Here is a 51,313-nt window from a genome sequence, read left to right as displayed (position 1 = left end):
ATGGTAAACAGAACTGGGAAAGTAAATACCAGGCAGATAATTGGGCTGCACTAAGAGAAAAGCTGCTTGCACCAGCTGGAAAAGGGCCACACAGGTCACTGGGTCTGAACACAAAGGGCAAGGCCTCCCAGGAGGCAGGGCGAGGAAATTGAACAGGCACAGGATGAGGAGCCTGGGGACAGTGGGAAACTGTCGCGTCTTTGTGCCACAATCACTTCCAAATGGGGTAGATGTCCCAAGGGAACAAATTGGGCGTACCCAAATTCTGGTACCTGGCTCATGAAAAATGTAACATAAAAGGCTCTGGTAGCATTCCTGCATCATTGCTTTTTTTGAGGCCCCAGGGCCCTTAGGGTCTTCAGCTCTAAAGACAAAGGAAAAGGGAGAGGGTAGAGCAGAAGAAATTGGGACTGCCAGACAAATATGCAAAAGAATCTGACAAAACTTGTTTATGCTTGACTTGTTCATGCAAAGAAGATTTAAACCCTCACACGCCAAAAATATATATACTTTAGATTCAGTTGCATATTTTGACAGAAAGGTGTAAGAGTTCTGACTTTCTGTGGGGCAATTAAAAGGAAAATTACACATAGGAAACTTTTTTTTCTGTAAACTGTTGTCTCAAGAGAACTATCTAGAGCAGTATGATCCACCTATGTACTTTAAATTTTTTAGGAGTAATATTTTAAGAAGTAAAACGAGGGGCACCTGGGTGGCTCAGTCGTTAAGCATCCAACTTCAACTCAGATCATAATCTCAAGGTTCATGGGTTCGAACTCAGCATTGGGGTCTGTGCTGACAGCTCAGAGCCTGGAGCCTGCTTCGGATTCTGTGTCTCCCTCTCTCTCTGCCCCTCCCCCACTCATTCTCTCTCTCTCTCTCTCTCTCTCTCTCTCTCTCTCTATCTCTCTCTATCTCTCGTAAATAAACTTAAAAATGAATAAAAATAAAAAGTAAAACAAATTAGTGAGATAGTTTACATTATTTTTTTCCTCTACTAAATCTTTGAAATCTGGTAGGCCACCAAGATGAGCCTGAAAAGGCTACACACACCAAGAAGGCACAGACAGACACATGTACACACCTAGAAGGACATCCCTGGTCATTTCCATGACTGCTTTTTTCTGTTCCCAACTAAACAGTTGTTTTTCCGTTGTTGTTATTTCTAAGAATTTTGTACTAGGACGCATGGGTGGCTCAGTCAGCTAAGTATCAGACTAGCTCAGGTCACGATCTCACAGTTCACGAATTCAAGCCCCACATCAGGCTCTGTGCTGACAGCTCAGAGCCTGGAGCCTGCTTCGGCTTCTGTGTCTCCCTCTCTCTCTCTGCCCCTCCCCCGTTCACACTCTATCTCTCTCTCAAAAATAAATAAAACATTACAAAAATAAAAAATAATTAAAAAAAAAAATTTTGTCCTAAGACTCCTGCCTTTTAGCTGATTAGAAACCAGAGAATTTAGCAACTCCTTTCTTTAGTAAAAGTTTCATATGAAATAACTTACAAAAGTTTTGTTTGAAAAAAAAAAAAAAGAGTGGTGCCCGGGAGGCTCAGTCAGTTAAACGTTCAAAACTTGCTTTTGGCTCAGGTCATGATCTCATGGTTCAAGAGTTCAAGCCTTGCATCAGACTCTGTTGCTGACAGTGCAGAACCTGTGTGGGATTCTCTCTCCCTGTCTCTCTCTGTTCCTACCCTGCTCACATGCTCTCTCTCTCTCTCTCAAAGTAAATGAATAAACTTTTAAAAAAAGTAATTAGTTAATTAAAAAACAGAGAAGCCCGGGGGCACCTGGATGGCTTAGTCAGTTGAGCACCCAACTCGATTTTGGCTCAGATCATGATCCCAGGGTTGGGGGATGGAGCCCTGAGTATCCCTCTGTGCTGAGCATGGAGCCTGCATAGAATTCTCTCATTCTCTGCCTCTGCCCCTCTCCTCTGCTCACACTCTCCCTCTCTCTCTCTCTCAAATAAAAAAAAAAGAGGGGTGCCTGGATGGTTAAGTTGGTTGAGCATCTGACTCTTGATTTTTGCTCGGGTCATGATCTCATGGATTCTGGAGACTGAGCCCTGCGTTGGGCTCTGTGCTGACAGCATGGAGCCTTCTTGGGATTCTCTCTCTCTCCCTCTTTCTCTGCTTCTCTCCCTCTCTCTCTCTCTCTCAATAAATAAGTAAACTTTAAAAAAAGAAAAGAAAAAAGAAGTCTGAAAAACATAGCATAATAAAACTGGAAGATTTGCTTCTCATTTTGGACATTTTCTTTCCTGATGATCCTTACTGAAATAAGGCAATTTTATGGGTAAATTTGGCCTTAGTAATTTCTAGCAAAGATGCGTTTCTTCTCTGTGATAGAGGAAAGACATCATCCCCAAAGCCAAACCACCACTGAGTATAAAATTGGAGATGCAGACATGGTTTGTTTTAGTCCACAGGGAAAAATAACATAGTCCTGCCCAATATAATTGTTATTTGATACTTTTCTATGACAATAGGCAAAACCCTCTGGACCAGTACCAAAGTTGTGTAGAAATTTGTGATAACCGTATCAAAATATATCTAAATTCAGGGGAATTATGGATTTGTGATTCACCAAGGTCTTCATATTTCAGAACTTCCTTTTACTGGCCTAAGACAAACAAGTAGTATTTACATTGAAATGGTTCAAGTAGAGGTGCCTCAGTGGCTCAGTGGGTTAAGCATCTGACTTCAGCTCAGGTCATGATCTAAGGTTCATGACTTCGAGCCCTGCATTGGGCTCTCTGCTATTAGCGCAGAGCCCACTTCGGATCCTCTGTCTCCCTCTCTCTCTGTGTCCCTCCCCTGCTAGCTCTCTGTCAAAAATAAATAAACATGAAAGAAAGAAAGAAAGAAAGAAAGAAAGAAAGAAAGAAAGAAAGAAAGAAAGAAAAAAAAAAGAGTTCTACTGAATTCTACTGACTGAGCCAGCCAAGCACTCCCTGAAGATAACTTTGTTTCAGCTTTGGTCTAAGCTATTTAATTATTACCAAAAGCAAATAGATGTGCAGGACCTGCTTTCCCTAGTAATTCTCAATAATTCAGACTTTTACTTTACCCTCTAAAATGTCTGAGTAATAAAACCTTTAATCTTTAATCTCTGTACCCTGGAAACACTGTCTCTCTCAAAAAGAATCCAGGGGCGCCTGGGTGGCTTGGTCGGTTAAGCGTCCGACTTCGGCTCAGGTCATGATCTCACGGTCCTTGAGTTCAAGCCCCGCGTCGGGCTCTGTGCTGACAGCTCAGAGCCTGAAGCCTGTTTCAGATTCTGTGTCTCCCTCTCTCTCTGCTCCTCCCCTGTTCATGCTCTGTCTCTCTCTGTCTCAAAAATAAATAAACGTTAAAAAAAATTTTTTTTTAAATAATAGAAAAAAAAAAGAATCCAGAGAGCAAATGGGCACAGACCTAAAGACAAAACATGTTTGAAAAGTGGGTGAAACCTGAAGAATCTTTACACAGAAATGGTAAAATAAAACACAAGGATGTAAGCTTTTCGCTCCTAACACAGGGAAAGGAACAATAAGGAAACTTCCTGTAACATGGAGAGCCTATGATTTTATACATTGGAAAATACAAAAATAGGTTGCAACAGTGTGGGTTCCAGCTGGCATGCTGGGGACCCTATGGCTGTAAGTGTTTGACATTGCTGGCTGGGAGCACCGCTGGGACCCACACGCTGCAGGGACTGTTTCAGGATGTGCTAATTACAGGGACCGTTGCACTGTTTCAACAGATATGCTGGCCATCCACTCTGTATGTAAACTATATTAGTACTTCAGACTCCAAGTGGGATGTGCAATCATGCTCCCCCCGGATAAAATACAAAGGTCTGGATAGCACAGTAATTTAAACATATACTTTTGTGTGATAATACATGTCATAAAACAAATATTTGGGGAAAATGTATATATTCATGAAAACAAAGTAGGGAAAAAGGAAGGGGCACCCGGGTGGCTCGGTCCATTGACCATCTGACTTTTGATTTCAGCTCAGGTCATGATCTCAAGCTTCATGAGATGCAGCCCCGTGTCTAGCTCTATGGTGATAGTGTGGAGCCTGCCTGGGATTCTCTCTCTAACTCTCTCTCTGCCCCTCCCCCATTTGTGAACGTGTGCTAGGGCTCATGCGCGTGCTCTCTCTCTCAAAAATAAATAAAATAAGCATTTTTATTTTTTTTTAATTTTTTTCAATGTTTATTTATTTTTGGGACAGAGAGAGACAGAGCATGAATGGGGGAGGGGCAGAGAGAGAGAGGGAGACACAGAATCGGAAACAGGCTCCAGGCTCTGAGCCATCAGCCCAGAGCCTGACGCGGGGCTCGAACTCCCGGACCGCGAGATCGTGACCTGGTTGAAGTCGGACGCTTAACCGACTGCGCCACCCAGGCGCCCCAAAAAATAAGCATTTTTAAAAAAGAAAGTAGGAAAAGGGAGAAAAAAGAAAGGACACCCAAAAAGCTTTTCTTTTTTCTTTTTTAATCTTTTAATGTTTATTTATTTTTGAGAGAGAAAGAAAGACAGAGTGCACGTGGGGGAGGGGCAGAGAGAGAGAGAGAGAGAGACAGAATCCGAAACAGGCTCTAGGCTCTGAGCTATCAGCACAGAGCCCGATGCGGGGCTCGAACCTATGAACCGAGAGATCATGACCTAAGCTGAAGCTGGACGCTCAGGGGTGCCTAGGTGGCTCAGTCAGCTGACTTTGGCTCAGATCATGATCTCACAGTCTGTGGGTTCAAGCCCCACATCGGGCTCTGTGCTGACAACTCAGAGCCTAGAGTCTGCTTTGGATTCTGTGTGTGTCTCTCTCTCAGCCCCTCCCCTACTCATGCTCTGTCTCTGTCTCTCTCTTTCAAATATAAACATTAAAAAAAAATTTTTAATGAAGTCGGATGCTTAGCCAACTTAGCCAAAAGCTTTCCTTTGCATAGGTTACCTCTATCTACAATTACTGTATTCGAAATTGATATTTTTTTTAAATTTTTAACGTTTATTTATTTTTGAGAGACAGAGACAGCGTGAGCAGGGGAGGGGCAGAGAGAGGAGACACAGACTCCAGGCTCCAAGTTGTCAGCATAGAGCCTAACACTGGATGCGGCTCGAACCCTTGAGCAGCGAGATCATGACCTGAGCCGAAGTCAGATGCTTAACGGACTGACCCACCCAGGCACCCCAGAAATTGATACTTTTTAAATTATCATTACATGTTATGTAGTCTCTGGAAAACTTCAGAAAGTGAAAAAGGCAAATGACCTCTTAGTATTATTATGAAAATAGTTTTGATCTCACAGGCCCTCTGATAGGGTTTGGAAACCCACAGAGGTCCCCAGACCTCACTTTGACAACTGCTGAACTAGATTATTATGCTATCTCAATAAACAAGCCCAGAATCTCAGTAGTTTTACACACATAAGTTTACTTTTTTGCTTATGTGCATGTCCACTGAGGGCTCTGCTCTGTATCATCCTCATTTGGGGACCAAAGTGGAACGTTGCTGGTTATTGGAGCAATGGTGAAAAAGCTAGCACCAGAAGGTCTCAGAATTAAAGCTTTGGCCCAGTAGTTGTACATTCATTTCCATTCACAATTCATTGGCCAGAAGTAGTCACATGGCTCTCCTCAACCACAAGGAGGGGCTGGGAAGTACAATCTTATCATGTGAAAATGATCCTTTCTCCTTGAAAATATTTTTTCTTTTCAATAAGGAAACAGAGTCTTTCTCAGAAGCCCCAACAGACTTTCTGTGGGTCAGAATTTGACCAATTGCTGGTAAAGAGGAGCAGTGTTAACCCAAACAGCCTCAGCACCATTATCATGCACTCCTGGGCAGAGGGTAGGGGACCTACATCCATGAACATATTGCTGCCCACCCAATGGCTGAACAAAATTGGAGTCTGGTTAGCAAGAAAGAAGGAGAGGAATGGCTATCACCATCATCCCCCCTTTTTTGTTTTGGTCTGCCCTCACAATGGCAATCACAAATAGTATGTTGAAATAGGCAGGACACATACTTAAGGTACCTAAGATATCTCTTTCTTTATTATTATTAAAAAAAGTTTTTTAACGTTTATTTATTTTTGAGACAGAGAGAGAGAGGGAGACACAGAATCTGAAGCAGGCTCCAGGTTCTGAGCTGTCAGCACAGAGCCTGACCCAGGGCTTGAACTCAAGGACCACAAGATTATGACCTGAGCCAAAGTCAGATACATAACCAACTGAGGCACCCAGGTGTGCCAAGTATCTCTTTTTTTTGACAGACTTTTTTTGAGAGAGAGAAAGAGAGTACACAAATCAGTGGGGGAGGGGCAGAGAGAAAGAGAGAGAGAGAGAGAATCTTAAAAAATTTTTTTAATGTTTATTTTTTCTTGAATGAGAGAGAGACAGAGCCTAAGTGGCGGAGGGGCAGAGAGAGAGGAAGACACAGAATCCAAAGCAGACTCCAGGCTCTGAGCTGTCAGCACAGAGCCCAACACGGGGCTCGAACTCATGAATTGCAAGATCATGACCTGAGCTGAAGTCAGATGTTCAACTGACTGAGCCACCCAGGTGCTCCTGAGAGAGACAGAGAATCTTTTTTTTTTTTTTTAATTTTTTTTTCAACGTTTATTTATTTTTGGGACAGAGAGAGACAGAGCATGAACGGGGGAGGGGCAGAGAGAGAGGGAGACATAGAATCGGAAGCAGGCTCCAGGCTCTGAGCCGTCAGCCCAGAGCCTGACGCGGGGCTTGAACTCACGGACTGCGAGATCGCGACCTGGCTGAAGTCGGACGCTTAACCGACTGCGCCACCCAGGCGCCCCGAGACAGAGAATCTTAAGCAGGCTTCATACTCAGTGTGGAGCCTGACTCAAGGCTTGATGTCATGACTGGAAGATCATGACCTGAGCCGAAATCAAGAGTCGGGTATTCAACCAACTCAGCCATCCAGACGCCCCTCTTTTTTTTTTTTTTTTTTTTTTTTTTTTTTTTTTTTTTTTTTTTTTTTTAAGTAAACTCTGCCCTCCATGTGAGGGTTGAACTCATGACCCAAGACAAAGTCGCAAGCTCTACTGAGCCAGTCCAGGCACCACTGATGCCAGAGGTGTATCTCTTAAAAGAGAAAATCTCCATTTAGAGAAACACTTGTCTAAGAGATAGAAAAACTGAATATTGTATTTCATCACAACTGGTTCTAACCAGCTGAAGCTAATAAACAGGTGTGGACTTTGAGTGACTCCTGGATGCCAGACCCTTATGGGAACAAACTGAAGACTCCTTCCTAGCCAATGACAATGGGACTTGTTTTAACCAGTTGGGTCAGACCTATGGACTCATTCCATTCTATCCAAAGTGTTCATTTTTAAAAAAAAATTTTTTTAATGTTTTATTTTATTTTTTGAGGGGGGGGGACAGAGTACAAGCAGGGGAGAGACAGAGAGATTGACACAGAATCTGAAGCGGGCTACATGCTCTGATCTGTCAGCACAGAGCCCGACGTAGGGCTCAAACCCACAAACTCGAGATCACGACCTGAGTGAAGTCAAAAGCTAAACTAACTGAACTATCCAGGCACCCCTTGATTTTTAATTCTTAATCAGCATGTTACCATCAAAACTCCTTTATAATACTCAAAACTCCTGACCTCTCCCTCTCAGCATCACTCCCAGTGAATATCTTGTTCTGTCAAGCACATTCAGCTTTTTTCTTTTTCAAACTTTAGAGATTTTTGTTTTATTTATTGATAATCTTTTTTTAGATTTTATTTTTTTTTGGGGGGGGGAGGGAGGCAGAGAGAGAAGAAGAGAGAGAATCCCAAGCAGGCTCCATGCTGTCAGCTCAGAGCCTAACGCAGGGCTCTCACAACCATGAGATCATGACCTGAGCTGAAATCAAGAGTGGGACACCTGCTTAACTGACTGAGCCACCCAGACGCCCTTATTCATTGATATCTTTAAAAATGATATAATGTTAGCTTTTTAAAATTGTTTTAAATGGGAATTCAGTCCACAAATTGACCATCTAGAACAAGACCATTAAATTTTTTCTTTAAAGAGAAGATGGTAAATATCTTAGGTTTTGTAAAGATCTCTGTCACAAGTATTCAATGCTACCTTTGTAGCACAAAAGCAGTCATAGACAACTGGTAAATGAATGGGAGTAGCTGTATTCCAATAAAACTTTACTTAAAAAAACAAGCTGATGGTTGGATTTGGCTGGAAGGCTGGTTTGCCAACTCCTGAACTAGAGTTAATGCCACTAAACTATGGTCTATTATAAAAATCAATCTGAAAACAGGGTAAAAATAAAGTTGGAGGGGCACCTGGGTGGCTTAGTCAATTAAGTGTCAGACTATTGATTTCGGCTCAAGTAGTGATCTCACTGTTCGTGAGATCAAGCCCTGCCTCAGGCTCTGTGCTGACAATGCAGAGCCTGCTTCAGATTCTCTCTCCCTCTCTCTCTGTCTCTCTCTCAAAATAAGAGAAAAAAAAAGATTCTCTCTTCCTCTCCCTCTGCCCCTCTCCTGTGTGCACATGCCCTCTGTCTAAAAAAAATTTTAGTCACTTAATTAAATAAATTCCAAATAATGGAGATCCCTGACAGTAGCCAAATCTCCTAAGAAATCTCTGTGGAACAGTCCCCAGCAAAAAGAGATCAGGAAGCCACATGGTTTCTTCTACAAGCTGATTGGGGCTAAATACAAGTCCACACCTAGACAGCTTGTGTACTAACCTAACCCAAGTGGACTTTAGTGATCAGAAATATAAGACCATTTCTTGGAAAGGTCAACTACCAAAAGAACTAACCCAATTTCAAAACCAAGATGCAAAGCAGGTGCCCCCTCTGTAGAGAACTATGAGAAATATGGATCAGAGGGCAGGGCCAGTCAAGATCACTAGCAGATTACTATCCATTCTAACACTGGCCCAGCTTCAGTCTATTGTTCTGGACCAAGATCTTGCCAGGGTCTTTCAAAATGGCTGATAGTATGAGACTGAGAAAAGCAGTCCGAGACGTTTCTTTTGGGCATGGTAGGCCATACTAAGTTTAATTCAATTATAAGAGCCTTGAGCAGCCACAGAAGATTTTTTTGTTTATTTTTAAAAATTTGTTTTAATATTTATTTATTTCTGAGAGAGAGAGAGAGAGAGAGCATAAGCAGGGGAGGGGCAGAGAGATAAGGAGACAGAATCTGAAGCAGGCTCCAGGCTTTGAGCTGTCAACACAGAGCCCAACACGGGCTTGAACCCACGGACCTCAAGATCGCCACCTCAGCCAAAGTCAGATGCTTAACTGACTGAGCCACCCAGGTGCCCCAAATTTATTTTTTATTTAAGTAATCTCTACACCCAATGTGTGGCTCAAACTCACAGCCCCAAAATCAAGAGTCACATGCTCTTCTGACTGAGCCAGATGGGCACCCCATCCACAGAAAATTTTGAATCAGGGGCAAACAATTTTATGTATTTATTTTTATTTTTTAAATGTTTATTTAAGCAATCTCTATACCCAACATGAGGCTCAAACTCATGAACCCGAGATCAAGAGTTGCATGCTCCACCAACTGAGCCAGCCAGGCACCCCATAAGAAGGGGCAAACAATTTTTTTAAATGTTTATTTATTTTTTTTTTAATTTTTTTTTCAACGTTTATTTATTTTTGGGACAGAGAGAGACAGAGCATGAACGGGGGAGGGGCAGAGAGAGAGGGAGACACAGAATCGGAAACAGGCTCCAGGCTCTGAGCCATCAGCCCAGAGCCCGACGCGGGGCTCGAACTCACGGACCGCGAGATCGTGACCTGGCTGAAGTCGGACGCTTAACCGACTGCGCCACCCAGGCGCCCCTAAATGTTTATTTATTTTTGAGAGAGAGAGAGAGTGGTGGGGAGGGGGGACAAAGGATCCAAACCCAGAGCTCAACGTGGGGCTCAAACCCATGAACCCTGAGATCATGACCTGATCTGAAATCAGATGCTTAACCAACTGAGCCACCCAGGTGTCTCATTTTATTTTTTTAAGTTTGTTTATTTATTTATTTATTTATTTATTTATTTATTTAGAGAGCACATGCAAGTGGGGAAGAGGCAGAGAAAGAGAGGGAGAAAGAGAGAATCCCAACCAGGCTCTGCACTATCAGCACACAGCCTGATGCAGGGCTTGAACTCATGAACCTTGAGATCATGACCTGAGCCAAAGCCAGACACTTACCCGGCTGAGCCACCCAGGCACCCCAGGGGCAAAGAGTTATTAAATTTGATTTAATAGCCGCCAAGATCCCACTCTTGGGGACCATGGAGCAGATAGGAACAATGGTTATTGTAAGCTGGACAAATAATCTAGAACAGATTGGCTGTCCCATACGACTTTCTGCAATAAAGAAATTCCACAACTTTGCTGTCTAGTGTGGGAACCACTAGCTGCATGTGGTACTGAGTATTTGAATGGTGGTTACTGTAACTAAGCAAGTACATTTTAATTTATACTTAATCAATTTTAATTTTATTTTTGGGGGGAGGGAGAGAGAGAGAGATGGAAGGTGAGGAAGAGAGAATCTCAAGCAGGCCCCACACACCCAGCACAGAGCCGAACTCAAGGCTCCATCCCACGACCATGAGATCATGACCCAAGCAGAAATCAAGAGTCTGATGATCAACTGATCGAGCCACCCAGGCACCCTTTTAATTTTAATTTTAATTCTAATTTTAGTAGTCAATGTGGTTAGTGACCTCTGTAGTGGACAGTACAGGTGTAGAAGTCCAGCACATGTAGCTCTAGTCCCTTGGGAGCTCTTGGGATTCAGTGAGAAACCCCAGTAGTCTGAATGGAGGGGTGCCCTGAGTTGGGGGCTCCGTGATGACAGCACGGAGCCTACTTAGGATTCTCTCTCTCCCTCTCTCTCTCTGCCCCTCTACCACTAGTGCACACACACTTTTTTTCTCTCTCTCCTAAAACAAACAAACAAACAAACAAACAAACAAAGATAGTCTGAATGGACTTGTTTCCTACAGTTTTCTTCTTCATACACTCATTTTATGTACGTATGTATGTACGTGAGCTCTTTGCCCAAAGTGGGGCTCAAATTCACAACCCTGATGAAGAGTCCCATGCTCTACCAGCCAGGCGCCCCCTCATGCACTCATTTTATTTTATTTTTTAATGTTTATTTATTTATTTTGAAAGAGAGAGAGAGAGTAGGGAAGGGGCAGAGAGAAAAGGAGAGAGAAAATCCTAAGCAGCCTCCAGAGCTGGACTCAGGGCTTGATCCCACAAACCACAAGATCATGACCTAAGCTAAAATCAAGACTCAGACGCTCAACCGACTGAGCCACCCAGACACCCCTAATACACTATTTTAGATATTTAGAATTCAGAAAGCAAAAACAACCCACAGGCCTCCAAGTCAGGGCCCTATTACTCCAGCCACTTCTCAAAACTCTTGCCCTTGGGGCACCTGGGTGGCTCAGTCAGTTAAGTGTCCAACTCTTGATTTCAGCTCAGGTCATGATCTTGAGGTTCCTGTTTGAGAGCCACATTGGGCTCTGCACTGATTGCTGAGCCTGCTTGAGAGTCTCTCTCTCTGCCCCTCCCATGCTCGCCTGTGCGCTCTCTCTCTCTCTCTCTCTCTCTCTCAAAATAAATAAATAAATAAATAAATAAATAAATAAATAAATAAATAAAATCTTACAGTGCCTGGGGGCCTCAGTGGGTTAAGTGTCGACTTCAGTTCAGGTCACTCGCAGGGCCCGCTTCAGATCCTCTGTCTCCCTCCTTCTCTGCCCCTCTCCAGCCTTCAAACATGTGTGCATTCTCTCTCTCTCTCTCAAAAATAAGTAAACATTTTTTAAAAATCTAGTCCTCACTTCCATCCTCTCCTGGTCTCCCCTCTTCATCCCCAGGGACTGCATTGGCTTAGCCACACTCATCTATTTTGTGAAGAACCCCACAACTGCTCTCCTCCAAGACAGAGCTATCCCTGAAACCAACCAGATCATTTCCTCTGTTTCTCAAGAACCACTCTCCAAATGGCATATAATGCATCTCACTAAGATGAGGTACTCTTGAAGTAGGGCTGCTTATTTGAAACCGAAGTGCTGAGTACTGGGGCAATTTCTGGCTCCAGTGGGCCTCACCTGCTCCGGGGCTATATTGGGAGAAAGGTTGGGAGATGACTCAGGTGGTGACCTGGTAACAACATGGTCTCTGGAACCCAGGTGATGAAGGCTGGGGGTCCAGCAGAGAAAAATGGAAAGAGGAACAGTTACTCTTCCTGTCACAAGGGCGAGCACCAGGAGGCACAACTGGATCCTACCTGTTGACCAGGCTTCTCATACAGAGTGGAGTCAATATGTCCTCAGTTTTCATCAATACTTTCTCAAGGGTGCCTGGGTGGCTCAGTTAAGCGACCGACTCTTGATTTCAGCTCAGGTCATGATCTCACGGTTCACAAGAAGCCTCTCGTCAGGCTCTGTGCTTACAGCGCAGAACTTGCTCGGGATTTTCTCTCCCTCTCTCTGCCCCTACCCGGCGCTCGCTCTCTCTCTCTCTCTCTCTCTCAAAATAAATAAACATTAAAAAAATAATAATAATAATAATTTCTCAAATATCCCCAGAGGATCACTCCATCGAGTAACATGGACTATGCATTTTATTTATTGGAGAGAGAGAGAGAGGGAAAGCACAAGCAGGGAAGCAGCAGAGAGAAAGAGAGAGAGAGAATTCCAAGCAGGCTCTGCACTGCCAGCACAGAGCCCCATGCAGGGCTCGAACTCCCAATAAGATCATGACCTGAGCCACAATCAAGAGTCAGACACTTAACCAACTGAGCCACCCAGGTGCCCCTAGACTGTGCATTTTAGATTCTACATCAAGTTTTTTGGAGCACACCCCAGAAAGTCTCATTCTTCCAAGCAGAGGAGACAACACAGTTACTTAGCAAGACAATATTATGGCCAAGGTAACAGGGTAGCCAGATTTACCAAGTAAAAATACAAGACACCCAATTAAATCTAAATTTCAGACAAACACAAATGATTTTTTAGTATTAGCATGTCCCAAATATTGCATAGGACATAGTTATACCAAAAAATTTATTAATTATGTGAGATTTAACTGAACATCCTCTATTTTATCTAGTAACCTTGCGAGGCATTATATCTGCCCTAACAGTTTTCCAAACTGAAATATTTACAGACTTGCTCTGCAGGGGTACCTGTTCTGGGGTGCATTCGAGTAGACACCCCAGATTCTTTTCTGAGGAGACAGAGGGTCTTGCCAGCAAGATCTTCACAGAGGAGCTCTGACCGGAAGTGGAGTAACTTCCAGTTTGTGCACATCCTCTTATCACAGGGAGATGCAGTGCTGACCGCCTCAGCTTATGTAACCTGTATGTGGCTATGCCGCTCGTGAAACGGTCACCTGTTCCCACCATTCAGCACCTTTCAAAAGCTTGGCTGATAGAAGCAACATTTTTCTTCCAGTTTTATTAAGAAATAATTTACATACAAGTGAAACAATATTTTTATTAAAAAAATTAATGTTTATTTATTTTTGAAAGAGAGAGAGAGAGTGTGCAACTGGGGGAGAGGCAGACAGAGAGGGAGACACAGAATCCAAAGCAGGCTTCAAGCTCTAAGCTGTCAGCAGAGAGCCCGACGCAGGCCTCGAACTCACCACGAGATCATGACCTGAGCCGAAGTCAGACGCTTAACCCAGCTGAGCCACCCAGGCACCTTGCACAATGATATTTTTAAAGGATTATCTGAAGAATGTCTTTTTTTCTAGGTCAGTGATAATCAACCTTTTTAGTGAGAAGAAGCCCAGTTCAGAAAATAAGTAACCTGTTACCAAATTTTTTAAAAAAGAGATTATGTCTTTTTTTTTATCAGGAATGTAATAGCAACAACTTTGCTTAAGCATGCTTTTATTGTTTCTCCGATTGCTAAAGGGTTTCATTATTTTGGTTAAACTTTCAGAAACTACATAACGTACTCCCTGGTGTATCTGATGTAATGTTCCACCTTCTACCAAAGTTTGTGGTCTAGGAAAGCATTTTTGGATCTGGTTCAGTTCATTTATCCTTAACTGACCCCAAAACCCACTTACTTGTAAGATGTGTTTTATCTCTTTCCATTCAGGTATAATGACCATACAGTAAAGTGATAAAGTGTACTAATCTTAAAAGTTCAGTTTAGGGGCGCCTGGGTGGCGCAGTCGGTTAAGCATCCGACTTCAGCCAGGTCACGATCTCGCGGTCCGGGAGTTCGAGCCCCACGTCAGGCTCTGGGCTGATGGCTCAGAGCCTGGAGCCTGTTTCCGATTCTGTGTCTCCTTCTCTCTCTGCCCCTCCCCCGTTCATGCTCTGTCTCTCTCTGTCCCAAAAAAATAAACGTTGAAAAAAAGAAAAAGCTCAGCTTAGTGAAATTTTGCATTTGTGTTCACCTGTGTAGCCACTACCCAGATCCAGATATAGAACTTTCCCGCACTCCAGCAAGTTTCTCTGTGTCCCTTCCTAGTCAAAACTTCCACCAGAGGTAACCATTGTTCTGACTTCCATCAATGGCAATTAGTTGTTATTTTTTTTAATGTTAATTTATTTTTTGAGAGAGCGAGAGTGAGAGCATGCATGGGCGGGGGAGGGGCAGAGAGCGAGGGAGACAGAAGACCTGAAGCGGGCTCTGCACTGAGCAGAGAGCCTGATTCAGGGCTCAAACCCATGAACCATGAGATCAGCAGAGAGCCTGACATGGGGCTTGAACTCATGACCCTGGGAACAGGGGTCCAAGCTAAAATCAAGAGTTGGCAAGCTCAGTGGACTAAGCTACCCAGGCACCACCTTAGTGCTTCTTGATTAAGGATTCTTTAAAATGAGAATCTTCCCATTGCAAATAAATAAGGTTAACTGTGCTAACTTTTAATCATAAAAATCAATACAGCTTCCCACATAGGAGCCTTAGCTATTCCATAAACCACTCTCCTGACCCTCACAATGCCTAAATTGAACCAATATGTATTCACAGCCAGCATGGCCAAGAAATACCAGTGCAGGGGCATCCAGATAGTTCAGTAAGTTAGGAGTCCTACCCAGGGCACCAGAGTGGCTCGGTCAGTTAAGCATCCAACTTCACCTCGGGTCATGATCTCACTGTTCATAGGTTCGAGCCCTGCATGGGGCTCTGTGCTGACAGCTCAGAGCCTGGAGCCTGCTTCGGATTCTGTGTCTCCCTCTCTGTCTGTCCCTCCCTTGCTCATGCTCTGTCTCTCTCTCTCTCTTAAAATAAAAAAAAAGGTAAAAAGAAAAAAAAGAGTCTGACTCTTGATATCGACTTGGGTCATAATCTCACGGTTCATGAGATTGAGCCCCACAATGTGCTCTGTGCTGACAGCAGAGGGAGCCTGCTTTCTCTCTCTCTCTCTCTCTCTCTCTCTCTCTCTCTCTCTGCCCCTCCCCTGCTCATGCTGTCTCTGTCTCTCTCTCTCAAAATAAATTAAATAAACATTAAAAAATTAAAAAGAAAATATGCAGTAATATTACTGCAGTGCAGTAATATGCCGACATTGGCACCATTTGAACCCCAATTTCCTCATCTGAATTTTTTTTGTTGAAAGATAGAGAGAGGGCACAAGTGAGCAAGGGGCAGAGAGACAGAGAGAGAGAGACAGAGAGAGAGAAAATCCCACAAGGGAGAGAGAGAAGCGGGCTCACCCAAAGCAGGGCTGGAACTCACAAACTGTGAGATCATGACATGAGACAAAGTCAGATGCTTAACCAACTGAGCCACCCAGGGGCCCCCTCCTCATCTGAATTTAAAGGACTTCCAGGGGTGCCTGGGTGGCTCAGTCAGTTAAGGGCCCAACTTCAACTCAGGTCACAATTTCATGGCTCGTGAGTTCAAGCCCCACATTGGGTTCTGTGCTGACAGCTCGGAGCCTGGAGCCTGCTTCAGATTCTGTGTCTCCCTTTCTCTCTGTCCCTCCACCCCTCATGCTCTGTCTCTTTCTCCTTAAAAAATAAATAAACATTAAAAAAATACTAAAAATAAAAAATAAAGGCCTTCCGAAAATTTGATCTCAGAACACAATGGGAAGACAGGGGACAGTAGTCAGTACTTTCTGGCTGTGGCAGGCCGATAAACCCCAAAGATGTCCACAGCTAATCCCCAGAAACTGTGAATATTTTACCTTACATGGCAAAAAGAACTTTGCAGATGTGATTGAAAGTATGGAATTTTGGATAGAGAATCATGGATCACCCAGGTGGGCCCATTAATCGCGTGAATCCTTAAACTCAGAGAACTTTTCCTGGTTTGGTCAGAGAGAAAGATGTGAAGACAGAAGGTCAGAGAGATGTAACCTTGCTGGCTCTGAAGATGGAGGAAGGGAGCCATTAGCCAACAAATGAAAGCAGCCTCTAGAAGCTGAAAAGGCAAGGAAATGGATTCTTCCTTAGTGCCTCCAGGAAGGAACTCAGCCCCTTGATACCCAGGGCAATATTAGCCCAGCAAGACCCACATCAGACCTTTTTTTTTATGTTTATTTATTTATTTTAAGAGAACAAGCACGTGCAGAGGGGAGGATCAGAAAAAGAGGGAGAGAGAGAATCCCAAGTAAACTCCACATTGTCAGCACAGAGCCTGATGTGGGGTTTGATCTCATGACTCTGATATCATGACCCTGAGATCATGACCCGAGCTGAAATCAAGAGTTGGATGCTTAGCCAACTGAGCCACCGAGGAGCCCTGACCCATGTCAGACTTTAAATCCTCAGAATTAGGAGATAACAAGTTTCAGGGCACCTAGGTGGCTCAGTTAAGCATCTGACTCTTGGTTTCTGCTCTGGTCATGATCTCATGGTTTCGTGAGTTCAAGCCCCACATTGGGCTCTGCACTGACAGTGTGGAGTCTGCTTGGATTCTCTCTCTCCCCCTCTCTCTGCCCCTCCCCCACTGGCACTATCTCTGTCACTCTCAAAACAAATAAGTAAAAACTTTAAAAAAGAAAAAAAAAAGAAGAAGATAACAAGTTTGTGTAGTTTTAAGCCACTAAGTGTATGGTAATTTGTTACATCAACCATAGAAAACGAATACATTAGCTGATCTGTAATTTCCCCTTCCATGAATCAGACCAGCAGAGAACTGTGTGTCTACGTACTGCCTCTCTTACCCAGAGGCAACCATCATATAATTATTTTATTGACTTGTGGTTTGATTATGGGGTTATTGGCTGACATTAAGCAGCACTATAAACATCAACCTTATGAAACTCTTTGTTGCTTTTACCATAATGGTGTGGTTGAGGAAGATTTCATTACACCAAAGTTTCTTCTCCATCAGAACCTGCAGAAAATTATTTTCTGTCCTAGTACTTGGAAGAGAGACTCCTGGTTGGGTTTCCCTTTTTGTTGGCTGCTAGGAAGCTTAGAGCAGTGATTCTCATGCAAGCACACCTTGGGCTGGAAGAACTACCAGAATCACCAGGGCAGTTTTTGCAAACTGTATTTGCATCCCCCAGGAATTTCAATCTGTCTCCTTAGAGGAAACTGTTCACCCTTCCTCCCACAAGATCCATCGTTTTGCCAAGCCACTGTGCTATTTGATGACAGACAAAATTTTCTAAAGGCCTGATACATAAGGGAAGCCATTTTAGATTTCTAAGTCAGCATGACTACATAAACTTTGTTTAAACCAAAAGCCAGGGTGAGGGGGTGGCCCTTGGCTAGCTCAGTCCATGGAGCATGCAACACTTAATCTCAGGGTTGTGAGTTCAAGCCCTGTGTTGGGTAGGGAGATTATTTAAAAAACAAAATCTTAGGGGCGCCTGGGTGGCGCAGTCGGTTAAGCGTCCGACTTCAGCCAGGTCACGATCTCGCGGTCCGTGAGTTCGAGCCCCGCGTCGGGCTCTGGGCTGATGGCTCAGAGCCTGGAGCCTGTTTCCGATTCTGTGTCTCCCTCTCTCTCTGCCCCTCGCCCGTTCATGCTCTGTCTCTCTCTGTCCCAAAAATAAAAAAATAAACGTTGAAGAAAAAAAAAAAAATTTTAAAAAACAAAATCTTAAAAAAAAAAAAATCCTTAAAAAACAAAACAAGGGACGCCTGGGTGGCTCAGTCAGTTAAGCATCCAACTTCAGCTCGGGTCATGATCTCAAGGTTTGTGAGTTTGAGCCCTGCGTTGGGCTCTATGCTGACAACTCAGAGCCTAGAGCCTGCTTTGGATTTTGTCTCCCTCTCTCACTGCCCCTCTCTCCCTGCTTGAGCTCTGTCTCTGTCTCTCAAAAATAAATAAACATTTAAAAAAATTAAAAAACAAAACAAAAGCCTGATTTATGGCACACCCAGCATACATTGTACCCTTGCTTTGTAAATGAGGAGCCTAAAAGAAAGTCATCATATCCGTAAGATATGGTCAGTGCACCTACTCACTGAATTCCTTGACATTAAAACTTGTGATTCCTGCCTACATGTTAATCTATAATCTCTTGACTTTTATAACAGGTAAAAAAAGTGTATAACCCTTGGGGTGCCAGAGTGGCTCAGTCAGTTAAGCCTCCAACTCTTGATTTTGGCTCAGGTCATGATCTCTCAGTTCATGGGATTGAGCCCCACATTGGGCTCTGTGCTGTCAGCGTGGAGCCTGCTTGGGATTCTCTCTCTCCTTCTCTCTCTGCCCCTCCCCTGCTTGTGCTGTCTCTCTCTCTCAAAAATAAGTAAGTAAACATTTTAAAAAAGTGTATAACCCTGTAAAAACTCTTTATCCTCTGGAGCACCTTCTTCCTGTGAAGACCATGTCTCCCAAGCAACTGTCCTAACTTGGGCTCAAACAAAACTCCCTTCCTCACTTTTAGGGATTCTGAAAGGTTTGTTCCTTTTGCATCGACATATCTAAAGGAGCAAGTCCTATTTCTCAGGTCTGTTGATTTGGAGAAAGTGTTGAGAATTACTGTCTTAGGGACACTTGACTGGCTCAGTCGATAGAGCATGCAACTCTTGATCTCACAGTCATGAGTTTGAGCCCCACATTGGATGTAGTTTACTTTAAAATTTTGTTTAACGCTTATTCATTTCTGAGAGACAGAGAGAGACAGAGTGTGAGGGGGGAGGAGCAGAGAGACAGACAGACAGACAGACAGGATCCGAAGCAGGCTCCAGGCTCTGAGCTGTCAACACAGAGCCCGATGCAGGGCTCGAAACCACGAATTGTTGAGACCATGACCTGAGCCGGACTTGGACGCCCAACTGACTGAGCCACCAATGCGCCCCTGGATGTCGTTTACTTTAAAAAAAAGAGAGAGAGACAGAGAGGGAAGGAGGGAGAGAGAGAGAGAATTATTTTAGAACAGCAGTTCTCATATATGATCCTGGAAGTCCTGGAGGGGTTCACAGACCCTTTCAAGGGGTGCCCAAGGCCAAAACTATTTTCATGATATCAAGTGTACAATACAGGTTTCCAACAGCTACTTGACCAGTGATATTCCAAAAGGCTGGATGCAAAAGCAGATATGAGAATCCAGCTGTAGCCTATTAATCCAGACACTAGCGAGGTTTGCAAAAATGTCACTCTTTTCACTTTTAAAACATCACTCTTTTCACTATTTTCTATTACATTTAATTTTTTTTTCAACGTTTATTTATTTTTGGGACAGAGAGAGACAGAGCATGAACGGGGGAGGGACAGAGAGAGAGGGGGAGACACAGAAAATGAAACAGGCTCCAGGCTCTGAGCCATCAGCCCAGAGCCCGACGCGGGGCTCGAACTCACGGACCGCGAGATCGAGACCTGGCTGAAGTCGGACGCTTAACCGACTGCGCCACCCAGGCGCCCCTATTTTCTATTACATTTTAAAAAAAATTTAAGTTTAGTTATTTACCTTGAGAGATAGAGACAGCGCGAGTGAGAGAGCTGGTGTGCAGAGGAGGGGCAAAGAGAGAAAATCCCAAGCAGGCTCCGTGCTGTCAGTGCAGAGCCCTACATGGGGTTCGAACTCACGAACAATGAGATCGTGACCTGAGCTGAAACGAAGAGTCATAGGTCCAACCGACTGAGCCATCCAGGCGCCCCTTCACTATGATTTTTGAAAATATAGTTATTTTTCATTAAAAAATATGTTACTTACATGAACATGTAATGCAGTAATTCTTTAGTGAATTAATAAATAATTTTAAGTATTTCTGAGTTTTAATTTCAAAGGCAGTAAATATTGATAGATATAACCCACATAAGCAAAAATCATTTGGATTCCTCAATAATTTTTAAAAGTGTAAGGAGGTTGGGGCACCTGGGTGGCTCAGCTGGTTGAGTGTCAGATTTTGACTCAGGTCATGATCTCGCATTAATGGGTTCAAGCCCTGCATCGGGCTCTGTGCTGACAGCTCAGAGCCTGGAGCCTGCTTTGGATTCTGTGTTTCCCTCTCTCTCTGCCCCTCCCCTGCTCATGATCTGTCTCTGTCTCTCAAAAAATAAAATAAAACATTGAAAAAAAATTTTTAATAAAAAAATACAAATAAAGGTGTAAGGAGGTCCTGAAACCAAAATGTTTGAGAACTACTGAATTGCAGCAAATACTTTGTAGGCGAGAGTGCTCCTGGTATGCATGTTTTGCTTTAACCATCCCATACACTCTCTTTTTTTCTACTTTTATTTGCCAATTGCCTGTTTTTTCTGAGTGTTTGTTGTCTGAATAACTAGTTCTTTATCCTTGGAGGTGCAAATGCCCGCAAATGAGCGCCCCAGGAGACTTAGAAACTCCAGGAATGTGATTCTTGATGTTGGAGTCCTGAGTTCAAACCTGAGGTTGGACACAGAGCTTACTTAAAAAGTAAATAAATAGGGGAACCTGGGTGGCTCAGTCGGTTGACAGCTCAGAGCCTGGAGCCTGCTTTGGATTCTGTGTCTCCCTCTCTTTCTGCCCCTCCCCCGCTCACACTCTGTCTATGTCTCTCTTTATTTCTCTCTCTCTCTCTCTCTCTCTCTCTCTCAAAAATACATAAACATTAAAAAAAATTTGGGGGGGGGGGTGCGCCTGGGTGGCTCAGTTGGTTAAGCGGCCAACTTCAGCTCAGGTCATGATCTCATGGTTTGTGGACTGGAGCTCCATCCACATCGGGCTCTGTGCTGACAGCTTGGAGCCTGGAGCCTGCTTTCAGATTCTGTGTCTCCCTCTCTCTCTGTGCCCCTCCCCAACTCGTTCTCTGTCTCTCTCTGTGTGTGTGTCTCTCTCTCAAAAATAAATAAACGTTAAAAAAAATTTTTTTTAGGGCTCCTGGGTGGCTCAGTTGGTTAAGAGGCCAACTCTTCGTTTTGGCTCAGGTCATAATCTCTCTGTTTCATGAGTCCAAGCTCCAAGCTGGCAGTGAGAAGCCTGCTTGGGATTCTCTGTCTTCCCCTCTCTCTGCCCCTCCCCCACTTGCACTATCTCTGTCCCTCTCAAAATAAATAAACTTAAAAAATGTTTTTAATAATAAACAAATAAACTTATTATGAAGCTATTGCCACCAACTTTACCTTCGTTGTGTCCGCAGACTAGCTAAGGTTAGCAAGGTTATCAATTAACTCCACTCAATTGTTGGGTCCCGATATTTGCATTTTCTCTCTCCCTGGTCACCTGATCTTACTTTCCCCTGCTCTTGTTGCACTGGGATTGTACCTCCCAATAAAGCACAAGCATGTAGGGTTTGCCTCTATTTACTAGGGAAACTGGACTAATAGAGTCATCATTAGCTTATATTCTTGGTAACAAAATAGATATACAGGTATCCCCTGCTTTTCAAAAGTTTATGTTATGACACTTTGCTTTTTTTCCTAATGTTTTTTAAATTTATTTTTGAGAGAGAGAGAGAGCACGCACGCACAAGAGAGAGAGAAAGTGCAAGCCGGGGAGGGGCAGAGAGAGAGAGAGGGGTCAGAGGATCCCAAGTGGGCTTTGTGCTGACGCAGCAAGCCCGATGCAGGGCTCCAACTCATGACCCGTGAGATCATGAACGCTCATACGACTGAGCCACCCAGGCGCCCCACCACTTTGCTTTTAGGAAAGACCTACATTAGTACCTGTTTTCACTAACAAATAAAAAATCCAGAAGGGATTTTCACTTTTTCAAAAAAAAAGGTGAAAAGTGACAATGGTGCTCAGAGTTTGTTTGTTTTGCAGTCAACTGTCATGGAGATCTCCTTCCCTGGGAACTAGACTCAGAATCCCAGCATCAAGCCATCATAGCTTTGGACTGTGTGAGCATCTGTGCTTGATCTCAATTTATATTGTGCATTTGTTAGCAAGATACGACCTAAGGTATGAGAAAAGCCTAAAAGATGAGTCCCCAGCCAGGGGAGCATGTGACTCTTGGTCTCAGGGCTGTGGGTTCAAGCCCCACATTTGGGTGTAGAGATTACCTAAAAATAAATTTTTCAAAAAAAGGAAGAAAGGAAGGAAGGGAGGGAGGGAGGAAGGAAAAGAGGTTGATTTTTGGATCTGGGAATGCTAAAAAAATTTTTTTCATATAAATTAATAGTAACTGCTTCTTTGCTTTATGCCTTTTCCGCTTCCAAAAGTTTTCATAGAAATGCTCTACTTCCAGATAGCAGGGAAAACCTGTGTGTGGCTATTCAACTCTTCATTTCCATTCTCCTCCACCCTTCTCCATTCTGATCTGTTCCCCCAGAGTGACCTTTATGGGCCACATCATGGCCTCCCTGTCACTCTGGCTTCTGGGAGGTTTCAGAGATGGGAGGAGCTGGCAGGTGATGGGAGGGTAGGAGGAAAGCAAGATGGTGACTTTTATTTCCCAGCTCCCTCCCTGCATGAGCCACAGGTTGATAAAGGTCACATTTCTCCATTGAAGGAGCTCCCACTGAGCTCTCTCCTCCAGGCTCTCCATTTCCAGCTCCAGTATGTGTTCCTTCTCTTGGCCTCTCCAGGAAGGGCTCTCCACTCTTGCTAGCCCCAGCATGCTTCACCCATCCCTTGCTGGTTTCCCTTATCCCTGCCTAGACCTCTGTAAATAGTTCTTTAATTAAACTCTCCTTGATTCCTTTGAGGCACCATATGTTTCTTAGGCGGATTGCCATCGAAATACACTGAAGAGTTGAGTGACTTTCCCAAAGTCACACAAAGAGTAAGTGACAACACTTGAGAGCACTCTAACACAGAAAAGGGTGACGTCCTTTTGGCTGTGCCAGCCTGCCCAGGCCCCTCCCAGAATCCTTGGCCCTGCGCAACTTGACGGAATCTGTGATCCTTTTGTTGGGATGGGATTGAATTCCCTAGGGCTCCCTTCCCAGACCTGGCCAGCAACTCCAGTAACCAGAGCTGTGTGAGAAGAAAAGGCCAAGCCACTGGGGTAAGCCGCACCCCGAATAGAGGTGAGGTCTCTGGTGAGTCACGCCACTGAGGGGCCACCTGCTCCATCCCAAGGGCTTGAGCTAACCTACGGCCCGCCTCACCAAGGACCCAGAACATCAGCCTCACAGCACCTAGCTGTCCTCATCTTCCACCTTTGCCCACAGGGTTCTCCACTCCTCCACCCCCCACCCAACAGTGTCCTGGAGCTAGGACATCTGCTTCCCACCCCCACCTTGGGCCTCCAGAGATATGAGATGCTCACAGGGCTCTGGGTGGGGCCTCTAGGCTCCCTGCTTCCCCTTTCCAGCCCTAGATCCTCTCAGATTGCCGGAGATGGGCTCCAGCCAGGGAGGGTGGGGCAGCTCCTGGGACCATCAGGAGTCACAGGCTGCCTAGGCAGTGACAGAGCTGTGGCTGGGAGCAGACCTTCACCCATCTCCGTGCCTCCAGCTGACTCAAATGTGCCATGTCCCAGCACCTGCTCCTTCCATTTGTGATCCTTGGTAACTCAGGGGATAAGAGATGGCTGCAAGGGACCTGGGCCTTAGTATCTGGGAAGCTGGAAAGCAGAACGCCTGGGTTCTGTGTGGGTAGTGGGGTGTCAGAGGAGGAAAGAGAGGAAGACATCAGGAAGAATGAAGGAGTGAGGTGTCAGAAGGGAGAATAGCCTACCAGAGGGGAAAGGGGCCTCGATGCCAGGAGATGGCGTAGCTCTAAAGCTTGGGGGCAGGGAGGCAGGGAGGGCTCATCAAATTATAGGTCTCTAGCCTCTTCCTGCTTCCCTCTTTCCAGCCATCAGCCCCATCCCAGGAGCTCTCCAGGACTCAGGTAAGGCAGTTGGACTGGGGGGTGGGGGTGGGGGGTGTATCACATGGGAGGCAGAAAAGATGGGAGGGGTAGCATGGGTGCTCCAAGGGGATGCTGAAAGAACAGAGAACTGGGGAAAGGGAGAGAGGTAGGGGAGGGAGAACAGGAAGATGGGGACTGGGAAGTGTCAGGGACTGGAAGTCACCAGTACCTTCCTCTCTCTTTACCCTCCAACTCCCAGCTCTCAGTCCTACCCAAGAAGAACCTGAAGATCTAGGTAAGGAGAGTGGGGGTTCCTCAGATCTTAAAGAAGGTTAAGCCTGGCTAGGCAGTGAGGAAGGTGGAAGTCCTGGGGCACGTGGGTGGCTCAGTCGGTTGAGGGTCCCACTTTGGCTCAGGTCATGATCTCTGGTTGGTGACTTAGAGCCCCTGAGTTAGAGCCCCGTGTCAGGCTCTGGGCTAACAGCTCAGAGCCTGGAGCCTGCTTCAGATTCTCTCTCTCTCTCTCTCTCTCTCTCTCTCTCTCTCTCTCTCTCTCTCTGCCTCTGCCCCACTCATGCTCTGTCTCTCTCTCTCTCCTCTCTCCCTGTCAAAAATAAATAAACATAAAAAAAAAAGTGCCTAAGTCCTCTTTGTTCTTTGTTCAGAGGTGCAAACTGAAGCCGCGCGGGAGACAGGGCTTTGTCTTGAGTTACCTGGGCCTCGTGCCTAGGGACCAGGCAGGCTATGACCTCCATGGTACCCCATTGCAGACTGCGGCCGCCCTGAGCCCTCTACCCGAATCATGGGGGGCTCAGAAGCGCAGCCAGGCAGCTGGCCGTGGCAGGTGAGCCTGCATCAGAGGGGGGGCCACATCTGCGGGGGCTCCCTCATCGCCCCTTCCTGGGTGCTCTCCGCTGCTCACTGCTTCGTGACGTGAGTATTCGCCCACGTCCAAACCCTCTTCAAAAGCCAAGCCGGCCCCGCAGCTTGATCCCATGCACTCACCGCCAACTTGGAACCGAGCTGCGCCAGTCTCCCTGCCCAACCTCGAAGTTCTCTTCGAGGGTATCCTTGTTCTGAACACGGTGGACGCCACCTGCAGACTCGACCCACCGCTCCACCAAATATCCGGGTCTGAATTCCGTCTTTCCAATGTCCCCCAATCAATCATCCCCAAATCGCATCCACTCCTCCCCTTTTTGGGAATCTATCTCAACCTGGATCGCCCTAGCCCCTAATCTGGATCCCACTCTGCCCCTCCTGGGTTGCTACTGATCCCACCTTCTCCCTCGCTCTGAGCGAGATCCCACCCCCACGAGAGTCTGTCCCCACCTTGGGGTCAACCTAACCTCCTCCTGCCTGGGCCTCCGCGCAGGAACGGGACCTTGGAGCCCGCGACCGAGTGGTCGGTACTACTGGGCGTGCACTCCCAGGACGGGCCTCTGGACAGCGCGCACGCCCGCGCGGTGGCCGCCATCCTCGTGCCGGACAACTACAGCAGCGTGGAACTGGGCGCAGATCTGGCCCTCCTGCGCCTGGCCTCGCCCGCCCGGCTGGGCCCCGCCGTGCGGCCGATCTGCCTGCCGCGGGCCTCGCACCGCTTCGCTCATGGCACGGCCTGCTGGGCCACTGGCTGGGGGGACATCCAGGAAGCGGGTGAGTGAGGTGAAGGGGTCCCGGGAAGCAGGTTACCGGAGAGGTGGAGCCTACTGAGCGGTCCTTGGGGGAAGACCTCGGGGCGAGTCCTAAAAGCTGGGCCCTGGGTGGGTGGGCCCTCAGGGCGGGGGCTCAGGAGGCGGGGCCCACCGAGTGGGGCCTTGGGTGGGGTCCTGGAGCGCAGATTTCTGCCACGCCGCAGGTAAATGCTGTGCAATTGTCCATCTATCCTCCTCCCCAAGGGCTCTCAAACTAAGACTACTGACTCATCCACCCCGATTCCCTCCTCACCTTTCCTTCCAGGTTTTTGTTGTTGTTGTTGTTGTTGTTGTTGTTTTTTCCTTTCCTGGATATGGGATCTGAATAGGGTTCCCATCCTAGCTCGGCTATTTCAGACAAACCACTTCATCCAACCCATTTCCCCCTCTGAAAATTAAGGAAAAATAGTGCCCAGTTCGTGGGGTTGTTGGGTTAAGGATTAAATGAGAAAATCCATGTAAAGTTTATAGCACAATACCTAACAGCAGTTATTAATGTACTTCAGATATTTTTGCCCTAGGTGATGGTGCACTAAAGCACAGCACCTGGCATATCCTAAGCGTTCAGCAATGTCAGCTTCTGCCCTCCATTCCCCTGTCCCTCTTCCTCCCATCCTCCCCTCCCCTCCCTTCACTCATCTCTCTACTTTCCCACCTCCTGTCTTCTCCCTACTTGCACTCATTCATTCGTTCAGTTCATCTTTCCTTCATTCAACAGGTATTTCTTGAACACCCCCTCGTGGCAGGCACCAGTGAGGAGCCTGGGCCAATCATCCAGGCCCAAAGTTGTACCTTCTAAACTAGGGCAGTTGCAGTGACAAGAAGTGACTTCCAAGAAGTCACAAATGAGAGGTCTTCAGGACTTGGGAACTGATTGGGGAGAGGAAGCTGAGACAGGGGTCACAGCTGACAACCCAGCTTCCATGCTTGGCAGCTTGGTACAGGACCACACCTTAGTCTACATGGCACCTTTGTTGAAAAGCGTGCCCTCTCAAGATTGACACAGCCCATGTCAGGGCTCAGATCTTAGTGATTTTCGCCCGCACAGGCCTCGTTTATTGTCTGGATACTGCTCTCACTGCACAACCATCTGTGGAGGCTCTCACTAGGTGCTTGATAGGGCCATTCCTGAGATGAGGATATAGGAAGAACAGAGAGGAGCAGGAGGTGACAATGACTAGTTTTGAGTGTAGCAGTCCAGGGTGCCATGGGGTATCTAAGTAGATGTCCAGGAGGCAGCTGAAGGGCATTAAGCCGAGCTGGGGCACAGGGGACTTCCTATCTGCCTCACAGCATTTGCTCTCTGGTTCGACCTGCAGACCCCCTGCCTCTCCCGTGGGCGCTACAAGAAGTGGAGCTCAGGTTGCTGGGAGAGGCCGCCTGTCAGTGTCTCTATAGCCGGCCTGGCCCGTTCAACCTCACTTTCCAGCTATTGCCAGGGATGCTGTGTGCTGGCTACCCGGAGGGCCGCAGAGACACTTGCCAGGTGAGGGGAGGCCCCTGCATCTGCCTCACAGGGCCAGGCAGAGCCCTAACCAATAGGAAGCATGAGGAATAGACAAATATCTCTCTCAATGTCTCTGAGCCTCATCTGCAAAAAGAGGGCAAGATTGCCAACGGATAGGATTGATGAGAAGATTATAAATAGACAGAACTTGGGGCTCAACAAGAGGGCACTGTGACTTATGGCAGCACAGTGCGGAGGTTACCTGCCAAGACTCCAGAGTGAGTCAGCCCGGTTGGAAGTCCAGCACCACCACTTACTAGCTGTGTGACCTTGGCTAAGTTATTTAACCTCCATATGTTCAGACTTTCTCATCTGGAAGATGGAGATGATGCTTTATAGGTGGCTTCACCCTACTTCATAGGGTGGCTATGATGATTATAGGAATTTGTATATATAAAAGCACTTAGGGGGCGCCTGGGTGGCACAGTCGGTTAAGCGTCCGACTTCAGCCAGGTCACGATCTCACGGTCCGTGAGTTCGAGCCCCGCGTCAGGCTCTGGGCTGATGGCTCAGAGCCTGGAGCCTGTTTCCGATTCTGTGTCTCCCTCTCTCTCTGCCCCTCCCCCGTTCATGCTCTGTCTCGCTCTGTCCCAAAAATAAATAAAAAACGTTGAAAAAAATTTTTTTAAAAAAAATAAAAGCACTTAGGACAGTGCCTGGTCTTTAATAAGAGTTCAAATAAGCATTAGCTATTATTATTATCCCCCATCCCAGTCCATAGCACCGCACCTATTACTTAGTAGGTTCATTTTAAAAAATGAATTAATTCCTCACAGATGAGAATTTTCCAGATATCTTGCTGAAAACAAAACATAGTATATTTTAACCATTTTCCCCAGGAACTTTCCTCCAATGGCACACATTTTTGAGGGCACTCAAGCGTGAATGGTGGTGATGGGAATTCAAGCTAGATAGTCTTCAGCGTCCCTCCCAATTACGAGGTTCCAAGACCTAGGGACATAATCCCCTGCCCTCTTGGACAGGATTGCCACAATTCAAATTCCTCTAAACCAAGCACTGTCCATTAGAACCTCCTACAATGTTCTATACCTGTGACGTCCAGTATGATAGCCACTAGCCACATTGGCTATTGAACATTTGAGATGTGGCTAGTGTAACTGAAAAATTGAATATTTAATTTAATTATTTTTTAATTTTTAAAAGTTTATTTTGAGAGACAGAGTGGGGGGGGGCAGAGAGAGAGAGGGAGAGAGAGAATCTCAAGCAGGCAGGCTCCACACTGCCAGCACAGAGCCAGATGCAGGGCTCAAACTCACGAACCATGAGATCATGACCTGAGCCAAAACCAAGAGTTGGTCCCTTAACCGACTGAGTCACCCAGGCACCCCTATTTGAGCCATTTATTGAACAAGAATCAGTTGGCTCTGAATGAGAATGAGACCTGAAGGCCTCTCTAACGTGGCCTTTAATGCATTAGCTTGCTGCCTTTGGCTTTGGCTGCTCATCAGCCTTTCTGCCTTAGAAAGCTTTCTTCTGTTTAGAGTTGCAGGGAATGCAGAGGACAAGTACAGCCAGGGCCAGTTTCCAGAAGGTGGCTCTATGTTTGGCAACAAGAAGAGGTTTAGAATCTTTGTGAGGTGGCCTAGTATAAGCTGGTGGGTCCCTGGGCTGATCCCCTGACACTGAATTATCTACCATCAGGGAGACTCTGGGGGCCCCCTGGTCTGTGAGGAAGGCGGCCAATGGTTCCAGGCAGGAATCACCAGCTTTGGCTTTGGCTGTGGACGAAGGAACCGCCCTGGAGTCTTCACTGCTGTGGCCCCCTATGAGGCATGGATACGGGAACAGGTGATGGGCTCAGAACCTGGGCCTGCCTTTCCCACCCAGTCCTGGGAGCCCCAGCCAGGTCCCTGGGAGCCCACTGATGAGAACTGCACCATTGCCCTGCCAGGTAAGGGAGAAGGACCCCTAGATGTCACCTGGACATGGAAGATTTGAGTTGGGGTGGAAACTGCTGGTGGCCTGGGAGGCCCCCTGACCCAAGTCTCTCACCCCTCAGAGTGCGGGAAGGCACCAAGGCCAGGGACCTGGCCCTGGGAGGCGCGGGTGATGGTGCCAGGATCCAGACCCTGCCATGGGGCGCTGGTGTCTGAAAGCTGGGTCTTGGCACCTGCCAGCTGCTTTCTGGAGTGAGTGAAAACGCAGTCTTAGATTTTTTCCCCTCCCCTCCCCCCATCGGCCTGAGACACTATCGACCTGTCCCCAGCCCTTCCCCTGGGTAGGGTAGGAGTAGGGGTGGAAGGGCACATCGGTCTGGAGTGCGGGGTTTCACAGGCAGGTGTAGGATCCAGCTTGCAAAGCGGGATCCTAGTCTACTGGGGGCAAGTACGGGGTAGTATAAATTCTATCAAGGATGCCGGGTTCTCTGGAAATCCAGAGTCCAAGCCAGACATGTGTGGGTTTGAGCCGAGTGCGCAGGATGTGGCCCACGTCCCAGTTTCCCCCAACCCGCAGCCCCATCAACTCAGACCTCCTGCCCCGAGACCTAGACAACTGGCGCGTGCTACTGCCCTCGCGTCCGCGCGCAGAGCTGGTGGCACGCTTCGTGCCGCACGAGAATGCCTCATGGGACGACACCTCGGACCTGGCGCTGCTGCAGCTGCAGACGCCGGTGAACCTGAGCACCGCCTCGCGGCCAGTGTGCCTACCTCACCCAGAACACTATTTCCTGCCCAGGAGCCGCTGCCGCCTGGCGCGCTGGGGCCGCGGGGGTGAGCAGGGGCCCCACGCAGGGCTGGGCGGAGCCGGGCCGGACTCCTCAGCAGCGCAGGCTCCCTTTCTTTTCTCTTCCAGAACCTGAGCCCGGACCCAGCACACTGCTTGAGGCGGAGCTGTTGGGCGGCTGGTGGTGTCACTGCCTGTATGGCCGCCAGGGGGAGTCAGTGCCGCCGCCAGGAGACCCTCCACACGCGCTCTGCCCCGCCTACCAGGAAGAGGAGGAGGCGGGCCGCTGCTGGGTGAGCGACGGGGGCGGGGCCCGCGGGTCTTAATGCGAGTGGTTGCCAGGGCAGGGTCTGAGAGGAACTAGGAAGGAGGCCGAGCACTCTGCGGGCAGGGACGGGATTAAGGCGGGGCCTCTCGCTGGGGGCGGAGCCTAGCCCTGGAGGACTTTGGGGAGGGGCCTGAGACGGGCCCTGGGCGATGTCTGACCTTCTTGCTACCCCTAGATTTAAAGAGAATCTTAAAGTGAGGGCTGACTTCTTACACAGATTACTATTGGAGCCTGGCTTGGAGGAGGTGGGACTTGTTTTGTCTGAGTGAGAGAGAGGAGAACAGGAAAGCCCCAGGACCTTTGATAGCCTCTCATCAACTTGCACATGCTCTTGCTGCAGAACTACTCTCATTGGAGCCTTCTGTGCCAGGAAGAGGGGACCTGGTTCCTGGCTGGAATCAGCGACTTCTCCAGTGGCTGCCTACGTCCCAGAGCCTTCTACCCCCTGCAGACCCATGGCCCATGGATCAGCCATGTGACTCGGGGAGCCTACCTGGAAGACCAGCTGACTTGGGACTGGGGCCCTGAGGGGGAGGAGACTGAGACACAGGCTTGTCCCCCTCACACAGAACATGGTGGTGAGGGCTTAGGGCTTAGAGGGCTTTGGGGCTCCTGCGTGTGCTAAGATCCATGGCAGACCCTTCAGGGGTCAGCTGTGGAGCCCTCACTTAGGTGGTCACCTCCTCTCCCCTAGCCTGTGGCCTGCGGCCAGAGCCAGCTGTGATGGGTATCCTGTGGCCCTGGCTGGCAGAAGTGCATGTGGCTGGAAATCAAGTCTGCACTGGGATCCTAGTGGCCCCAGGCTGGGTCGTGGCAGCCACTCACTGTGTCCTCAGGTGGGTCTCACCCATCTCTTGGGCAAGAGGGAAGAAATGGAAAGATGGGCAAAAGAACTTTTTTTTTTCAAAAGGACTTTTAAAATAGTGGGATATAATCCCTTTAGGGCTCTTACAGTACAGGGAACCACTACAAGTGTTTTGAGATAGAAGAGAAATTTGGAAAGAGGAATAATGAAGGAGCTAGTGGAATGACCTTGGAGTTCATTCTGCCCTGTCCTCTGGATTGGGCAGGACTTTATAGCAATTCGGGGAGCAGGAGGTCACATTGGGCTTTGTTCCAACAGGCCGGGCTTTACAACAGTGCCTTATATTGAAGTGTACCTGGGCCGGGCAGGGGCTAGCCCCCTCCCACAGGGCCACCAGGTATCCCGGTTGGTCATCAGCATCCGTCTGCCCCGACACCTGGGACTTAGGCCCCCCCTTGCCCTCCTGGAGCTGAGCTCCCGGGTGGAACCTTCGCCATCAGCCTTGCCCATCTGCCTTCACCCAGGGGGTATCCCCCTGGGGGCCAGCTGTTGGGTGCTGGGCTGGAAGGACCCCCGAGACCGAGGTGAGAGAGCCCAGGGTCCTGGGTGTGAGAGGTGACTGAAGGCCAGAATCCCTGTGACAACCCTCTCTCCTCTCTCTAGTTCCTGTGGCTGCAGCTGTCTCCATCTTGACGCCACGACTCTGTCACTGTCTCTATCAAGGCATTCTGCCCCCTGGGACTCTCTGTGTTCTGTATTCAGAGGGTCAAGAGGATAGGTGTGAGGTAAAGGGGCCTGGGCGTCCTGGTCCAGGGAGGGGAGAGGCAGTGCTGGGCAGCTGGACCCTAGAGAGAGAGCAGGGTTGGAATTCTTGAGTGCTGGGCCCCAAATGGGAAGAAGTGTGCTTCCTAGCTGGACCTCGGAGAGAGACCAGGGGCCTGGATGCCTAAGGATGTAGAGAAGTAGTGCTTTGTGGTTGGACTCTAAGGAGAAGGTGCAGTGAATCAGAAGGAAGGGTAAGAGACCCTTTTGGGCTTGGCCCTGACACTGCAGGTGACCTCAGCACCTCCGCTCCTGTGCCAGACCGAGGGAGGCTCCTGGGTCCTCATGGGCATGGCTGTTCGAGGGAGCCGGGAGCTATTTGCTGCCATTGGCCCTGAAGAAGCCTGGATCGCCCAGACAGTAGGGGAGGCCCATTTCCTGCCTCCCAATGGCTACCCCCACTGGCCCCCTGAAGGCAGCGACCTCTGCCCCCCCGACCTGGCCAGGGCCTCAGGCTCCCCTCAGGCTGCTCTGCTCCTGCTGCTACTATTGCTCCCCCTGATCCAGGGCTGAGGGGGCCTGGGTCCCTTGGCCGCCTCTCCTTCTCCTCCTCCACCCCCTCCAGCCCTCCACTTCCCGCCCTGTAGAGCTGGAATGTGGCCTAACCGGCTTTGTTCCCTAGCCGGAACCTCCAGAGGGCCCCACCCACCCAGACTGCAGCGGCTTCGGATTATTGGGCCTCTGTGCCTGGCTATTTTGGGCATGGGAATCCTTGGGGGCAGTGGGAAGCGGCCAATAAAGGTGTAAACACAGACACGTGGCCTTGTGGCATTGCTGGGGGAAGGCTGAGGGGCTGGGGGAAGCCCAAGGGATAGGGCCCATCCCTTCTGGGTCTCTGTGAGTCAGGCCTTGGGCTCCCAGGAAATGTGTCCCTGATAACGTGGCAGCTGTCCTTCATTCCTGCCCCAGGGCGGGGGAGGTTGGGTGGCAGCTGGGTGTGTGTCACCTCCCCAGTGGAATCAGCATCCCTAGCACCTGATAGACACTTCAGCCCTAGCTCAGACCCTACTTCCCTTCTCTCTCTGCCCCCTGCCATCCTCCACCCCTCCCAGACTGAGGGTGAGCGTTAGAGGAAGAGTCCAGGAGTCTGGGAGTGCAGAGGGTCTGTCTGCCTTATCCTGTATCTACAGACAGCTACCCCTCCTAAACACACCCTGATGAATGCCCCAGAGTGTACACCTCCAGTGCCCCCAGTACACACACATGACACTTATGTGGGACCCTTCAAGGGTCCACTTTCATATCCTGCCCAGTGCCTCCAGAGTTTGGCCACCAGCATGTGTCCTTGTATGTACATCCCACTACCTCACCCACCGTTTACTAGTGCACCTCCCTGCATGAATTCAACCACATTCCCTGCTAACTACTAAATCATGGGGTCTGGGGTCTGATAGATAAGTCCATGAAGTGCTCCCAGTGTAGTGGGGAACACCCCTGGCTGGGCATCAGGAATAGGTCATGGAAAAGGTTGATGTTTGAGTACAGAAAAAGGGCAAATGGAGACCCGGAGAAGGGGAAGTGCTAGGGTGGAAGCCGGCTGATAAGGGTGGCAGAGGGGTCACCTCAGGGGCTGGAGTCACCATCTATAGGTAGAGCTGGCAGAGGATGGGGGAGGGGAAGCAGGGAGTTCCTGGGAGATTGTGGAGAGGGGCAGAGGTTCTTAAAGGGACAGGCTTATCATTAGCTGCCAGATCCCAAAGAGACTATTCCCCTGAATCTCCACAAGGACATACATCCCCACCTGTGTCCCATACCCAGTCACCCATATGCCATTCCCCATAAACATTTAATACACCCATCCTCTCCCCAAACCCACCACAGCGTCCAATGTTGCTCCCTCTTCCCTGGCTTAGACTCCCTCCGAGTTAGCCAGTTAGCTTCTAGCCCCTCACCCACTCCAGGAATTCCTTGCCCTCCAGGAGAGGCCCCAAAGTTTTGGCTGGGAGGTCCCCAGTCTTATGGAAATTAGGTGGGGAAGTGGGGTCTGTTTTTCTGAGGCTTGAAGCCAACACACATGCCCAGTTGTCCACAGACTTATACACTGATTTAGGATGAACCTGACCCCAACCCGGTCACATGCGCTTTCTTCTCCTGGACCTGTGCCACCTGCACCCTCCACCTGAGACTTTCCCTGGACCACTCTCCTCCCATATTTGCCTTAACACTCTTTCATAGCTCCTCTGGCCTCAGTTGTAACAGCACCTTCTTGAGGAACCCTTCTTTATGCCAGCCTACGTCAGGCTCCTGCGAACAGGCCCCCAGAGCACCCGTTCTTCTTTATCAGAGGGCCTAGCTTGAAATTATTCTATAATTGCTATGTGATTATTTGATTCAAAGCTGTCACCTCTAACTTCACTGTGAGCTCAGCGAAGGCAGAGATGGTGTCTGTTTTGTCTCCTGTGCCTGGAACATAGTAGGCACTCAGGAAATATTTATGAGATGACTGGCACTGCCAGTCGCACTCACCACACCTCAGCACACACAGAGGAGGCCGCAGGCTCTATAGAAGGGCCTGAAACGGCAGGTCCAGGGCAGACCCAGGTGTCCTGAGCTCAGATACCAGGCTGAAGGAGGGAAGAAAGGAGGAGCACAGTGGCCCCAGGACAACAAAGGCTGGGCCAGGCCCTGGGGGACATAACTGGTCTGGGAGACCTGAAAGACCTGGGGCAAACGGCAGTTGGGTCACACTCTAAGGAGTGCAGCTGTCAGGGGTTTCCAGTCCCTCCTGGCGCGCGCGCGCGCGCACACACACACACACACACACAGGGCCTAGGGGTCTGGGAGGACTTAGGACTGTGTTGGCAACAAAAGCTGTCGGAGCTAAGTGAGGAGGGCGGGGCTAGGGGAGGGGCAGGCAGGTAGGTGCCTTTCTCCACGGATCCACCACTCTGGAAGGTCTCTACGTAGCCAGACCGAGCGGGAGACGTGTCCTCACCGGCAGCTGCGGAAACCCCAACGTCTCCCTTTGTGCCTTATTCTTGCCTTGGACATCTCTTCCCCCTTCCCAGCGCGGATTCTAGGATCCCTTCCCACTGGGCCCGACACCTGGATCTTGCCTTCGAAACCAACCCCAGGTCCCTTCCCTTGGGTGCCTGGTGTCTCCCCAGGGGCCCTGGTTCTGGGCCATGGCCCACAGGGCGGGCCTGGGACTTAGACAGCTGGAGGCTGTGGCCATTCTGCTTTTACTTGGATTATTCCGGTCCGGTCTTGGTGAGTATGTGTGGGTCAGAGAGTGTGGGGCTCAGGGAAGGGGTGGTGCACGTAAACTGAGGCTATAATCTTTTTCTGGGCACATCCCTTATCCTGGGCTCAAGAATCTCCCAGCGTCAGCCTCCCTAGATCTTGGCCTCTGTCTCTCCCTTCAGTTTCGGCCTCCGGGGAGTCAAGGGGGTGGGGAGGACCGTCCTCTGGAGAAGTGGTAGGTGCTAAGGGGCCTGGGAACTCTGGTCTTTCCTGTTTACCCTTTCCTCTTGCTCTCTCCCTCCAGGAGCTGATGGGGAGGAAGGTGAGCCTTGCATGGGGGAGGGGAAAGGAAGGGAACCGGGATTCAGATTCCAATGGAGTGTTTCATGAGTGCCTGACCCTCTCTGTAGGGCCATCTCACCCACTCTTATTACCTTATGTAAATCCCCCCATTAGTTCTGAAAGATGGGGATTAGAGCCCTAATTCTTCGGAGAAAGAAACTGAGGTAGAGAGTGAAGTGACTTAGCCAAGAGCACACAGCCAATAAGAGGTGTCGCTGAGATTTTACACCCAGATCTGATTCCAAAGGTGGGTCCTTTGAGGAAAATGAACCAGAGGTTTCCTTTCTTCTAAGGCTCACCACTTGACTCTGAGTCTGGTTTTCAATTCCCACTTCACCAGATACTACTGGCTATGTATCCTTGGCCAGTCCCCTCACCTCAAAAATGGAAGTTGGTTATGTTTGTCTCCTGGGGCCCAGTGAGGAGTCATGGAGATAGAAGTGAAAGCCCTCTCCCAGCCTGGCATTGCTTGAACAGTCACTAAATAGTAGCTATTGTAGTTATTATGAGGAGAGAAGGAGGAGCTTGGCTGGGCAGTTTTCCCTGCTCCGGGGAAGGTGACTTTGTGAAAGGCTGTTGGGTCCTGCTCCAAACGGCAGCCTCGGTGGGGGTGAGGCAGTCCTGGAAACCAGATGTTCAGTGTGGGAATCCTGTTGTTTGTTCAACACACATCCATCACTCTGTGTGTCCAGCCCTGTGCTCGGCACTGGGGACAAGGAGATCTGCTCCAGTCCCTGTCACTAGGGAATGCCCAGATTGCTGCAGTTGAAACAGTCATAGACCATCATGACTGTGTGATGGGGCAGTGCTGGGGAAAGTATGGGCCCTGGGAGCTTCCAGCATTGTCTAACTCAGGCAGCAGGCTCAGGGCAGGTTAAGGAGTGCCTGACATTTGAATGGTCTCCGTAGGCAAATAGGTCTGCATAGCAGAGTAGGGATGAAGAAAGGTATTCTAGGCAGAGGGACCTGGATAAGCAAAGGTCTAGAGGCAAACAAGTGTGTGGCCCAGTGTAAATGTCCAGAGGGATGGCTGGAGTAAATGGTAGTGCCATGGAAGGTAGAGAATGTATCTTAAGGGCAATGTGGAGCCTGGGGAGGATTTAAGCTGAGGTATGACCTGATCAGATTTGTGGTTTATAAAGATCTTCTGACTTGTAAGGAGTGGACTGAATGGAAGGTAGGAGGATCTGAGAGAAAGGAAGGCGCATGAAACTTGGGTTAGGTAATGAGGGTGGTTAAGGGGGCAGAACTAACCATGCCCAGTGAGCAGTGGGGCAAGGACAAAGGGGTGGCTGGCTCCTGCGAACTCACTTCCCAAGCTCCAAACCAGATTGTCTGGGCTATATGGGGAACGGCAGGGCTGAGGAGCTGGTATGGGGGCCCCAGAAGGACCTGACCCCCTCCCCTTCCTCCCTGGGCAGCCTTCTGCGGCGTGGCCTCCCAAGCACGCATCACAGGTGGTAGCAGTGCAGCCGCTGGCCAGTGGCCCTGGCAGGTCAGCATCACCTACGATGGCACCCACGCGTGTGGTGGTTCTCTCGTGTCTGAGCAGTGGGTGCTCTCAGCTGCTCACTGCTTCCCAAGGTACCAGCTGGGTGGTGGGCATGGCGGGGAAGTCAAAGGTGGATCAGTCTAGGCCAGAGGTTGGGATTCTTGGGTTGGGTCGAGGGGTATCAATAAAGTCTGAAAGGATCAGTCAGCAGTGAAGGTCAGAGGTGAGAGGTCACAGGGTAAAACTAGCATGCAGTTTGGGATCAGAATCTGGGGTTGGATATAACAAGCCCACAGGGATCAGGGAACTAGGAGAGGTCTCCTGGGTCCCAGCCTTGGCCCCTCTGCCTGCAGGGAGCACGTCAAGGAAGACTATGAGGTAAAGCTTGGGGCCCACCAGCTGGACTCCTACACGCCTGAGGCTGAGGTCCGCACCGTGGCACAGGTCATTTCCCACTCCAGCTACCACCAGGAGGGCTCCCAGGGTGACATTGCACTCCTCCGTCTCAGTAGCCCTGTCACCTTCTCCCGCTACATCCGGCCCATCTGCCTCCCTGCAGCCAACGCCTCCTTCCCCAATGGCCTCCAATGTACTGTCACTGGATGGGGCCACGTGGCGCCCTCAGGTGAGGTGGGCGCTGATGCCTAGAGGCATGGAGGGGTGCCTGACTTAGGGTAGGAGGCCCCAGGTAAGCATCTTTTGCTCCTACAGTGAGCCTCCTGGCCCCCCGGCAGCTTCAGCAACTTGAGGTGCCACTGATCAGCCGAGAGACATGTAACTGTCTGTACAACATTGACGCCAAACCCGAGGAGCCCCACTTTATCCAGCAGGACATGCTGTGTGCTGGCTATGTGAAGGGGGGCAAGGATGCCTGCCAGGTAAATGCAGGGGTTCCAGTGAGACGAGCGCATCTTGGGAGATGAGGGCCGGATGGGGCTGGCGTGGATGACTGGAGGCCTAGGGCCTAGTCTTGACAGTTACTGTATGACTTTTCTCTTCAGGGTGACTCTGGGGGCCCACTCTCCTGCCTTGTGGGGGGCCTCTGGTACCTGGCAGGCATTGTGAGCTGGGGCGATGCCTGTGGGGCCCCCAACAGGCCTGGCGTGTACACTCTGACCTCCAGCTATGCCTCCTGGATTCACTATCATGTGACAGAGCTCCAGCCTCGTGTGGTGCCCCAAATCCAGGAGTCTCAGCCCGATGGCCATCTTTGTGTCAACCACCAGGCCTTCAACTCTGCCCCAGCCCAGGCCGTATTGGGGCTCATCCTTCTGCTGCCACTAGGCCTGACCCTGGGCCTCCTCTGCTGAGCTAGTCATCCTGAGAGCTGACCCCGCTTCCAGGACTTCCACACTGCCCCCAAGGACAGATGCCTGGCCCAGGAATGGACCTGGCCCTTCCCTGACATCTTTTGGGTCTTGGGACTGGCTTAAACCACTCCTTCCTCCCAGAACCCTGTGGGAGTCCAGGGCACTATCCTGACCTTTGAGCCCACTCTTCTGGGTTTGTTCTTTGCAACTACGGTCCACAGTCAGGTGTTTTACTACCTGTGGTATTGGCTAGGACCTCTAGCCACCCCCACCTACTGTTCACAACCCTACTCACTGGGCTCCTATGGAGCCCCCAAGGACCCTTAGCTATGAAAATGAGCCAAGGCTCCCTACCCTGTTTCTAGAAAACTGGGTACCTGCCCAGCTAATTGCTGCTAAAGAACTGGCTCTAGCACCCTACCAGTTCTGCCTGATGAGCCCCATCACTTCACCTTCTTCCTGTATTCTGAGCGGGGACTGCCTCTGGGCAGCATGTTTTCAAGAACAGAAAAGGCCCCAATCTTGCCCCATCGGCTGCCATGCCCTCCTCGAACCTCAACTCCTAGACTCCGGAGGACTGAGCCCCCACCGGAACTGGGCTTGGGCTTGGATCTGGGGTGAGGGGTAGAAAGAACAAGGAGTAAAATGTTTTGAGCACAATTGGCTCTGTGTGTGGCGTGCAACAAAGAACATCAGCTCTTAGCCTCTCCCTCCCACCTCCAAAGTCCAGAACCACTGGCAGAACTTACTTTATTTTAAAAAATGACGAAACAGGTCTGTACATATTTACAGGCTAGGGGAAAAGGAGATAAAGGTCCAGCAGCAGGGGCACAGGCCATTCACTTCTTGGAGAGTTTCACTTGCTTGTGCTTGGGGGGGGCCCACTTGAGACAGACAGAGTCCACTGTGGGGAGACAGACATGAGAGGCAGGGCTGGGCCTCTGGGCCCAGGCCAGGTATCACCTCTAGGTGAGAACAAGGGCAGACTGAGTCCTGGGAAGGGGGCAGGGAAGCCTGGGAATGACTAGCCTGCCCCAGGCTTCAGTCCTGGGAGCTGGTCAGACCAGTTTGGGATCATGTGACAGCAAAAAGGTAGCTCTGGCTCCTCAACACCTACCCCCTACCACACACAACCTGGGCAGCCCCTGCCCCCCTACCTGTTATGGGTGGTTTCTTATACTGAGCACTTTTGAGGTGTTCTTCTACCAGCTTGGGTGTGACACAGATCACATGCTGGCCCTTCCAGTACTTGACCATATTGAGGGACTGTAGGGTGCTGATGATGTCATTCTGGGTGATGCTGGTCATCTGACTGCAGAAAGGGATTGGAGTAGTTGCTGGGGAGAGTTCCCTTGTGGGGTCTGACTGGGACAGCAAAAGGGGACAAGGAGACAGACAAGATCATGGCCAACCTTAGATTCTTCTAAGGGTTCCTCTTTAAGGGTTCCAGGGCCCTCACCTAAGATCCTTGATGGACAGTGTGCCCCGGAAGTCTCGCAGGATCTCCAGCAGGACCCAAGACCAGTAGCTGCGGTAGCTGAGCTTGCCCAGGTCAGACAGTGGCTTCTCAGGGGAGCCTACTGTGCTCTCTAGCTTGGAGAGCTCGTAACCTGGCAGTGGTGGAAAGAAGGATTCTGAGGACCCGGCCCTGCGGTGGCACCCCCACCGTAGTTGCCCCTTCCTTGACAGGCCAGGAACCACTCACTGAAAGCAATGAGGAATTTTCCATAGCCACGCCGCTGGTAGGGGGGCAGAGTCAGGATGCAGGCCACATTGTTCCCATCTGGAGACTCCTTCTCCTACAGGGGTGTGTGGTCAGGACCTCTGGGGAGGCTCAGTCCTTTCTCTGGTTCATAGTCCCCACCCTCCCTCAACCCGGGCTCCCCACCCCAGCACCTTAGAGAAGTAGCCAACAATGTGGGCCCCCTGCCTGTCCACTTCAGTCAAGATGTAAAAGACGAAGGGCTCCACGTCGAAGTACAACGTCTTGTGGTCCAGGAAAAGCTTGGCCAGCAGACACAGGTTCTGACAGTAAATCTGAGGAGTGGGGAGGTGGAAGCAGGCTCAGGGAGCAGGTATAATGCTCCCACCTCGGCCTGGGCTGTGGCTGCCACCCTGCTACGCAAGTGCCAGGCATTAGAGAGCAGCCAGTGCCAGGCCAGTGAGAAGCCCGCTCCTCACAATATTTAGAATTGGAAGGAGTCTTTTTTTTTTTTTTTTTTTTTTTTAATTTTTTTTTTCAACGTTTATTTATTTTTTTGGGACAGAGAGAGACAGAGCATGAACGGGGGAGGGGCAGAGAGAGAGGGAGACACAGAATCGGAAACAGGCTCCAGGCTCCGAGCCATCAGCCCAGAGCCGGACGCGGGGCTCGAACTCACGGACCGCGAGATCGTGACCTGGCTGAAGTCGGACGCTTAACCGACTGCGCCACCCAGGCGCCCCTAGAATTGGAAGGAGTCTTACCGTCATTTTCTGATGGACAGGGAAACTGAAAACCAGAGAGCTAGATTAATCTGTTACCACTTCTTTTTTTGTTTTTTTCTTTCCTTTTTTTTTCTTCCAAAGATTTTATTTTTAAGTAATCTCTACGCCCAACATAAGGCTCAAACTCACAACCCTGAGATCAAGAGTCACGTGCTCCACCAATAGCCAGCCAAGGGCCCCATTCAGTTACCATTTTTTTTTTTTTTTTAATAGGTTCCATGCCCAGCTTTGGAGCCCAAAGCAGGGCTTGAACTCATAATCCTGAAATCAGAGCTGAAAGTTTAGCCGATTGAGCCACCCAGGCACCCCTCAGTTACAACTTCTAAGTGCTAAATAGGAGTTCAATCTTCAGGGACATTAAATCTTATGTTTCAGATTGGGAAACTGAGGCTCAGAGGAGCTATGGCTGGCATGAGGTCCCACGGCTGCTGAGTGCTACAGCAGGATTCAAACTGGTATATGAGTTCTGTCTTGTTCAGAGCAAGCACCAAGCTTCATGCTTAGCCTCGTGCTTGGTAAATGTTTGCTGAATGGGTGAGCTTTGAGCCTGACTCCAAAGCCTGAGCTGTCTGCCCACTTGGCCACACTCTGCTGAGGCCCAGATACCCACTCAGGCTAGAGACCGACATCGGAAGGGACAATGAGACCGTAAGGGTGGCTTCATGGCACACTTCAAGAGGCCCACTGATTTAGGACACGTTTTACACCCACTCTTATTTGACCCAACAATTGTGAAGCCCAGCATTGCTAGTGCACTTTGCTTAGGAAGAAACTGAGGCTCTGGGAAGGGGCAGTGCTTGCCTGAGGCTTCAAAGTTAACCAAGGGTAGAGCTAGAAAGAACATCCACACCTCCTTCTGGAGCCCTTTGTGCCACTCCCCCTGTTCATGCTCAGGCAAAGCAGGGGACTCAGGCCAGGTTAAGGGCTAATATTCCCCAAGCTATTTATCACAAGGCTGACTGAGCCCAAGAGGTCACCAATAGTAACAAAGGCCCATGTTTACTAAGCACCTACTTGATGCCAGGCACAGTGTTAACTACTTGCCATTGCTGTCTCATTTGTTCCACCAACAACCCTATTAGGTAAACATTATCATGACTCTTATCTTATAGATGAGGAAACAGGAACAAACAACGTTAAGTAACTTGTCCAAGGTCAGCTACTAAATGACAGGACAATTTGAAGCAGGAGCCACTCAGAAGCCTGCCCTCTCTTCCTCACACTCTACTGCCCTTCCATGGGAACAGGGACACTTAGTGAGACCTTCCCAGACTGACCAGGTAAAGGCCAGGTTCTCAATTGCAGCAAAGCAGACCCTAACGGCCCCACCCTCCCCCACTGAAGTCTTTCTGCCAGAAACCAGGAACTCAGCTGTCAGAGCCACACTGGTCTCAGGCAGAAAGTCTCACACCAAGCAGTCTCCTCCCAGGAAAGAAACCTTTCCTTCAGGCAGAAAGAGAAAGCGCTTCTAAAAGCACCCTCCGGCATGACAGTCTATTCTGGGTGTCAAAACTGCCCAATACTAAGCTACCCATCAGGAGAAAAGTCTTCAGGGACAGAACAGAAACTCAGTCCCCAAAACTGACACCACAGGGCCATGTGTCTACCAAGGCTAAGCATGATCCCACAGGCCTTTTCCCGGTGGGGGCTTGTCCCAAGACTGGCTTCTACCCTTTTGGTGACAACGAGGATCATCCAAGAGTGCCAGTGCTTCTCCCCACCTCCCCACAGCACTTCGGCCATCTAACTCACCTTGTGGTCTTTGCCATCCACCTCGTACACAGAGATGTTGCTCTTGCGATAGATCTCCTTCCCTGGGGGTTGCCGCCACTGACACTGCCCCTGGGGGTGGGGATGGGGAGACAAAAGCTTGAGACCCTGAGGTTCTCTGCTAGGTACACCCATACAACCCTGTGTGGCTTCCAACAGGTCTCTGCTTCTGTTTCCCCATCTACAGACTCTGGGCTCCATACCTCACCTATGTCAAGGAATCCTCCCAACTCCCTGAGGAGACAGAACCTATTTTATAGGCTATTTTATAGATTTTATAGATGAAGAAGCACAGAGAGGCTAAATAACTGGCTTGAATATTATACAGCTAGATGGTTTCAAGTTCAGAGCAGCCTGGCTTGGGAGGACTCTCCAGCGCTCTTATCCATGACAATGGCGATTGCTAAAATGCATACATCTGCCTCAGGTTACACCCTTTGGGAAATATCCTAGTGTTCCCTGCTGCACTAGTGATGCGAGCCCCCGGCAACACCCACCCCCACACCAACCCCACCCCCGACACAGCTCCCCCCCTTCCCCGCCAATGCTTCCCATCTGTCCACACCTTACAGTCCCATTGCTCAGGGGCTATGCTCGCTTCCTCTTTTGCACTGAGGAACCTGGCACTGCGCTGGCCTTGATTAACATGTGGTGTTTGGGTTGACCTGAAGAAGTGGTAAGGGCAGGGATTACTGTCCCCATTCCACAGAAGAGGAAACTGAGGTCTGGGGTAAGGCAGCAAGTTGGCCAAGGTCACTCGAGCAAAGGTAAGGCCAGGCCTAGAACCCAGGTCTCTTGACCCACGGGCAGCTCTTCCTTGTACTCGACTCCTCTGGACCTGTCTCTCTTCCCTATCGCTGCAGCCTCAGCAGCCCTCGCCTCCACGCCTGCCTCTCTCACCAGACCCGGCTGGCCCAGTCTCACCAAGTGGAAGCGGTAGCTCTTCTCGAATTTCATGTACTTAAGGCAGTACTCGCAGAGCCACAGCTTGGGCTGTTTCCCATAGTCCTCGGGGAACGGTGAGAAGTACCAGGCATCGATTTCGTAGTTCCCGATGTGGATCTTGTCCACATACTTCACCTTGGTGATCTGTGGGTAACGTGGGAGTGGAGGGCGGTGGATGGCTCAGTCAGAGCAAGGAAAAGCTGGGAGAGGGGGTACCCGCAGGCAGGAGCCCTGCCCCTGCTTACCGCCTCATGTTCCTTCTCCAAGGCTGCTGTTGTGGGGTCCATCTCTGCATAGGTCTGGGCAAGGACAGAGCAGTGGACAGAGGTGAACAGAAGTGGAGGTCAAGCCGTCCCTCCCCTGAGCCAGAACCCAGTGCTTCCTTCCCGTCTTCCAGACCTCATCCTCCGAATGACAACAACCACATGAACAGCTGACTTGTTTTATCTGGTTTTGAAGCCGGGTGGGCCAAGCTTCTCTCTCACTTTCCCCGCCCACCCACACATCCCTGATGCCCGAGTTTAGACCTTTTGCCAGATGAACATGGCTAGGATCAGGCCTGGTTCCAGTCTCCTTGGGCTAAAACCTTCAGCTATACAATGGGATCAACCAGCTCTGCCAAAATTGTCGTGAGGCAGATGAGTAATGGATCTTGTCTTCTGTGCAAACAGGAGGAACTGGCACTAGACTCCCTGGTGTGGCTGGACCTCTTTCCTGAGCACCAGATCCAGGGAGCTGCCTGCCCCATGGGTCACTCCCATAGGTGCCTAGGTGTCTAGAAAGGAACTAAACCTGTGCTCCCTACAAACCTATTCGTCCTCCTGGGGTCCCCATCTCACTGGGCACATCCCCTCAGTCCAATTGTCCAAGACCAATAGCAGGTCTGCTCTTTTTTTTTAAGTGCTTTTATTTATTTTAGAGAGAGAGAGAGAGAGAGAGAGAGAGAGAGAGAGAGAGAAAATCGGGGGAGGGGCAGAGAGAATCCCAAGCAGGTTCCACACTGCCAGCTCAGAGTCTGATGAGGGGCTCAAACTCACAAACCATGAGATCATGACCTGAGCTGAAATCAAGAGTCGGATGCTTAAACCAGCTGAGCCACCCAGGTGCCCCTGGTCTGCTTTTAAGACTCCTTCTCTCAGGAAGCTGGCATTCAATTTAGGGCCGAGTCCTGTGAATTTTACCTCCTTGACATCTGTGGAATTGACCCCTCTCTGGAATTGTCTGCCCAACTCCAAATAGCCATTGCCACCATCTCAAGTCTGGATAATTACCCAAGCCCCTGCAGATTCCCAGCCTCCAGTCTTAGCCCCTTCAAATCTATATTATCGATAACTCTCTTTTTGAGGCCAACGTGCCTTTGCACATGCAGTTTCCTCTCCTCTTTCTGCCAAAAAATGCTTACTCAACCTCAAGCAGAGAGTAAGCCAGGTGAGTGTGAGATGAGGCAGTTTTATGAGCCATCATGGGTAATTGTTTTTACTGTGCTCTTTCCTGTCCTTCAAGGCCTCGCACCCTTCCTGCCCCCTCCAGGAGACCGGACTGGATTCTTCTGACACAGAATATGCCCTCTCCTTCTCAAGTTGGGAATGCAGTGGTTAACAACAATCCCCTCTAACTGCCCCCAATTGGTTTCCCCTATTTTCCAAGTCCTTAGAAAGCAGGGACTAAAAGTCATGTCACACTCACAACACATCCTATTCCTAAGCCAGACTCTGTAGAAGCAAAGCAAGCACAGCCTAACAATGAAGGGGGGATCCAAGAAGGCCCATGACCTACACTAGAGGAGACAGCAGCCTTGCCCTACAGTTGAGAAGGGAGAAGGAGCCAGCATTTTACCCAGACCCCCTTCCACAAAGCACTTTGCCTGTATGGCCCCATTTAACCTTTTCAGCCACCCTAAAACAGAGCATTCTTATTTCTATTTTACAGGGAAGTAAACAGGCAGGGAGAGGTGAGGTCACTTGCCCTTGGGGATAGCCAGCTGCCATTTATTCCAAGTGCCAAGCACTCCATAGGCATTACTTCATTTAGTCCTCACAAAGAACCAGGGACAAGAGTGCTCATTATCCATACTGCACAAAAAGGAAACTAAGGCACAGAGAGGTGAGGCTACAGAACCGGTACTCAGCACTGTCAGGCACAGGCCCCTCGTTTGTCCAACCCTGAGCCTAACCCCTGCAAAGATGAGGGAAGAAAGATTTTCCTCATATGCCTCTTTAAAAACCCACTTCCCAGCTCTCACAAAATACAATCCTCTCCTGCAAATGCATTAAAGAACTACAAAAACACTACTTTTTCAAATGCTGCAGTTTATTTAGAATTAAATGTTAATTAAGCTGTGAAGAATCTGACTCATTAACTCGCCGATTATCCATCCTCTGAATTTATCACCACTGGCCTACTGTCATCCACCCTGCTGACTATCAGCTTTGAGGTACATTTTTGAGATTTAATTTGCTAGTGCAACCCGGTCGAGGAACTAAGAGATACTCAGACCTATGTTCTCCAACGGAAGAGCCACTGGCCACAAGTGGCTATTTAAACTCATTGTTTAAATTTTTTTTTTTAATGTTTATTTATTTTTGAGAGAGAGAGAGAGACAGAGTGTGAGCAGGGGAGGGGCAGAGAGAGACAGAGACATAGAATCTGAAGCAGGCTCCAAGCTCTAAGCTGGCAGCACAGAGGCTGACACAGGACTTGAACTCACAAACCATGAGATCATGACCTGAGCCAAAGTCAGATGCTTAACCGACAGAGCTACCCAGGTGCCCCTAAATTCAATAAATTTAAATAAAATTTAATTCTTAGCCACACCAAACACATTTCAAGTGCTCAATTGCCACATGTGGCCAGTGGCTACGCTATCAGACAACAGATATTAAACATTCCCACTTGTTACAGGAAGATCAATTGGACAGTGCTGCCTTAGACCTTGAAGGTCTTCCTGGTTCAGGGATTTCAAAATTTTTTTTCACAACCCCCAACAGGAAGAGCCGTTAGCACTGTAAACCAGTTGACCTCCTTGTGTATACATATATGTGTATCTCTATGTGCTTCTCAAAAATAATACTTACCTTTGATAAAGCACAACGTACTCTGACATTTTCTAATCCTATTTCTTCCTTTCATTTTTTTATTATCTTTATTTTTTAAGCAATCTCTCCACCCAATGCGGGGCATAAACTCATGACCCTGAGATTAAGAGTTGCATGCTCTACCGACTAAACCAGCCAGGCACCCCTCTTTCTCTCATTTTCAAATTTAAACACTGGTCACAACCTACTGAACTAATTTGGCAATCTACTAAAAGCTGCACCCCACAGTTGGGAAAACATTGCCCCAAAGCACACAACAAACATGCAGAAGGATGAAATCTCACTGGCTGAAAGTAATGAATGTCTAAGTGCCTTGAAATCTCAATAAGCCCTGGACTCATCTGCACTCCCCGTTTTACAAAAAGAAACTGAGACTCAGAGTGGGGGAAAAGTATCCCCCAGGGGCAGGGGTGAAAAGAACCCAGACTTTGGAACAAGTGGCCCAAGTTTCTAGGACATGTCAAAGTCATGATTAAGGGCTGGTGCCCTGAAGTAGGACAATCTAGTTGGCAAATCTAATTCCTGACTGGGTTCTTTTTTTTTTTTTTAATGTTTATTTTTGAGAGAGAGAGAGATACAGAGTGTGAGTGGGGGAGGGGCAGAGAGAGAGGGAGACACAGAAGCCGAAAAGGGCTCCAGGCTTTGAGTTGTCAGCACAAAGCCCGACGCGGGGCTCGAACTCACAAATGGTGAGATCATGACCTGAGCTGAAGTCAGACACTCAACCGACTGAGCCACCCAGGCGCCCCCCGACTAGGTTCTTAAACCCATCTGTTCCTCCCCAGTAAACTGGAGATAATAACAATGCTTACCTCACAGGACTGCTGTGAAACTTCAGTGAGATCACGTATTAAAACACTTAGCCTATAACTTTGGCTCACAAGCCAATAAATGTTTACCATTATTATTCTAATTCCAGTCCGCCCTTTTACTAGCTGTGTAACCTTGGGCATGTTACCTAACCTCTCAGATCCTGCTTCCTCATCTACAAAAAGAAACCATTATTCCTGTGGCATTGAACTGTTAGGAAGGATGCGTTAACCTTATATACACGCAGGACTCAGCACGGTGCTTGGCAACAGCAAGCACCCAATATCATATGTTCTCTTCCTTCTCTTCGGACTTCAATTCTTTGTCTACGGTGGCACAGCAAATAGGAGACAAAGGAGGCTATTGGTGCAGGAGGCCTGAGTTCCAGTCCCAGGTGTGCCATTTCCTTGCTGCGAGACTGCAGCCAAGTGCTTGCCCTCTCTGAGCCTCAGTTTTCTTATCTGTGAAGAGTGTCTCACAAAACATAAGTAAAGTCCCTTACACATTATAAGAGCTTAAGAAGTGGGAGCTGCTGGAACATCTGGGTGGCTCAGTCGGTTAAGCAGCCGACTTCAGCTCAGGTCATGATCTCATGGCTCAGGGGTTCGAGCCCCACATCAGGCTCACTGCTGTCAAAGCAGAGCCTGCTTCGGATCCTCTGTCTCCCTCTCTCTCTCCCGCCAAAATACATAAACATTAAAAAAAAGGAAGAAAGAAAAAAAAAGAAACAGGAGCTGCTATGGTTTTGGCACTGGGACCCAAGGAAGTTGGCAGAGGCAGCTGAGCCTCCTGGGGCCTTGGGGAAAGGGAGGGGGTCCAGACCTTCTGCACGTGGTTGATCTCATCATGCTTGCGCTTTTGGTTGCGAGTGATCTTGCGCTCAGGCTGCTCAGCCAGCTCGCTCAGGTACTTCTCTGAGTTCTTCTGCACGGCATCTTTTACTGTTTTGGTCAGTGCCAGCCGGTTCTTGTCTACCCATTCGTCTAGTCGCCGGTTAACTGTGAGGATAGGCCATGTGGGTGCTGTACTTCCACCCCTCTCCCCCGCCCAAGCCCAGAAAGCCTCAAGTCACTCACAGCCCACGTAGTGTACATAGAATTCCTCTCGGCCCTCCTGATCATTCACTCGAGACTGAATCACTTCAGCAGAATCTGTGAAAGAAAAAGGATAGGATCACCAGAAAGGCAGGGCTGGAACAAGAAGAATCCTTCACACTGAGGAGCAGTTTCCAGATTCCAGGGACATACACAAGCTAACATCATTCGTCTACATCTGCCATTCCATCAATCGCTGCCTGTGAAGTGGGCCAGGTTGGAGCTGTTACTCTTACTTTACAGATGAAAAACTGAAGCTTACCCAGGCTCACATATTTGAAAAACAGTAAGAAGTTAACATTTAACTGAGTTTAAGTCTGGCTCCAAATGCAATGCTTGTTTTACTATACTTAGTTGCTCATTTGTTCAGGAGTCATGAAGGCTGGCTCTGGGTTTATATACAATTCTAGCTCCTCACTTCCTATATTTAAGTGCAAATTATTTTGGTTGAGCCTCAGTTTCTTCATCTACAAAACAGAACTAATAGTGCCCACCTCAGAGGGTGAGCTAATGCCTCTAAAGCATGTAGCATAGCGCCTGACAACTAGCCAACCATTCAACAAATGAGTAAGGCAACCACTGCGTGTCTGGTCCTATGCTGTGTTATTGCTGGGTAGAGAGGGCACAGCAGTGAATCACAAGAGGTCCTGCCCTCCAGAAGTTCCCACTTTGATATGGGAAGACGCAGACGATGACTACATAATGTCACATATACTATGGCTAGCTGAGGTATGAAAAAAATGTTGTAGGCACATTCATAAGGGAAGGACTCACTTTGCCTGAAGGGAGTCAGTAATGGCATCACAAGGGATATGGTGTGTTAAAGGATGAGTAGGAGCTAGCTAGGTGAACAAGAAAGGCAAGGGCATTCAAGCATTTGGCACAGGTGGTAAAAGGCATGTGGTCTTCAGAGAGTACAGTGTGGTCTAGTCTGGCAATGGCCTTTGCTAGGGGTGTCTAAAAACCACAGGTCACAAAGATGTACGTCCTTCTAAGGAATTTGGGGTTTATTCTGAAGATGAAGTAAGACAAGAAAAGGAAAAAGGAAGCTCATTTTTGTGTTTTGGTAGGTCCCCTCTGCTGGCGGTTGTAGAAGAGGGATGGAAAAGTAAGTCGCAGAGACCAGAGAGGCCAGCAAGGAACGATGGTTTTGTTTAAAAAGGGAATGAAGTCTAAGATTGGATAAGCAAGTGGAATGGGAGTTGTACATACAATTAAACGGGAGCTGCTTGTGTTCCAGGAGAGCCAGACTGGTGGGGTTTGTAGGCGGTGCCCGGGAGGGGCGGAAACTCCGCGCTCTTCCCTCAAGCCCCGCCCCTACAACGTCAGCCCCTCAGAGAACCCGCCCTCATGCCCCGCCCCTGTCCCTGGGCCCCGCCCTCACGCCAGGTGCTATCCGGTCGTCGGCACAGGTACGTTTCTCCGATCTCCACGGTGACTTCCGGCTCGCCGCGCGCTGGAGTCGGGGGAGAGACGCGGCCCGGGGACGGGGCGGTCCCCTCGACCGCCGCATTCTCCCCGGGCCCGGGATCGCTCTCCCCCACGACCCCTGAAGTAGCCGCCGCAACCGCCGCAGCTGCTCCCTGTGCCGCCATCGTCGTAGTGGAAATGACGCTGGAATCCGGCGCCACGCAGCGCTTTTAGTTCCGGGTCAGCGACGCGTGGCGGAGGCAGCTACCGCCCTGAAGGCGGGGCCTGTGGCGTAGCAAGAGCTCACTGGTTAGTGCGGCGTTTTAGCGGTCCCTGACAAGTTTGACCTTTCGTGTGCCAATCGCGCTGGAATTTTTTTTTTTCCGTATAGAAATATGGCTGAACCCTGAGTTGAAAGAGGAGACCTTCGTGATGTGTGATGACTCAGCCCGATCTTTTTAAAGGGCCTGGTGCCTGAGGAAGCCAGGAGGTGCCAATTACCAGAGGCACTGCCCCCACTTTACCCGGTACCGGGACGGAGCCAGAGCTGCCTCCCTGGCTGCAGTAGGGCTTTGAGCTTGGAATTAACACCCACTTCTGCGTTGCCCACTTCCGCCAACCTAAAGCCCCGTCACCTCTTTTGTAAAGATTGAAGAAACTGCCGTCCTTGTTCACGGTGAAGGAAACAGGACGGCTGTGTCTAGGGATAGCTAGTAAATTGCCTTTTTAAAGGCTTAATTTGTCCCCTAGACAAATTAGACGCAGTGAACATATTAGAGAGCGTTTTAGGCTTAGTGAGGAATCCGGGTTCTGATCCTACTCTAGGTAAATTGTACAAAGGTGTCCATTCTCAGAGGGTCGGTAAAGGTTAAACTATACATAACTGTATAGCCCATATAACTATATAAAGGGTATCCCTTATGTATATAAGTATCGCACAGTACCAAGCAAGGTAGGTGTTCAATAAATGTTTTTTTGCCATTCTCTTTTCTTTGACTTATAAATTAGTTATTGGGCTTAGAAGCTCAAATTGGTTATTGGGGTGGAATGCTCAAAGCCTGCGTTTGGGGCCTCAGGTTGCAGATCAGTAGGAGTTCTTGGGGTGCCTGTGTGGCTCAATTGGTTAAGCCTTGAAGTTCTGCTCAGGTCATGATTTCATGGCTGTTGAGTTCGAGCCCCAAATCGGGCTCTCTGCTGTGGTGTGGAGCCCACTTCGGACCTCTGCCCCCCTCTCTTTGCCCCTTCCCCTCGCTCTCTCTCAAAATAAACTTTAAAAAGAAAAGAAAAATAGGAGTTCCATATGGGAGGTGGGGAAGGTGATGGCAACGGGAAGTGCTGGTAACTCGGCTTTGGGGAAATTAAAGAATTGGAGGTGGGCAATGAATGCCAAGTGTCTGGCTGCATAAGAATCTGAAAAAATAAGTTAGGCAAGACA

The 51,313-nt window shown here is 49.0% G+C and overlaps 3 protein-coding genes across 7 annotated transcripts; 2 read left to right on the top strand and 1 right to left on the bottom strand.

The window, feature by feature from the left end:
* The first annotated feature begins 23,776 nt into the window (after positions 1–23,776).
* On the top strand, positions 23,777–32,692 carry PRSS36 (serine protease 36). 3 transcript variants are annotated; one of them, XM_030301520.1, is made up of 15 exons: positions 23,777–23,813; positions 24,103–24,138; positions 24,359–24,394; positions 24,870–25,032; positions 25,475–25,755; positions 27,113–27,279; positions 28,963–29,212; positions 29,321–29,450; positions 29,776–30,032; positions 30,115–30,263; positions 30,654–30,891; positions 31,008–31,149; positions 31,437–31,702; positions 31,782–31,903; positions 32,172–32,692. In XM_030301520.1, the coding sequence occupies exons 1-15, from the start codon at positions 23,777–23,779 to the stop codon at positions 32,451–32,453; spliced, it is 2,556 nt and encodes an 851-aa protein (XP_030157380.1). In that variant the 3' UTR covers positions 32,454–32,692. The 3 variants fall into 3 exon arrangements, with proteins under 3 accessions (XP_030157380.1, XP_030157379.1, XP_030157381.1); XM_030301519.1 differs by having other exon boundaries at positions 30,115–30,278; XM_030301521.1 differs by lacking the exon at positions 31,782–31,903 and having other exon boundaries at positions 30,115–30,278; positions 31,437–31,515.
* A 1,782-nt stretch (positions 32,693–34,474) lies between these two features.
* PRSS8 (serine protease 8) lies at positions 34,475–38,927 on the top strand. The gene is made up of 5 exons (XM_030300488.2): positions 34,475–35,150; positions 36,887–37,049; positions 37,311–37,582; positions 37,669–37,835; positions 37,959–38,927. The coding sequence occupies exons 1-5, from the start codon at positions 35,066–35,068 to the stop codon at positions 38,265–38,267; spliced, it is 996 nt and encodes a 331-aa protein (XP_030156348.1). The 5' UTR covers positions 34,475–35,065; the 3' UTR covers positions 38,268–38,927.
* Positions 38,928–39,000: 73 nt separating this feature from the next.
* KAT8 (lysine acetyltransferase 8) lies at positions 39,001–50,078 on the bottom strand. 3 transcript variants are annotated; one of them, XM_030300483.1, is made up of 11 exons: positions 49,853–50,078; positions 48,451–48,525; positions 48,197–48,372; positions 43,715–43,768; positions 43,449–43,613; positions 42,507–42,596; positions 40,164–40,304; positions 39,973–40,066; positions 39,727–39,877; positions 39,425–39,579; positions 39,001–39,171 (listed from the first exon to the last, which is right to left on the bottom strand). In XM_030300483.1, the coding sequence occupies exons 1-11, from the start codon at positions 50,061–50,063 to the stop codon at positions 39,107–39,109; spliced, it is 1,377 nt and encodes a 458-aa protein (XP_030156343.1). In that variant the 5' UTR covers positions 50,064–50,078; the 3' UTR covers positions 39,001–39,106. The 3 variants fall into 3 exon arrangements, with proteins under 3 accessions (XP_030156343.1, XP_030156344.1, XP_030156345.1); XM_030300484.1 differs by lacking the exon at positions 39,001–39,171 and having other exon boundaries at positions 39,475–39,628; XM_030300485.1 differs by lacking the exon at positions 39,001–39,171 and having other exon boundaries at positions 39,486–39,632.
* Between the last annotated feature and the right edge of the window lie 1,235 nt (positions 50,079–51,313).

The sequence above is a fragment of the Lynx canadensis genome, chromosome E3 (assembly GCF_007474595.2).
Source record: "Lynx canadensis isolate LIC74 chromosome E3, mLynCan4.pri.v2, whole genome shotgun sequence".
NCBI lineage: Eukaryota > Metazoa > Chordata > Mammalia > Carnivora > Felidae > Lynx > Lynx canadensis.
Note: the sequence above shows the minus strand (reverse complement) of the source record. Positions and strands in the feature narration are given on the sequence as shown.

Bases quoted from the DNA above. Each gene is read 5' to 3' on its own strand.
- PRSS36 (XM_030301519.1), top strand. From the start codon at position 23,777: ATGTCCCAGCACCTGCTCCTTCCATTTGTGATCCTTG. The intron at 23,814-24,102 runs GTAACTCAGGGG...CCCTCTTTCCAG, and splicing joins CCTTCCATTTGTGATCCTTG to CCATCAGCCCCATCCCAGGA. The intron at 24,395-24,869 runs GTAAGGAGAGTG...ACCCCATTGCAG, and splicing joins AGAAGAACCTGAAGATCTAG to ACTGCGGCCGCCCTGAGCCC.
- PRSS8 (XM_030300488.2), top strand. From the start codon at position 35,066: ATGGCCCACAGGGCGGGCCTGGGACTTAGACAGCTGGAGGCTGTGGCC. The intron at 35,151-36,886 runs GTGAGTATGTGT...CTCCCTGGGCAG, and splicing joins ATTATTCCGGTCCGGTCTTG to CCTTCTGCGGCGTGGCCTCC. The intron at 37,836-37,958 runs GTAAATGCAGGG...TTTTCTCTTCAG, and splicing joins GGGGCAAGGATGCCTGCCAG to GGTGACTCTGGGGGCCCACT.
- KAT8 (XM_030300483.1), bottom strand. From the start codon at position 50,063: ATGGCGGCACAGGGAGCAGCTGCGGCGGTTGCGGCGGCTACTTCAGGG. The intron at 48,526-49,852 runs GTGAGGGCGGGG...TTTCTTTCACAG, and splicing joins ACGACCGGATAGCACCTGGC to ATTCTGCTGAAGTGATTCAG. The intron at 43,769-48,196 runs GTCTGGACCCCC...GTCCTTGCCCAG, and splicing joins AGATCAACCACGTGCAGAAG to ACCTATGCAGAGATGGACCC.